At 42.7% G+C, this 55,880-nt stretch overlaps 2 protein-coding genes across 2 annotated transcripts; one reads left to right on the top strand and one right to left on the bottom strand.

Annotated features, from left to right (window-relative positions):
* Positions 1 to 336: 336 nt before the first annotated feature.
* LOC126051816 (saccharopine dehydrogenase-like oxidoreductase) lies at positions 337 to 10,427 on the top strand. Its single transcript, XM_049831505.1, has 12 exons — positions 337 to 427; positions 678 to 790; positions 1,815 to 1,895; positions 2,366 to 2,495; positions 4,053 to 4,102; positions 5,719 to 5,849; positions 6,395 to 6,512; positions 7,675 to 7,794; positions 7,892 to 7,948; positions 8,490 to 8,601; positions 9,431 to 9,512; positions 10,236 to 10,427. The coding sequence occupies exons 1-12, from the start codon at positions 337 to 339 to the stop codon at positions 10,339 to 10,341; spliced, it is 1,191 nt and encodes a 396-aa protein (XP_049687462.1). The 3' UTR covers positions 10,342 to 10,427.
* A 987-nt stretch (positions 10,428 to 11,414) lies between these two features.
* Positions 11,415 to 53,665, bottom strand: LOC126051815 (protein ELYS-like). Its single transcript, XM_049831504.1, has 33 exons — positions 53,543 to 53,665; positions 52,012 to 52,265; positions 50,909 to 51,086; positions 49,930 to 50,137; positions 48,485 to 48,601; positions 47,386 to 47,470; positions 45,166 to 45,316; positions 42,504 to 42,636; positions 42,235 to 42,416; positions 41,697 to 41,758; positions 40,656 to 40,784; positions 38,455 to 38,545; positions 38,278 to 38,367; positions 37,975 to 38,115; positions 37,084 to 37,188; positions 36,242 to 36,335; positions 34,565 to 34,688; positions 34,396 to 34,452; positions 33,061 to 33,207; positions 32,136 to 32,323; positions 31,819 to 31,963; positions 31,594 to 31,725; positions 30,323 to 30,470; positions 27,140 to 27,290; positions 26,487 to 26,565; positions 24,868 to 24,894; positions 22,948 to 23,145; positions 21,437 to 21,634; positions 19,744 to 20,146; positions 17,766 to 17,868; positions 16,752 to 16,858; positions 16,028 to 16,212; positions 11,415 to 13,172 (listed from the first exon to the last, which is right to left on the bottom strand). Exons 1-33 carry the CDS (start codon positions 53,661 to 53,663, stop codon positions 11,415 to 11,417), a joined length of 6,291 nt encoding a protein of 2,096 aa, XP_049687461.1. The 5' UTR covers positions 53,664 to 53,665.
* Between the last annotated feature and the right edge of the window lie 2,215 nt (positions 53,666 to 55,880).

Raw genomic sequence — 55,880 nt, 5'->3', positions numbered from 1 at the left:
CGCACCGAACGGGGGTTTGCATGTCCACGCTGCTACGGCGAGCGAGACGGGAAGGAACGAGTTTCCACTGCCGACAGGAGCGCACAGCGGACGGCGCCAGAGGAAAACAGAAACGCGTTCGCAAACGGCATCCCTGCATCGTTCCTGCCGGCACGGAGCTGGGGAGGCCGGTCCGGGAGAACAAAGTGCTCGCTCTTAGGGGAGGAGTAAATCACAAGCAGCCTCCAGCAACCGGGGTGGTACTTTTGCAGACAGAAGGCACTCCGTCACGGGAGCGAAGCTCTCTGCTTACAGCAGCGCTAGGACCCGCTGCGCCACAAGCGCAGAGGGCTGCTGATGGAGCGGGAGCATCCAGCAGCTACGAGAGCTGTGCCGCGAAGCCGGGAGAAGCTGCAGGCGGTGCTCGAGCGGGCGGCCGAGAGGCTGGGTACGGGCCGCGGCGGGGGGGGTCGTGCTGGCGCCGCGCCGCCGCCCGGCCCCCGTGCCCCGGCCCCCTCCGTGGGGAGCCGCCGGCGGGCGGCTGCGAAGGGAAGGGCTGAGGGGGCGACGCGGGGCGAGCCCCCCCCCCGCCGGCGGCGGCGGCGGCGGCGGGGCCCGCGCCGGGGAGGTGGCGGCTCGGCCCGGGGCGGGAAGCGAGGCGGCGGGCGGCGGCGGTGACGGCGGTCTCCGGTGCGCAGGGAAGGCGGCGCTCGGGGCGGAGGTCGGCGTGCTGCTGTGCGACGTGGGCGACGCGGCCTCGCCGGCCGCCGCGGCGAGGCAGACCCGGCTGGTGCTCAACTGCGCGGGCCCGGTGAGTGCGGGGACGCGGGCGGTGCTCCCGCGGCGTCCGCCGGGCGCGGCTGCCGGCAGAGCCCGGGCCGGCGTGTGCCCCTCGGCCGGCGTCCGTGTGCCCCTCGGCCGGCGTGTGCCCCTCGGCCGCCGGCAGCCCCTCGGCCGCCGCTCCCCGGCTGCGTGCGGCTGGGCGCCCCGCTGCGCGGGGCGGGGAGAGCTGCGGCGGCGACCGGGAGCCTCTGCGGCTGGGCTGCGGGGTTTCGGGAGCCGTCCGGAGGAAAGGGCGCTTTTCGAGACGGCCCCAGCAGTGCAGCCGTGTCCTGGGGTCGCCTGCAGACTCCCCGGCACGGCACGATTTCCGCTGGGGGAATTCGCGGGCGGTTCTCGCTGAAGGGCAGCAGGGTTGGGTGGGGGTTTGGCGGCGGTGGGGGTTTTTTGGCTTGTTTTGTGGTTTGGGGGGAGCCTTTCCCAGGCAGCAGAAGAAACTGCTCGGAATAGCGGGGAGGAGTTTTGGGTTGGGCCAAAACGGTTTCAGGGGTGCTAGCGCTGAAAACAAATGGAGCGGGAAAAGAAGCCCACAGAGATGCTCTTCTAAGTTCTTGGCCCCTTTAAAACTCTCGGTGGCGAAACTTCCAGCGCGCTTGGAGGGGATCAAAGTACAAGAGCTGGAAGTTGGGTCGTGACGACGTCTTGGAAATTGGCGGTACTTAAGTAGAGAATATGCTGATAACAGGAGCGCAAAAAGCATACCTTGAGATTAGACACGTTGAGTTGGCCTTGGTGGTCTTACCTTTGGAGAGAAACAGGGTGCAGCAGTCTGTGCAGCAAACTGCACCATCAGTGATGAAGGTTGTTGTGCTGCTCCTTCTCCCGAGCCCCCCAAAACCCACAAGTACTATTACATTTTGGCCCCACGTAGCAAACCCAGTACCCACCAAGGGCTTACTTCTCTTGTGGGTGGCTCTGTCAGATGAAGCACGCTGGGTGAGTTGTGGTGGGTGGGTTTTATTTTTTGTAACGTGGGGTGGTCTTTCCTTCTATAGTATAGATTCTTTGGAGAGCCTGTGGTAGAAGCTTGTGTTGAAAACGGTGCGAGCTGTATTGACGTCTGTGGAGAACCCCAGGTACGTGACCGTAGAAAAATGCTACCTTCTATCAAAGAGCTGTTAAAGGGGTATTTGTGTAGTATTTTTCTGCTAACGTTGCTGAGCGTGAAGACAAATTTTGCCTCCTGCTCTGCTGGTTTACGATGCATTACTTGTTTTTAAGTACATTAATGTGTATTAGTTGGATAGTTTTCTTACTTGGAGACAAGAGCCTCTCGGGTTCTCTCTGGAAATCCAAAATGCTTGAGTTCTGCTTCGAGTCTGGGTTGTGATTCTACATGGGAATTTTGTGCAGGCCACCTTTCTTTGCACTGCTGTGATACTTTCATGCCGTAAAACAGGAGTAGCATGTATCTGTCTTAAAGATGCTTGTAAGTTTTTTGAAGTATGCGGGGTGCTGTGATAAGACAGTAAAGCGCTGATGGCTCATATTGGGTGTGGCCGAGTACAGAGTTGTGCTTAAAATACTTGTTCTGACTGTGTTTTAGTTTCTGGAAGGAATGTACCTGAAATACAACGACAAAGCTGCGGAAAAGGGAGTGTATGTCATTGGAAGCTGTGGCTTTGACTCTATACCAGCTGATATGGGAGTACTGTACACCAGAGACAAGTTGAAAGGTGACTTATTTAAGTGTGACCTTATGCGGAAAAAGAAGTGCAGACCATGCTTTCATCTGGCTTCCCAAAGCAGCAATGCTTATGTGGAGACTCCTTCAGTCTCTCTTTTTGCCTGCCTTTACCAGCTGATCAGTTTCGACCAAACCTGGTAAATAAAAATTGAGAAGTAAATCATATTCCCATTAGCTTGGAGAAGATTGGTCATTAGGTGAAGGAGGGATTCAAGGTAATGCTGCTCGCTGAGAGAACAGAACCTGCAGCTGTCAGCAGCAGGCTGTTGAGCCAGGCTGTGGACATCCCTAGGCAAGGCTCAGCGCACTGCCCCTTGTGCAGTGCGGATCTTGTAGGGAAAAGACAGTGGGGACAGGAAGGCTGCGGGAGAGGGATTGGAAATTAGTGGGTGATCCGGTTTCCTAGGTTTTCTTTCTCTACTGGAAGCCCTGAGAAGCCATTGTCTGAGTGTAAGTAGACAGCCAGTGCTGTGCCGTGCCTTTGTCTTAAAGAGCAGCCAGACAGTAACTGAAAGAGGATAAATATATTTGAGGGAAGATGCGAGATGATTCCATTCTGTGCAAATAGTACTTGCTCCCAATCTCAAATGCGGATACTTCGTTCATCAGGTCTGACTTGCAGTCGGAAGGGCTGATGAAAGCATCCGAATGTTTTGCTTTTATGTACCGTTAGAAGTGCTATGAAGTGGGATTGCTTTACGTTGGAGCGTGTCATCAGCTTTCAGTTTAATAAAACTCAATCTGGATCTGATTGAAGGGAGAGGAGAGGCATGGAAATGAGTATCTGGTTGTTCGTGGGGTTATAATTTGATGTCTGATACTTGATTTGAAGAAAGATGTCTTTTATATCTTCCTGTTTGGCCTTTAGGGTATTACCAGCTGTCTATCCAGTTGCTTGCTATATTGACATTTGCCCCCACAAGTACAGTCTTAATGCTCTCAGAAGGAACTGAGCAAAGCAAAACAAAGCGGAATTTGGAGGAGTTGTTTTGTTTTGCTATTCATCACAACTAAGCATGCTTTGCAAAACACAAGCTATGCTAAACTTAAAGGTTTTAGGATATCTTGTGTGTTTCGAGGTTTGGGGGAGGGGGTTGGGGGTGGGGGGGTGTTTGGTTTGGGTTTTTTTGTAGTTAAGGTCTACCAAAATCTGTAAGTCCATCTCAGTTTTCACAGCCTACATAATCCTTAATTTTGAAACTTGGAGGAAAACTGAATATGGCTCTTAATATTCCTTTCCTTTATTTTTTTTTTGTTGTGTATTATTTTTATTATGTCATTAAGTAGATAAGACAAATGAAAAATGTAGTGAGTAAAGCTAATATTGGTGACCCTTCTTGAAGTACTTTATGTAAGAAGTTTGATACTTGCTAACTAAAAGAGCTGTGGAACTTAATCGTAGTTTATTTTACTTTGAGGTAAAGATGTGACTCTGCCTTTTCAACTAACAGTGTCAGTGGCCTGCTGTTTGAGTCTACCAGAGTGTACTCTGGCTTTGTGAACTAATGACTGTATATGCCAAGTCATGTTTTCTCCTCCCTTAAAGGTACCTTAACTGCTGTTGAAAGTTTCCTGAAGGTGAAATCTGGGCCTGAGGCTAGTTGGTTTACGCCTTCTTGGAAACTGAGTGGTATTTGTGGTGACTTCACTGTAGCCCATTAGAATAACTGTTGTTACATTAATTCAGACCAAGGAACAAGCTGGCAGGTCTTTGGTGATGGCTCTAAGAACTTTAGGAGCTAACAGAAGTATGCCGAGCAAACACGCTTTTGTAAGGTTCGTTTGCATAGGCTGTCTACCTAAAGTTTGCTGTGTTAAGCCATTTCAGGAAATAATATTTGCAGAGATGTCGGAAGGATTCATACATAAATAAACTGTAACAGATACATAGTGTGTTGCCAGTAATCCTAGTGTTTGGCCGTTTGGTGGGTTTTTTTGCTTGCTTGTTTGTTTTGTTTGGGGGGTATGTTTCAAGGTACATGTATTAGCATTACAGGCAATAAAGTATAATAATTGCAACAAGGTGTAATGTATGTAATAACTGTAAGGTCATTATTGAAATACTGCAACGATGACCCAAACCAAGACAGTGTTGGTGCCCAGCAACGGAACATACTGCTTCTCCTGTCCTGTCCTGAGCACCCATATTGCCAGATGGGGCCCAAGTCATAGCCTGTTCTTATGAGCATTGGGAGGAGAGGAGGAAGTGCGTGGATTGGGAGAGTAATATCTGTCTGTTAAAGGACAGGGAATAGTAGTTAATGAGAGTGTATAAATCTGTATGTTGGGTATAAAGGTGGTTTAAGTATGTAGGATAAGTTGTAAGTGCTGGTAAGAAGGGATTTAGTAACGAGAATTAAATACAATGGGGCAGTTTTTTATATATATAGAAAAATAAATATAAAATCTTCTCTGTATTAACTTCCGTGGGACCTGAGCATGACACAAATGGTATGGCGTAAGGGGTGGAGATTGCATTGGGTCTGGCTGAGATGGAGTTAATTTTCCCCGTAGCAGCCCTCATCGTGCTGTGCTCTGTACTGGTGCTAGAAAGGTGCTGATAACACACCAGCGTTCTGGCTGCTGCTAAGCAGTGCTCGCACAGCGTCAAGGCTGGCTCTCCAATATTTCCCCCCGCCCTCACCCAGTAGTCTGGGGGTGGGCAAGATTCTGGGAGGGGACACAGCCAGGGTAGTGACCCAAACTGACGAAAGGCGTATTCCGTACCATATGATGTCTGCTCGGTGATAAAAGCTACGAGAAAGGAGGAGGGGTGGGGGGCATGTGTTAGTACAAGGTTTGCCTCCTGGAGCAACTGCTCTGTGTCCTGAAGCCCTGCTTCCCGGGAAGTGGCTGGACATCGCCTGCTGATGGGAAGTAGAGAATAAAGCTTTTGTTTTCCTTTGCTTCTGCATGCGGCCTTTGCTTTTGCTTTATTAAACCGCCTTGATCTTGACCTATGAGGGGTTTTTTTCCCATATGATTTTCTCCTCTCCCTGTCCTACTGAGGAGGGAAGTGATAGAGCTGCTTGGTGGGCACCTGGCATTCAGCCAAGGTCAGTCCACCGCATTTCAGTATACTTCTATGCGTGTAATCGTAATACACCTATGTAATAACGTGTAATATATGTAATAATTGTAAGGTCATTATTAAAATAATACATGAAACCTTCAGATGCTGAATTAACTACGGTTTCATGGTATGTTGCCAGGGCTCTTGTGCACATGATGGGACCTGGAAGTCAGCGGTTTATGGCCTTGCGGATCAAGACAACCTGAGGAAGCTTCGAAAAAAGATAGGATATGCCCCTGTTCCAGTAGTTGGTGCAAAACTTAAAAGCAGGTATAAGAAGCGTAAGACGTGAAACACGCTGTCTTCTAACAGCTCCAGTATTTACTATATAGGTTGGCAACATATTGCTTTCCTAAATACTAAAAAGATGCATTTAGGACTTCAGTGTAATATGAATGGATAGATACTCATCTAGTAGAATTGAAGATAAGCTCAGTTTTACTGATTTCTTCCTATTTTACTGAAAAAAAAGAGAACATGTCCCAGCATTTACGGGCTCTCAAAGTTAACTTGTTCTAAGAGACTTTTGTTGACATGGCAAACTTTTGTGTTTGATTTCAGAAGCGATTGGTAGGAGGAAAAAAGAAATGTGAGGAGAGTATTATTTTGATTATCAAATTCATCCTCGCTGTAGTGCGTGGGATTATGAGTTGAGCCAGGGATAAATTTGGAATGGTTTGCTTTCAGTGGAAGGAGGTGAAGTCATAGAAATGCTTGCGGAAAAAGCCAGTATGGGTAGGGCTGTTATGATCTGTTTCTTTCAGCACGCGTGAACATGTGAACATTTTTTCTGACTTTCTTTTTTCCATTGGCAGAGGACTTGTGTTTTACAATCAGGAATTCAAAGAGTACTCCATTCGATTCATGGGATCTGATGGTTCCGTTGTGAAACGGTCTCAGTGTTACTTGCACACAGAGTTGCAGGAAACACCTGTAAGTTACTGGTTTTGGTATACTATGTCCTTAGTAGCATTTTCAGCGCATCTTTCCTTTATGTGATAACTGTTCTTAGTGCAGATCTGCGTAGTAGGGCTTCTGCAGTTAGGTAAATAGTAACGAACTGCGATGTGCTTCTGCTTCTGTAAAGAAGGAGGCTGGTGCTGTTGGTCTCCTTTGCAAGCTGTTTGACCTGATGTGGTCCAGGTTCTTCTGGGTGCACGGGCCTCTTTCATACTACTCGATGCTCTGCCTGATGAGCTTGCTTATTGCTGCTAGCATAATAGATACGAGAGTCTCTCGTAGGGTTCTTATGCTATCTGATTTCTGGGCCTGTATTTGTAGGGAATGGAAGCCTTGAGTCACGGAAATATTTGAAAGGTAGGCTTCCTTATTTTGGGGAATGATGAATACGTTAAATTCTGTTCCTGTGCAGAGGCTTTTCTTGTTTTAATCAGTGGAGCTTCTAAAAGCATTGTAATTGTAGTCTGTGCAACTATGGTCAGGTCAGGTCAGTGTAGTAAACATTCTGATAAAGAATTCGTATGCTGCTCATTTGTATCTGGAGACGTCTTTGATGCTTGGGTCTCTGGTGTGCAGAGTAAAGGCAAGGTGAAGCGGTGGTCGTGTTTAGTTTTTGTTTTCCATGGTTTCCTGAGAGGAGACCAGCCCCAACAATGTATAGAACAGCTGTGCAGAATCACAGGCATCAGTTAAGAGATGAAGGTGAGACAGTGCTCTGAAAATATACTTGGAAACTACTCATGAGAAAGGCTTCCCATTGCTATTCCAAAATTCTAAAGGAAGGCGTCAGTTTGTCTTAAACTAAAGCAGTAAGAGGAGGAAAGGAAGATCTTGGGAAAGCAGCCTGGAATTGGATACCAAAATGCACCTTTCTTTAAAGTTTTCCACTCTTGTTTACCATGCTCGCTCCCTCGCCGTTCTGTAGTTACACGTGTCTTCTCATAATGAATTACAAAGCGAAGCATTATTCAAAGAGTTGTTTAGAACTAAGACAATTGTCTAAGGCCCTATTTAAACAGCTGTCTATTGTATCAAGCAATTGCATCCTAATTTGGGGGTAGATTCATTTTTACAAATGAACTGATGCAAAAATTTTAATGTAAATTCTACCACTGGAAATATGGTTTTGCCTCAGGTGCAGTATGGCGCTTATGTGAACATAGGTGGTCTTGGCTCTGTTATCAAGCTGATGTTTGCCGGCATTTTATTTCTTCTTCTTGTGAAGTTTAGCTTTGGAAGAAAACTTCTGACAAAAGTAAGTGTTCAGAACACAAAAGAATTAAGTGTTTGGATATTTTTTCCCCCTCTAGTTTACTGTTGTTTGGTTGGTTTTTTCCCCTGTTCTTATACAGTACCCGGAATTTTTCTCTGCGGGATTCTTCACAAAGAAAGGACCAACCCAGAAACAGGTAGCTGACTGTTTTCCATCACAATTACTGAATAGATTTGTTATGATAATGGTGGAATAGTAATCTAGAGTCAGCTGCTTAGTCCCAAAGAAATAATTTCTAAATGCACATTGTGTGTGCCTGTTCAGTTAGCTTTGAATATTTAAATCATCATGCCTTCTGCTATTAGACATCAGAGTATGTGCAACTCATACCAGGAGAAAATGGGTCATGTTGCTGGGTCTGATGTATTTACAGGGATGGCTCACAGCACTCACATCTGTCAACGGTGATGACAGGGGGAGACTGAGTAGTACAAACCCAGGACTGAAAGCCCTGAGAGAATAAATGGACTTTAGGACAGTAACAGTTCCAACAAAGGGGAAGTGATTACAAATTTAGATGAGATTGTACCTTTTAAGCAATAACTCCCAATAACTCTTCTCATATTTAGATAGATGATAGTATTTGTGGCATAATAGACACCTGTATTTACTACTTGTGCTTGCCTGATAGAAGTGAGTTACTGTTTTGGTGGCCACATTTGTCTTGTCCACTACAGATGGATGGAACCTCTTTTACAATGACTTTTTTTGGCGAGGGTTACAGTGAGGGGCAAGACCCCCAGTATGGCAAACCAAATGTCAAGATCTGCACTGAAGTGAAAGGACCAGGTATGTATGTCAGTAGCAGCTTACTGCTTTTGCCTTACATTCCCTGCTTGAAAAGAAGTTTATGGTTCCACTGCTACTCACCCTTGAGGAGCGCTTGCAGCATGGACAAAGTCAGCAGCCTTTACAGAGTATTACCTTGGATAGTAGCATTCACAGCCACTTCATTTGCTGCCTTGTCATTCGCTTTCCTTCTGACTTTCCCTGTTCCAATTTTTCATTTTTGCAGAGTAGAGCAGTTAAAGGGAGAGTGCTTTAAGGTTAGTTTTCAGTTGTTGCAGCCTGGACTTACTACTTGTTTATTTCCAGTCCCCTGTGAGTGAACGGAAGCAGATCTGGCATAGTATCATTTCTAGCCATAACATAACACCTCCCTTTGAGGGGAGGTGACACCTGAAGTCAAGTTTGGAGACAGCAAGAATGTGCATTCAGAAAGGAGTTAATGAAGCATAGCTTCTTTAAATAACTGCTGAATGCAACAGTCTCACAGCAAAAGTCTGAATTTAAGCACAGAATGGGGAAAGCTCTTGCTGTAATGGAGAGCCCTCTCTCACCTGTGAGGTGATCGCTCATGCTTGTTGTGTGGTTATAGGCCTGTAGTTGAAGCAGTATTTGTCCAGATTAGATCTTAGGGACTTCACCAGCTACTTGGGATGGTTACAAGGTAAAAAAGCTGTTCTTAAATGGGGAAGGCTGTTTTTGTTGCCAAAGAGATTATTCTTCAGCACGCTGTGGGTAAGAGCGAGATTACATTCTACATTTCAACACGCTGTACATTGTTTGTTTGGGGTTTTTTGTTTTGGTTTTTTTTGTTTGTTTGTTTGTTTGTCAGAGCCTGGCTATGTTGCTACACCAATTGCAATGGTTCAAGCAGCTGTATCTCTTCTGGAGGATGCAGCTTGTCTGCCTAAACGGTAAGTACTTTCCCATGCAGAACACCTTGATCTCCCCTAAAACTACTATATGTGTATGTTTCTCTTGGTAACTACAGATCTCATAACCCTGTGGATTTTTGTCTTGCCTCACCCAAATGGCTGTGCAAGGGAGATAACTTCACACACTTTGCTTTTGCTTTATTAAACCACCTTGATCTTGACCTATGAGGGGTTTTTTTCCATATGACTTTCTCCTCTCCCTGTCCTACTGAGGAGGGAAGTGATAGAGCTGCTTGGTGGGCACCTGGCATTCAGCCAAGGTCAGTCCACCGCATTTCAGTATACTTCTATGCGTGTAATCGTAATACACCTATGTAATAACGTGTAATATATGTAATAATTGTAAGGTCATTATAAAAATAATACGTGAAACCTTCAGATACTGATTCACAGCCATTTACTCTTCATCTGCCTTTCAGTTTGAAAAGATGTAGTCATACGTCTTTAGAAATGCTTTTGCTGCATCTGTTGCATCAGTGTCTGCATTTCCAGTTAATGGAATGGTTTCTCTTGAGTTTGCTGGCTGCAGAAACAAACCTATGAATATAACCAGCTTGCTAAATTCTGCACACGCTCTCCTGTGGGAGAGAGTGGCTTTTTCTTTCTCAGGCAGTGAAATACATCCTTGACTTAAAAATAAATAAAAGGTCTCACTCACTCACTGTACCACTACTGTTTTTCTCTTTTGATTTTCATTAACAGGGGTGGTGTATATTCTCCAGGAGCTGCTTTCTCCAAAACAAAACTGATCGATCGCCTCAACAAACGTGGTGTTGAGTTCTCTGTTATTAGCAAGCCTGAACTCTGAAGTCAAAACATAACTGTATGAACTAACCCCTTTCCTGGGTCTAACTCCAATAAAACTCATTTGGCTGTAAAAGCCTAATCATAAAATGGTTTCAGTGTGCTATTGTTTACAGCAGAAACAGAAGAAAAATGGAGTTAAAAGTTACAGTACTATTTGCTATAGCGAGCAAGCCCATGAAGGGGCTTGAGTTTTAGTTCCCAAGCATATTAAATCAGTGACTTATTGGGTACTAGTTCTAGAATTTTCTTTGATCTCTTCTAGCTAAGTTTTAAGCTACTACTTAAGAGAACCACTATGGCATCTGCTTTACAACCAGCCACAGCCTTCTTGCTTGGCCCCAGTCTGCAACTATTAAAAGCAGGCAGGCCCTGGATAACAAGTGCCTTAGCAGATGAAACAACTAGTTACTCCTCATGCCTGTTTGGGAGGGGCGCTATTGCTTTGTGGTGTTCTTGCTTTCAAAGCCCTAGTGCCCATAGTGAAATAAAAGAGTAGTTGTTGTTTCTCAGAGCTTAAGGAACGGTTTTGTCTCTTTTTTCCCCCTGGGTTATTATAGAGACCAGGTGACTCTGTACTGTTGTCATAAGGTATTTTGACTTTCATTCTTACTAGCTTGCCTGTAGTGACTTGCACTAAAATAGAAGAGAAAGCATAAGGAGTAGGGTTTGTCAATGAGACCGTCATCAGCAACACGGCAGTTCTTCTCCCCATGGTGGCCAGCGGTGCCAGGGCTGGGAGGCCTGAGTGGCCCTACAAGCTGGTGGTGGTTCAGGGTTTTACTGGGTGGGGTGTTTGGTGGTGGTGGTTGTTGGGGTTTTTTTTTGTTGTAGCTAAGGTCTACCAAAACCTGTTAAGTCCATCTCAGTTTTCACAGTCTACATCGTTCTTTATTTTGAAACTTGGAGGAAAACGGAATATGGCTCTTAATAGTATTTTCCTTTTTTTTTCCTTAGCTTGTTTTTTTCCCCACCAGAAATCAACACCTAGGCTATTTCTGATTAGTTACATGGGAACCGATGAATTTCCAGCAAATAAATGTATTGCACTGACAACCCTGAGAGTTATCTGCGCCTTTATTTACACACTAGGCATGTTCTTGTAATACGATCCATTACAGATCTTAATATTGCAGCACATTTTGATGGGTTTCTCTCTTCTAGCATCAAAGGACTGCCAGCAGGTCCTTGGGGGAAGGCCTCCTCCCCTGTGCTCTCCTCCAATACTAATCGTCTCTTTCTGCCCCGACGTCCTGTTCCTACTGTAGTCCTGGGTGTGCTTGATTCCTGGTTTGGCTGGGCAGCTCTTTGGTCAGGAGCATCCGTTTTTTCTAGTTTAGCAGGTGGGACTCCTCTTATTCTTCTCTCAGGAGTATCAAGGATTCCCACTTTCCCACTTGCACACATGTCTTCCTGAGCAGAGAGAGATTCTGTGTCTGCCAGGAGATTTTGTGCCTGCTTCCTGGCACTTCTTCCCGGAGTGACGGGAAGTTTGAATTCTGTTTGAGGAAGCGATGATTTAGACAGATCAAGGTCAGAATTTTCTGAATCTTCTGATGAACTCATCTTTCTTCTTCTGCCTCTTTTAGCTGGCACCGGTAAAAGGTGTTGCGCACTAGGCTGCACCTCTTGATCCTTGACAATATTTTGCATAAATTGTAAATTAACGCTTTTCAGTTTTCTTGCACTTCTGCTGGGACTGACTGACGTTTTTATCTTATGACCAGTGTCAATCTGGCCAGTGTCTTGACCTCCTGCTGAACTTTTCCCTCCTCTAGTCCTTTGGGAAGTAGCAGAAGCGATAATGCTACCTTCAGCAAGAGAAGTTTCCTCATTAGCCTCTCCCAAGAGTTCAGCTGCAGCTTCCTTTGCTCTCCTTAATCTTCTTCTTGGAGTAGCGGCTACGGACTGTGTAGGGAGGGACAATGTTTGTCCATCAGAAAGACTGCTTTCTACTTTTTCTGCACTACTTGGTTTAGGCTTCCTGCCTTTCCTAGGAGTAACAGGTATCACAAGCATTTGCTCCTCTTGAGCATTTTCTTCTGTTTGAAGACTAGAAGTCTCAGGTGCTTCTTTTGTTCGCCTGGTACTTCTCCTAGGAGACAGTGCAAACAGACCTGGTTTGCCTGTCTTCAGTAGCTGCTGAGTGCCTGCCGATGGAGTACTTAGACTTCTACTCAGCTGTCCCCTTGTACGTGTTCTAGGAGCGATGCCGTGCTCTACTTGATGTATGCTGGTTTCGTCTTCCACTCCTTCTGGCACAGTTCTTAAGGGAGCTTTTGCCTTCTGGAATCCAGTTACCTTTTTACCTGTGGTTTCATGAATAGATTGTTCTACAACTTCAGGTGTAAACTCTTCACTTCTTGTGTCTTTGATTGCATCCAGTAAGTTCGCAGCAATAGCTGCCTTAATGGGTTCAGGCACATACGGGAGCGACTCTGCCATATTTTGAGATGCCTGATCACTAGTTACAGTGGACACCGAGTTGGTAACATGTTCTTGGGTTTCAGTATTTCCTAAACTGTTGACAGGTTTTTCCTCTGTTGTTGTGCCAGCTGCTTTAGAAGCATCTACTAATGTAGGGTCTCCCATCTCTGCTTCACCTTCTTCTCCTTCCAAGACTAAAGTAAAATTACTCTGGGATAGAAAAAGCTCTCCAACTCCCTCAGCTGCATCACATTCACCATCTCTGTTATCAGGCAAATGACATGCAAGCTGTTGCTCTGTAGTATCATGGCTGTACTGAAGATTGCCTGAGGGATGTAGTTCACTATATGGTGATGTTTCAGGTGCTGCTTCTGAGGTTTGTGCCTTAACTGCACCATCTTCAATAACCTAAAGTTAAAAAATGTCTCTTAATGCATGATCAGTTACCAAACAGACTAACTTCAGGCTGAGCTAGATGAAGCTAAGGACAGTGAAATGCTGCTTTTCCTTTCAGATCGCCACCAAACGTAAAGTTAGAAACATACAAGGTACTCTCTACTACAGATAAAAGTTTATGCGTCTAAGGGACAGAGAACAGAGTATTCCGTGTATGGAATCACATGCTCCATTTCTGATACTTCTGTTCCTGACTAACGATTTGCCACCCCCCGTGAACAAAGTGAGCAGTTTTACAATACAAGCTGTATACCCAGCTGGCAGCAATCATCACATTGCAGTACTTTCCGGACTGACTACAAATCCACACAGAGTGACCGACTCTGCATCTAACGAACGGGGCAAAGTACAACGATGTCCCCCAAGCTTAAAGTTTCGGTCATCATAGTTGTCACCGCAACACTTTTAGTCAAACTGGCCAGCTATCACATCGCACAACTCAACACCGCACTTTAAGGAATCACTTGGATTGCAGGAGACAACACATAGATTCTAAGTACCTCCCTCTCAGCCTTTGTAGCTCCCCATACTGAGCAATTATTCTCTCCTGCTAGAGCCACATGAGACACTCAAGCTTTTATGTTGAGAACAAAAGTAGTCTCTGTTATGTATTTCAAGTGACTCAGATGGCCAAGATAATTTAATCAACGCGTGAAGACCTTTGCCCAACCCTCTAAGTTACAGTGCTAGCTGAAGAGGGCAGAAGGAAGAAGCCACTCAGCGGGAGCCTCCATAGAATCTGCTTATTTTCTTGCCTCCTGCCTTGTCAAAAGTTGCTAAAGCATCATCTTTTATCGTATTCTTAAACAGTTGTTCAACCCTAAACAAGACCCGAACGACATGCAGGAGACCTCGCATAGGACCATGCTGGTTTCAGCAGCCCAAGGATATGCAAATTTTCAAAGTCCTCAAACACTATTGTAATTAGCCTGGCAGAGAAGGGGAAGATGCGGGCAGATTTCTCCTCCCTAGGCTGGCTCCCCAAGGAGAAAAGGTAAAAAGTGTAATCATTAACAGTCTCCAGGCGATGGCACCCCAAGTACGGAGATGCCCCCCATAGGCGGGCTCGCCGAGGAAAAAAGCTAAAAGCTGTAATTACTAATAGTTTCCGATGGATGGCTCCCGAAGTATGAAGGTGACGGCAATACCGAGTACAAATACCAGACTAGTTTCACGACCACCAGCAATTCTACCCTGTCATAAGCCGGCGTTACGAAGTACAACAGGGTAACTCCAGCCCGGTTCCCACCGGCCATTAACAGCACGGCAGGGAGCACAGACCGCAAGCGAGGTATTAGCGCAAATTTGAGAACAAGTGCATGTAGTTGCGCAACATGCATCTAGCAACGTGCCACGCTTCAAAGCTAAATTCGAGAAACACTAGTCATAGAATCGTAGAATCGTAGAATCATTTAGGTTGGAAAAGACCTTCAAGATCATCGAGTCCAACCATTAACCATGCCCACTAAACCATGTCCTGAAGTACCCTGTCCACTCGCTTTTTGAATATCTCCAGGGATGGTGACTCAACCACTTCCCTGGGCAGCACATTTCAATGTTTGACAACCCTCTCAGTCTGCATAAACTTTCCTTTTATGCTTATAAATCTACGACCAAGACAGTAGGAGTAGTTTGTCCTAAATTCAGTGAAGGTAGACAAGCCAAAAAGACACCTTTACGTATAGCTCAGTAAGAACCAGTCATAACGAAAACAGGAAAACCTTCACTCTACTGCTACAGGAATGGCTGCAGCAGCTTTGTGACCGTCTCACATGCCGGCTCCCTTCTTCCCATCACAAATTTTCCATTTACTCCCATAAGGGCGTGATTTATGTATTCCCAAGTCTATAATCATCTTCCCTAGAGCATTGTCCTAAACCCCAAAGCCGAGACGAGCTACGCAAGCGACTGCCTATTCAACTTCATCTGAAATCTGGGACACCGAAAAGCATCTTCTGTTGCTTGAGACCAATCTAGTTGTGCTACGCCTACCTTTCAGTTTGTATTTCACTCTAACTATTACTAATTCCTGTGAGAACAACCCTACAGGAAATCGACAGCATACTCTATATGCTACTTAGAGGACATCCACAATGAATCCAAATCACTCCTCGGCCCCAGCAGAAGTGAGAACAATGGGGACAACCTGCGACAACTGAGGAATCTCCGGCTCTGATTTTCAGCCCTTGTGAACAACCTTTTAAAATTCATATTTTACAAAGTTGAGATGTTAAAACCCCCACATTTTCACACACACACAAAAAGAGTTTTAGGTAGCTGGAAATATCTTGACACTGAAATTAACTCATTACTGGGAATTCTCTTTATGTTAATAAGGAACAAATAGCAAAGGACCTAAGCACCCAAATCATTCTGAAAATGAGTTTGGTTCCCACGTCATTTTGTCATTTGGTAAACAGCCTCCGGTATTGAAACGCTGCGCTCCCCAGCTTTTCTTCTGGTCTTTAACATTAAAACTATTTCTTTTTTTAAGTCAAATAAGAAACATTTACAGTCTAGCAAACCAAATGACGGCACGGTGATTTTAAAGAATATTTAGGTGGGTTTTGGCACTCCTACAGCTCTCAAAGGCCCAAGTCTTGGCAGGTTCTATTCTGTGTTATAGGTACAGCAAATGCATAGGAGAAAAACCTATCTGCCCTTACCCAACGAGGTTTGGACTTGTGTTACCCAGCTGAAGAAACTGAGAGGGTTTTGCGTGCCTTCTAATTGTCAGTTAGACAGGACTGTCCTCAATTTGCAAGGTATTTTCTCTTTTGTAGAAAATGGGAAAATAGTTTACTTACATTAATTTCCTCAGTTTTAGGAAGATTGTTAGAAACAGTTACTTCTTCCTGTGGAAAAGGAACGTTTCCTTCATCTTCAGCTGCTTCTGGGTTACGTTCTTCAGGTAAATCCACACACTTCCCCTCAAGGCAGTTTTCTGAATGAGTACTGACCACATCCTCGCTGTCAAGGATACGTATCACGGCTGGAAGAGATTTATATGATTTTAACTTAACTGCTCTATAAATGAGATGCGTTTAAGCAACAGGAAGTAACAAGGGAGCAGGAGCCAAGAATACAGTTCTCCATCCTGCCACATACATCGGGCTTTCCCCAAACGCTAGAAACCAGAACCATCTACCTGGCAGCTAGTTATTCTTCACAGCCGGAATAGTGAGGGATGCATCATCTTTCAAAATAGTAACTCAAGCAGCAGATCCCATAGCACACAAATTAGTAGTGATGTACAACACCGAAATAAACACTGATCTCTCCTTCTAATATTTTACATTCTACCAGTGTTCTCAGTACCTTTATCCAGAACAGGAACATTGGCTATGCATTTTCTACAAGGACTTTCTCTGAGGAGGGTATTCTTCTCTCTACGGTTTAATGAAAGGTAGCAGTAACATGCTAGTACTACTACAGTCTGAGACGCCTGTAGCGCTATGGCAAACTGCACGTTTTACTTGAGGCGTTCAGCTACCTTAACTCGCATAACATCTCCCACATACTGTTACGTACATTCACCCTCTGCCTGCAGGGATTCAGAAAGCTGTGGGTTTGTTGCAACTGGTATGGCTTTTTCTGCTGATGAAGAGGACATTTTGGACTCCTGCTGGTTTGCTTCACTGCATGAACAGAAAGAGAGAAATCCATCATAAAGCTTCAGACAAACCCTGAAGAGCTTTACAAATTACTTTCTCACTGTAAAGTCTTCAAGTTTCCAAACAGAAAAAAATTAAGAAAAATTAGAAATTCCTTTACCAACACATCGACATTCAATTCCCGACTCATCTTGTGCAACGAATCAAGTACTTAACATTCTTCCCAGCTACCTCACACTGGATAATAACATAACAACAGAGTTGTATTAAAGAATAATATATTATTTGTCTTCTGTAGAAAGAGTGCAGTTGCCATACTCAAGGTCTAGAAGCAACTGAACAAAAGTGTGTGCCACTGTAAGTTACCATGTGAAATTAAGGGTTATTTCATCGCTAACGTCTCTCACTAAGCAGTTGCAGCTTTTCAAGTACCTGGTGAGAAAACTGCTTCCCTTTCCAGAAACAAATAGATGCTAATTGACCACACACAGAAAATAGAAATTAAGTGTATAAAATACTGCCAGAAAGTATTCAAGCCGCGCAATAAACCCACTAAAGTTACAGGAATCTCAGGTGTAATTTTCACCGACATAACATTCCGACAAAAGCAGGGCTTCTCTTCACAGTATCTGCTTAGTAGCCCCCTCAAACTGTAGAAAGGTGCATACAGCCTGCTGAATGAAGTCCTCAGCCCACTACTTTGGGGTCTGCAATGATTTGAGAAAAAAGGTTCAAACTGACAGCTCATCGATTTCACTTCTATTCACACCACATTAGTTCTGTCCACAGACAGAAAGGGACAGGAAACCTGTTGTATTTAAGAACACAGGAGAGAACCAATACCAGCTCAAAAATCATAGTTTTCAAACACAGGAAAGCCAGCAGTCACACGTTGTGTGAACCTAAAGGTGTCTCGATTTCATAAACTTACCCTTCACTTGCAGTCCCAGAAGTAGCAGCCTCAGCAGCTTGAAACAACCATTTACCATCCTCAGGAAGGGTAAGACGTTCAGCATTTGATTCTTCCACAAATCCTACAAAAACAGACAGATGGGTGACTTCCCTGTTGCACGTAACATCATTTCTTTTAAAATGCTCATATGATTTTCAAGAGAGCCGGCAACGCATTTCACCTAGGATGGTGACCTAACAAAACAACGCTACCAAGACTTCAAATGCACAGAAGGTCTGAATTCTTCTTTCCAGTAAAAGAAGAAGTCTGACGCGTAATTTCCGTCAAGAAAACAGCATGGCCATTGACATTCTGTTTACAAACTCAACTTGATATGTTACTGACCTAATACATAAAAACCTCACGAAACATCCCTCCTTCTTAAAATCGGGTCATAAGTTTTTCTTATTTCTCTTTGGATATTTAACTCATCCCAGCAATGCTTCTTTCCTCTCTTGATTTCGTTTGCCCTCTTCTACAAGAATGCATCTAAGGTCGTCTCCCGTTCTTTTCTCTAGCGATTGACTGGTGCTGTTGAAACCCAACTGCTTGCTAGCCTGTTTTTCTCTCAACAGGCCAAATTTTAGAAACACCCTCCTCCTTTTCTTCTTTGTTTCTGCCGTCTGCTTCCTCCAGATCCAACAATTACCTTTGCAGACAGTACGCAGGACTGGGATAATTTTGCTAGCTCGGGCCAAACAAGAGCTATACTGACTGCCCTCTAACGCTTCCAGAGTACTGAAATTGTACAGAACTCTTTGTACCATAGTCCGGCAATGACAAACTTTCTTCATAAGGTTATTCTTTAATGATTAGGACCTCATCATTGTTTTTAAGGAAAAGCACCCTTGATTTCTTGTCCAAACACAGGGCAGCTAAAATCAGACAGGCAAATGTTTTGACCTGTCTTACTAGAAACACTCAGACCTGGAGAACCCCAGGTCTGAATTCCCATGTACACGGAGCCCCTGTCTGGGCACTCCTCTTATTGAAAAAGAAGAGGAGCTGAGGAACTTCAGGAGCAGCAGTCACTCTCCAGGATCCTCCGGAATCATCTCGGGCTTAGGACTGAATCAGGCTGCATATGATGCACTGATACCGGAGTACACGCTCCCCACTACAAACTGTTTCGAGACCTCGGACGCAGAACTCCGACACTTGCATACCTCTCCCAGGAATAGCAAACTTCTGTTATAAGGAGCTGAGCGGACTGAGCTCTGTTTGTCCAATCCTGACTGTAGCTGTGTTTACACATCTTCTCCCTGTTCCTGCACTACTGTCATTCCCAGCTCTTCATCACTGCTCACCACCTAGTGAGTGACATCTCTTCTAACCTGCCAGCAGACCTGCTCATATGAACACATCCTCAGCAGCTGCACTGGCTTGAATGAGTTGAATGGAGCTCAATTACCAAAGACCAGCTGAAATAGGTTTGGAAAAGGCTGCATAAGCTGTTGAGCCAGCAAAAGGAGCAAGCATAGCTGTAATGAGAAGCAGATACACAAGCAGACTCACTTCCCAAAGAAAACTATTTAACTGAGCACTAACGAGGGGGGTAAAAAAACCAAAAGAACAACAAAAAATTACCTATCTAGTCAAAGCACACCATACGCTAAACGTGCTGTAAAAAAACCTGCAGCCTACAGAAGTACCCCTAAAACAGAACCAGAAGCCTAAGTTTTCAACTTGCACCCCTCTCAAAACTCCCACAAGTCACTGCTGCCTCTCCGCTGCAATTACACACAGGAAGTGCCCGCCAAAAGCAGTATACATTCAGAATGTCCACGAGACCTAAAAAAGGACTCAAAACACAGTGGCAAGTTTAAAAGCCTAGGACAAGGAAGTGCCTGGGACATTTGTGAATGCTCATCATGGACTGTTGCACCCATCAGTAATTTAGCCTTTTGAAGTCATCCGAGAAATGCAGAAGCTTAGGTTATCATACCAGGAAACATACCAGCTGCTTTTCTTAGTTCTGATGAATCTGGTTGTTCCATCGGGAAGGGTTTCTCTTCAACTATTTCACTGTCTTCCTCCTTCTCCAGTTCTTCAAAATCGGCAGTTTCTTCAGTGGAAGAATTAGCTGGATTAACAGCTATAAAGATGACTTCATCTTCAAAATCGCCAGGTGATTTTGCATCATGATACTCCAAAGCAGCTTGGTCTGACCTGGCAGAGAAGTTACTCTTTTCTTTGCTGACATCCATTTTCTCCAAACCATCTCCAGACTCTTCTACTTCAGCACCATCTTCCTCGGGATTGCTCAGAGGAAACAGAGTTGGTTCATCTCTACTTTCCTCCACCACTCCGTGATGATGCTCAGATGAAACTCCAGATGGTGCTTTATTATCTTCCGTCACCTTTATTTTTTAAAAAGAAAGTTCACAATCAAGATCACACATATACTTTTTGTCAAAGCCAGACAAAAAAAAGAACAAATATATACCAATATTTGTCAGTTTTACAAGTGTCACCTCAAGCAAGGTGCTACAAAATTAGTTCTCATTCTAGCGCTATCTTGGCTTTTAAAGCGGAGTGTAAAAACCAATCACACTGTTGACTGCTTATTGAGTTTCCACAGCCTTGGAGAATTAAGATGAAGTGGGCCTTGTAAGTGCGTGCTTACCCTGTCATCTCAAGGCTGTTCATTGGGTTCACTACTGTGTTTTCAAGAAGAGGGAGCTTTGCATACCTAAAATCGTAACTCCAAGATTTCTCTTTTTTTATGCTTGCCTTTTCAGCTTGTATGCACTACTAACATATTTTAGCGTTCACTATGCCTGTGGCGTGGAACAAGGAAATTAATCCGGCCACGCTGCACTATTACTAAGAACTTCCTACAGGAGAGAGAGCCTCTTCTTACAGTTGAGTAGCTCTTTCTAACAGGCAATAACAGGTACGATAAAAACAGGTTAAGACAATTTGTTAGTACAGGTGCGGAAAGCTCCTACAGGTAGATACTAGCACATGCCCCCATCCGTTTGGTACGTTACTCTGGCAACTCCATGACGAGCTGAATCAGGGAAGCCACCCGACAGAACAAAAGGAGGAGCAGAAGGGGGCAACTTCCAGGTGGACAGACTTCATTTGACAACTATACGAATGCTATCGCTGGTGCAAGGCAAGAAGCAAAACCGAGAACTTTAGGGCTAGAGAAGAGACAGCCATACAGCTCTCTTCATCGGCAGTCTATTTGTACCATAACTTAAGGAAACGCAGTCCTTGCAAAAAGAGAGACTGAAAGTAAATGCGGCTCATGACTTTTGTTGCTTTCAGAGGTGTTTCGTTCACAAAGCTTAACGAACCCAAACAACTGACTCAATCTGTATTCCTTACCTTCCTGCCATACCACCGTTTCGAAAGGTATAGCGGGAAGCTGCACACATGCAATTTGGAACAACCACAGCGCCTAGCGATGCTGCAGTAAAAACCACCAAGGTCCCTGGTATTTGTTATGAATATGTTCCTGCAGGCAGGTGATGTTACAGAAGGTCTAACATAACCTTTTTTGACCAAATTCAAGTCTGCCGTTCTGATTTGCTATTCCAGTTCTCAATATAAGGAGTTTTGGAAAACTTGAAAAAACCTAAATCAAATCACAGTCTGTAAAGCCTTTAACTATAAAGATCACTAACTACAGGCCAGCTTACCCCAACAGTCCATTTTGCATTCAAGTTCTCTTCCCTGAAAGATATTCTGTGCTCCTTTGCTTGTAGAGGAGGAGTAACTGATTGTCCTGGAGATGCAGAAGGAGTTGCTAGGGGTGTAGTGTGAAGGCTGGATCTGAGCATAGACTGAGGAGTAAACGCAGGAAAACCAGAAGCAGCTGTGGCCAAAACTTTAGCTCCCTATGAAAAAAAATAATAATTTAAGACCTGCTAAATCTTCAAAAGAGAAGACTTCACTTGTCAAAAGTATTAGTTCAAATTAAACTGACTGTACCAGCAGAGAGGACAAAGATTAGCCTCTGCACTGCTCTTTTTCCAAAGGGACAAAAAACTTAATGGTATAAAAACCATGCGTTTTTTCTGTTTCTTATGACTCTTTTGGCTTCTTTCTTCTTCTTTTTTTTCTTTTTTTATTAATGCAACATAAAATGTTAGTGTTCAAATTAATTTTCTGAAGAAACAAGGATATGGCATCTTCTTGTCTGCAATGCTATCTCCCATCCCAGTAACTTTTGCCATATCTACACTGCTCTTCTAAAAGGCATACAGCTTCAAATGCTACCCCAGATACAGCAACTGAAAACACTGCCATGAGAAATGGCAATCGGCAAAGCAACAGCGATACCTTCTTTCTTCTCTGATTAATCAATCCACGCACTGGACTGAATGAAGTGACACTGCTGTAAACATACCTACACATCTTCATCTAGAAGCGTTCAGGTCTCCTTACCTCAGCTCAGAAAAGATTTTACAGTATTGAATGGGTTTAAAAGGAAGAGAATGAAACCAGCTTAACGATATGGACAATAGTTAGTAAGAAGAAAAAGGTTATAATTCAGAGAGATCACTACTATTCTGTTCAGGTAGGCAAAGGCAAAAAGAGCAGCACCAAGAAGATTGATTGGTCAGTTGTTATTTCCTTACATGAGGAGAGTTTGATGGCGGTGAATGGAAAGAGAGTTTAACACAAGCATCAATACGTAGAATCCCTGCAAAAAGCCATCACTGAATTTGACAGAGACTGACATCGCTTAACTGGCATCACTTACGTTGTCATTCCCTTAAGTGGATTAAGAAACGGAAGCATATACATTCTTGCTTGTAGGCATGCAAGTCAAACTCCACAGAGCTATTGAGCACTTAAACAATGAGATGGTTAAGCTACAAATTGCATCTCTAAGGATCTATGTGTACTGAGAAGTCCAATTTATAACCTACACTCGTTTTTATTGCATGGAGCAAAGTATTTCACGAAGCTATGGGACAATGTGCGTACGGCAGTTAACTTAGAACTAAACTTTCCCTCTTCAAGACTGTTCCCAACTTTGTCCTGCTTCCAAAAGGATTCTACGTCCAATAACCACACGCATGCTGAAAATATTCCACAGTCTGAATCCAACAGGGTCTGTGTTAAATACTGTGGTGGTTTCACGTGAAACAAAGTTTACAGGCTTTTGCTTCGGTTGGTTGATCCTGTTTTTTAAAACACAAACCTTAACCACAAGAGGTGTCTCCAGTAAATTCAGCTCTGATGCTCCTGAAAAATTCTTTTGTGAGATGGAACCAAGCATATTTGGTTTCAGCGGGCTGGGTGCCATGAATGAAGTAGAAGCGCTGCATGGTGACTGCCAGCTATCACCCTGTGCTGCAGAACTTGAAGGAACAGGACGAACCACCAAATCCAGCGATCTGTGAAGAGACACAATTGAAACTGTAAACATAAATAAATACCTGAAATAAAATCATGCTGCGCTCAAGACATCTGAGGTGATACTTAACAAAGACATTCAAGGAACAAGAAATACAGGTGAACCCTCACTGCTGGGCTGATGTATCAGGCCCATGAACAAGTTACAGGCCTTCTCTTGTTTTTTCATTATTTCGTGACATGTCACACTGAATTTCCTAAATCCCTGCCATCTGAGGCAAGAGTAATGCAATTTTACGTGGCACAAGTGATGTGTAATTCTCATGTCAGAAGAAAATTCCTCTGCATTTCACTGCTGGGGCCACTTCAAATTCTCCACTTAGTTGTGTCCCCAAGCCGACCTTTTCTTTAACAGGTACAAAGCTAAATTTTGTTAACGGGTGTCCCAACAAATGCATCGGGCAGCTCCGCATCAGGGAGAGGACGTGCTATGACTGGTGGTTCTGTAGCTCTAGGCCTAGAATTAGACGGAAAATGTAACTGACTTTCACTCCCCTCAAGTCCAAACGTACCAGAATTCAAGTTTCACCTTGAATATACCACCTCTAGGAAAATCATCTGACAACTGCTAGCTTCTTTTTTGCTCTTTATAATTTTGCCTGGTTTTGAGTAAAAAAAAACAAAACAAAAGGCAGAAACGAAGCAGAAACTGGGCCCAAAGTGGTAAAAGATTACTATTTGATCACACAATCAAGTCTACCAAAACCTGTACACCAACAGCTTGTTGGCAACCATGGTTTTCGTTTCAGCTACCTTAAATTCTGTAAACACATTTACTGTAATGTAAATAGATGTATTTGCACAAATGAGATTATCATAGCAGAAGAACTCTCGCTCCAAGTATTACTTACGATGAATTGATTCTCAAATGTTATATCTTGTAGGTGCAAAAAAGCCAAAGGAAGCTTTATTCAGGTGCCCCTTCCCTCCAAAACACTAACATAATTCAAGTGGATTTCTCTCTCTCTCTCTCTCTCTCTCTCTCCAGACATGCAGCTCAAGACTAAACTTTCTTAAAAGGCTGCTTACCTATCACGGCGTGAGCAACTGGTTTTCTGCTCATTTCCTACCCCTACTTCTCCACTTTTGGACAATATATTACTGATGAATGTTGCACTTGTATGCACATTTCCTGCATTTGCTTGTTTTGTTACTGTTGATAACGGCTTTGGTCTTGCGACTGTAAAGCAAGAGGGGAAAAAATATCAGCCTTGTGTGATCAAAGTCGTGGTCAGTTGTCCATTGTATTTCCCTCCCCTAAAAATTACCTTCTCTTGAGACCGATGAAGGCAAGTGGTAAGGCTTGGCTCTCTCTCTGGCCAGCTTCCTTTGAACTCTAGGAAGGATCTTGCCACACTGGTCCAATCTAGAACTTCTGGCAACTGCTCTCTCTCTCAAGCGAGGCTCACCATCATTCTGATGAACAAAAAGCATAAAGCAGGATGGTAACTGATTACAAGAAGTTCATTGCACACAACTAAAGTATTAGCTCAAATTAAACTGACTTTGTACCAGCAGAGAGGACAAAGATTAGCCTCTGCACTGCTCTTTTTCCAAAGGGACAAAAAACTTAATGGTATAAAAACCATGCGTTTTTTCTGTTTCTTATGACTCTTTTGGCTTCTTTCTTCTTCTTTTTTTTCTTTTTTTATTAATGCAACATAAAATGTTAGTGTTCAAATTAATTTTCTGAAGAAACAAGGATATGGCATCTTCTTGTCTGCAATGCTATCTCCCATCCCAGTAACTTTTGCCATATCTACACTGCTCTTCTAAAAGGCATACAGCTTCAAATGCTACCCCAGATACAGCAACTGAAAACACTGCCATGAGAAATGGCAATCGGCAAAGCAACAGCGATACCTTCTTTCTTCTCGGATTAATCAATCCACGCACTGGACTGAATGAAGTGACACTGCTGTAAACATACCTACACATCTTCATCTAGAAGCGTTCAGGTCTCCTTACCTCAGCTCAGAAAAGATTTTACAGTATTGAATGGGTTTAAAAGGAAGAGAATGAAACCAGCTTAACGATATGGACAATAGTTAGTAAGAAGAAAAAGGTTATAATTCAGAGAGATCACTACTATTCTGTTCAGGTAGGCAAAGGCAAAAAGAGCAGCACCAAGAAGATTGATTGGTCAGTTGTTATTTCCTTACATGAGGAGAGTTTGATGGCGGTGAATGGAAAGAGAGTTTAACACAAGCATCAATACGTAGAATCCCTGCAAAAAGCCATCACTGAATTTGACAGAGACTGACATCGCTTAACTGGCATCACTTACGTTGTCATTCCCTTAAGTGGATTAAGAAACGGAAGCATATACATTCTTGCTTGTAGGCATGCAAGTCAAACTCCACAGAGCTATTGAGCACTTAAACAATGAGATGGTTAAGCTACAAATTGCATCTCTAAGGATCTATGTGTACTGAGAAGTCCAATTTATAACCTACACTCGTTTTTATTGCATGGAGCAAAGTATTTCACGAAGCTATGGGACAATGTGCGTACGGCAGTTAACTTAGAACTAAACTTTCCCTCTTCAAGACTGTTCCCAACTTTGTCCTGCTTCCAAAAGGATTCTACGTCCAATAACCACACGCATGCTGAAAATATTCCACAGTCTGAATCCAACAGGGTCTGTGTTAAATACTGTGGTGGTTTCACGTGAAACAAAGTTTACAGGCTTTTGCTTCGGTTGGTTGATCCTGTTTTTTAAAACACAAACCTTAACCACAAGAGGTGTCTCCAGTAAATTCAGCTCTGATGCTCCTGAAAAATTCTTTTGTGAGATGGAACCAAGCATATTTGGTTTCAGTGGGCTGGGTGCCATGAATGAAGTACAAGCGCTGCATGGTGACTGCCAGCTACCACCCTGTGCTGCAGAACTTGAAGGAACAGGACGAACCACCAAATCCAGCGATCTGTGAAGAGACACAATTGAAACTGTGAACATAAATAAATACCTGAAATAAAATCATGCTGCGCTCAAGACATCTGAGGTGATACTTAACAAAGACATTCAAGGAACAAGAAATACAGGTGAACCCTCACTGCTGGGCTGATGTATCAGGCCCATGAACAAGTTACAGGCCTTCTCTTGTTTTTTCATTATTTCGTGACATGTCACACTGAATTTCCTAAATCCCTGCCATCTGAGGCAAGAGTAATGCAATTTTACGTGGCACAAGTGATGTGTAATTCTCATGTCAGAAGAAAATTCCTCTGCATTTCACTGCTGGGGCCACTTCAAATTCTCCACTTAGTTGTGTCCCCAAGCCGACCTTTTCTTTAACAGGTACAAAGCTAAATTTTGTTAACGGGTGTCCCAACAAATGCATCGGGCAGCTCCGCATCAGGGAGAGGACGTGCTATGACTGGTGGTTCTGTAGCTCTAGGCCTAGAATTAGACGGAAAATGTAACTGACTTTCACTCCCCTCAAGTCCAAACGTACCAGAATTCAAGTTTCACCTTGAATATACCACCTCTAGGAAAATCATCTGACAACTGCTAGCTTCTTTTTTGCTCTTTATAATTCTGCCTGGTTTTGAGTAAAAAAAAACAAAACAAAAGGCAGAAACGAAGCAGAAACTGGGCCCAAAGTGGTAAAAGGTTACTATTTGATCACACAATCAAGTCTACCAAAACCTGTACACCAACAGCTTGTTGGCAACCATGGTTTTCGTTTCAGCTACCTTAAATTCTGTAAACACATTTACTGTAATGTAAATAGATGTATTTGCACAAATGAGATTATCATAGCAGAAGAACTCTCGCTCCAAGTATTACTTACGATGAATTGATTCTCAAATGTTATATCTTGTAGGTGCAAAAAAGCCAAAGGAAGCTTTATTCAGGTGCCCCTTCCCTCCAAAACACTAACATAATTCAAGTGGATTTCTCTCTCTCTCTCTCTCTCTCTCTCTCTCCAGACATGCAGCTCAAGACTAAACTTTCTTAAAAGGCTGCTTACCTATCACGGCGTGAGCAACTGGTTTTCTGCTCATTTCCTACCCCTACTTCTCCACTTTTGGACAATATATTACTGATGAATGTTGCACTTGTATGCACATTTCCTGCATTTGCTTGTTTTGTTACTGTTGATAACGGCTTTGGTCTTGCGACTGTAAAGCAAGAGGGGAAAAAATATCAGCCTTGTGTGATCAAAGTCGTAGTCAGTTGTCCATTGTATTTCCCTCCCCTAAAAATTACCTTCTCTTGAGACCGATGAAGGCAAGTGGTAAGGCTTGGCTCTCTCTCTGGCCAGCTTCCTTTGAACTCTAGGAAGGATCTTGCCACACTGGTCCAATCTAGAACTTCTGGCAACTGCTCTCTCTCTCAAGCGAGGCTCACCATCATTCTGATGAACAAAAAGCATAAAGCAGGATGGTAACTGATTACAAGAAGTTCATTGCACACAACTAAAGTATTAGCTCAAATTAAACTGACTTTGTACCAGCAGAGAGGACAAAGATTAGCCTCTGCACTGCTCTTTTTCCAAAGGGACAAAAAACTTAATGGTATAAAAACCATGCGTTTTATGTTTCTTATGACTCTTTTGGCTTCTTTCTTCTTCTTTTTTTTCTTTTTTTATTAATGCAACATAAAATGTTAGTGTTCAAATTAATTTTCTGAAGAAACAAGGATATGGCATCTTCTTGTCTGCAATGCTATCTCCCATCCCAGTAACTTTTGCCATATCTACACTGCTCTTCTAAAAGGCATACAGCTTCAAATGCTACCCCAGATACAGCAACTGAAAACACTGCCATGAGAAATGGCAATCGGCAAAGCAACAGCGATACCTTCTTTCTTCTCGGATTAATCAATCCACGCACTGGACTGAATGAAGTGACACTGCTGTAAACATACCTACACATCTTCATCTAGAAGCGTTCAGGTCTCCTTACCTCAGCTCAGAAAAGATTTTACAGTATTGAATGGGTTTAAAAGGAAGAGAATGAAACCAGCTTAACGATATGGACAATAGTTAGTAAGAAGAAAAAGGTTATAATTCAGAGAGATCACTACTATTCTGTTCAGGTAGGCAAAGGCAAAAAGAGCAGCACCAAGAAGATTGATTGGTCAGTTGTTATTTCCTTACATGAGGAGAGTTTGATGGCGGTGAATGGAAAGAGAGTTTAACACAAGCATCAATACGTAGAATCCCTGCAAAAAGCCATCACTGAATTTGACAGAGACTGACATCGCTTAACTGGCATCCCTTACGTTGTCATTCCCTTAAGTGGATTAAGAAACGGAAGCATATACATTCTTGCTTGTAGGCATGCAAGTCAAACTCCACAGAGCTATTGAGCACTTAAACAATGAGATGGTTAAGCTACAAATTGCATCTCTAAGGATCTATGTGTACTGAGAAGTCCAATTTATAACCTACACTCGTTTTTATTGCATGGAGCAAAGTATTTCACGAAGCTATGGGACAATGTGCGTACGGCAGTTAACTTAGAACTAAACTTTCCCTCTTCAAGACTGTTCCCAACTTTGTCCTGCTTCCAAAAGGATTCTACGTCCAATAACCACACGCATGCTGAAAATATTCCACAGTCTGAATCCAACAGGGTCTGTGTTAAATACTGTGGTGGTTTCACGTGAAACAAAGTTTACAGGCTTTTGCTTCGGTTGGTTGATCCTGTTTTTTAAAACACAAACCTTAACCACAAGAGGTGTCTCCAGTAAATTCAGCTCTGATGCTCCTGAAAAATTCTTTTGTGAGATGGAACCAAGCATATTTGGTTTCAGTGGGCTGGGTGCCATGAATGAAGTACAAGCGCTGCATGGTGACTGCCAGCTACCACCCTGTGCTGCAGAACTTGAAGGAACAGGACGAACCACCAAATCCAGCGATCTGTGAAGAGACACAATTGAAACTGTGAACATAAATAAATACCTGAAATAAAATCATGCTGCGCTCAAGACATCTGAGGTGATACTTAACAAAGACATTCAAGGAACAAGAAATACAGGTGAACCCTCACTGCTGGGCTGATGTATCAGGCCCATGAACAAGTTACAGGCCTTCTCTTGTTTTTTCATTATTTCGTGACATGTCACACTGAATTTCCTAAATCCCTGCCATCTGAGGCAAGAGTAATGCAATTTTACGTGGCACAAGTGATGTGTAATTCTCATGTCAGAAGAAAATTCCTCTGCATTTCACTGCTGGGGCCACTTCAAATTCTCCACTTAGTTGTGTCCCCAAGCTGACCTTTTCTTTAACAGGTACAAAGCTAAATTTTGTTAACGGGTGTCCCAACAAATGCATCGGGCAGCTCCGCATCAGGGAGAGGACGTGTTATGACTGGTGGTTTTTTAGCTCTAGGCCTAGAATTAGACGGAAAATGTAACTGACTTTCACTCCCCTCAAGTCCAAACGTACCAGAATTCAAGTTTCACCTTGAATATACCACCTCTAGGAAAATCATCTGACAACTGCTAGCTTCTTTTTTGCTCTTTATAATTCTGCCTGGTTTTGAGTAAAAAAAAACAAAACAAAAGGCAGAAACGAAGCAGAAACTGGGCCCAAAGTGGTAAAAGATTACTATTTGATCACACAATCAAGTCTACCAAAACCTGTACACCAACAGCTTGTTGGCAACCATGGTTTTCGTTTCAGCTACCTTAAATTCTGTAAACACATTTACTGTAATGTAAATAGATGTATTTGCACAAATGAGATTATCATAGCAGAAGAACTCTCGCTCCAAGTATTACTTACGATGAATTGATTCTCAAATGTTATATCTTGTAGGTGCAAAAAAGCCAAAGGAAGCTTTATTCAGGTGCCCCTTCCCTCCAAAACACTAACATAATTCAAGTGGATTTCTCTCTCTCTCTCTCTCTCTCTCTCTCCAGACACGCAGCTCAAGACTAAACTTTCTTAAAAGGCTGCTTACCTATCACGGCGTGAGCAACTGGTTTTCTGCTCATTTCCTACCCCTACTTCTCCACTTTTGGACAATATATTACTGATGAACGTTGCTCTTGTACGCACATTTCCTGCATTTGCTTGTTTTGTTACTGTTGATAACGGCTTTGGTCTTGCGACTGTAAAGCAAGAGGGGAAAAAATATCAGCCTTGTGTGATCAAAGTCGTGGTCAGTTGTCCATTGTATTTCCCTCCCCTAAAAATTACCTTCTCTTGAGACCGATGAAGGCAAGTGGTAAGGCTTGGCTCTCTCTCTGGCCAGCTTCCTTTGAACTCTAGGAAGGATCTTGCCACACTGGTCCAATCTAGAACTTCTGGCAACTGCTCTCTCTCTCAAGCGAGGCTCACCATCATTCTGATGAACAAAAAGCATAAAGCAAGAAGGCAACTGATTACAAGAAGTTCATTGCACACAACTATCTCTGCTATTTCTAATTAGTGAATACATTTCCTCCACAGATACTGTACAATACCGCCACTGCACAGAGGAGCAGCAAGTTCTACTCCTCGGCACACACCAATTCCACCCGGTAATTTCAGCAAAGGGCAAGGCAGACTAGGATAAGAACAGAACCTACAACTTCTGGTTGAAACAATTCCGGCACTCGGCAGAACCTTACTCCGATCCTCTTGTTCTCACCTGCAATTTTCAAATGCCTTACGAAATAGCAGGCTTTCCCTTGTTTTTCCTGTAACACCAATGTCCGAGATGACTGAATATTCAGGACAACTGCAAATTACAGTGGACGCAATGATGTGAATATTAAAACAGGTAAGAAAAGGCTACCTACACACACCTTCTGCCTGAAGTAAAGTTTTCAAATGCAGGACCTAAACCTTCCAAGACCACTTTATAAGTGCGATCCACTGGAAAACTATGGTTCCGGAAAACAGAACATGTATCACAGATTCATAACAGAAGTTCGCCAAACGCAAAATTTGTTCTGGCTGTTTTGAGAAATAGAAGTTAGATAAGAATTTCTGTCATCAAAGGGGTAAACCAGAAGTTGCGGATTCGCAGAGCTCATGCTATAACTGGAGGAAATAAAAAGAAAACCAAACCAGCACACAGATTTTACCTGTGGATTGGCATCCAGACTGCTCTCAGCTAGAAAAATAAAGTTGTGTGCAAGATTCAAGAAATGACATACAACATACTCTTCAGGCCACAGAAAGGAGTGACACAAACAGCGTTCAGCATTCTAAACCATTATTCCTTAGATGCAAACAAACTATGTTAAGTGGAGTTGACAATGGTCTGCAACACTTAATTTATAACTTCACGCAGTAGCTTTGGAGTAGTGAAATATTTTGTTCAACTTTTAGGTTCAGCTGTAACGGAAAGTGTAGAAACTTATTCCTAGTATTTCAAAGAATGGTACAAAAAACAAAGCATTGATTTTTATTTTATTTACTACCAAAAATGGTTAGTAACACCCAACAGAAACCTGCACACTTGACAGAACTTTCATGCTTACCGTAAGATTAACGTTCATTGAACGATTCGACTGCAGCGCTGGGATATAGTTGGCACGCTGCACATGGTGGTCTAAAGGAAATCTAGGATTCCGAACAGCAGCGTCGCTCTGTAAAATCTTCTCCAAACGCTCCTATGCGAAATAACACATTTCAAAAATCTGTTATGATTCTGCCTCTTCTCTTTTCAAAGAGACCATTAAGATTTTTGTCGTGTCCACACTTACTTGTTCAGTGCCTGTGAAAGGTAGCTTCAGTAAGTCTTCCATTAGTCCCATCTCCTGACAGATTTCATACACGTGTTTTAACAGCTCTTCGATGTTTAACCTGGTGGCATGTTGCTGCAACAGACCCCAGGCCTCCACCACACACCTGTAATTAAATTTTTTGAGACGTAAAGGCTTATTAATAGTATAACCAAAAAGATGCCCCCAAACTACTGTCTTCAGAGTTTAAAGGGAAGTTAGGGGATGGTGATTCGTATTATTTGTTCTCCACCTTTCACAATATTTGAATGCCAAAACGGTGGGACAGGTTTCTTTACCTATTGGACAACAACACAGCGAGGAAAAGCCGCACTTCACTGCTGCTTGGCATTGCTGGCTTCATCATCTGTAGGTATCTGAGGGCTCGCCTATGCTCTCCTTGGCACATCAGGGATTGAATAATTCTCCTGTGCTGCCATGACACAGTTTTGATTGTAGCTGGATGAAAGAGCAGGGCCAGTGAATTCTGTAGAGGTTAGAGGTCAGGTGTATTACGATATGCACATGCACGCACACCACAAGAACATTCAAAAGTACCTTAAGTAAGGGTGGACGTGTCTTAAATAAACTGAGATGACTAACTACTGTAAATAAAAATTCTCAAGTATTTGCAAAAAAGAAATCCAGTTAGCCGTACAGAACAAAGCGAGTGTTTTAAAAGGAGTAGTTCACACTTTTCCAGAGTAACCAAATCTCTGTGTACAAACACCACTTTTTATAAATACATTACCAAATAATAAGCTGTTCTCCCAGACAAACAGATATATTAACTTCGTGACAGGCAAAGAACAACCTTCAGCATCAGAAAGAACATGAATTAGGTTGAACAGTCACTTCTGCAGTCTTCTGCCTCAAACCTTGCTGCTATGATCGTCGTTTTAGTATTTAAAGTACCTAAAACACTGTCTTTGAGAAAGCGCTCCATCGGTCTGCTGAAAACAACCTAAATGGATGGCTTTGAAAATTCAAGTATCAAGCATTATTAAAGTTGATTTCTTCTTTGTTTTAATCAATTTCCTGTCAAAGTGGCTAAAAGAAAATTTCAGATTATAACTTATTGCTGAAGATGTCGTAGCAGTATGACAAAAGGGCTTCTAATGTTGTAGCACCTGTTATTAGCTAAGCACCGATTTTTTTAAAATCATTTTACAGATTACAGCTTTGGACTGTAGGGGATGTCTAACTGAACTGTAACGTACTTACTTCGTAATCATTGTGATCTAGAAGCCAAAAGCCTTCAACAAGCTTAACAAGTCCCCAAGGGATAGCAAAGGCAGTTGGGAAGGAGTCGATTGAAGTCTCTGTTTTATTCGGAAAGGAATGCATGATATCTAGCAGCAAGTAAATTGTCTGACATCAAGTATCTAGTTAAGGCTAATAAATTTGGAAGACCAAACATTTATCACATCACATTTTGAAAAACACAGTGAAATCAGAATATACAAGTGGTAGGAAGCAGAAAATACTGCCGTATTAGTCTGGCCATTTTGAGCTATTATAACCTGAGGACGGTCAGGTCCTAACCACAAAACTGCATTCTGAATAAATAGCCAGAAAGAAATACTCTTTGATTTCTGTAAGGCATTCAGAAAGGTTAACTTTAGATACTTAAATACTTCCGTTGTTACAAACTCAGGCTCCCTCTTTAGTCACTGGAGCTACCAGCTGGACATTCAAAACACCTGAACATCCAATGCTTAATTATTAAAGCAAACAATTTCTACCATTGGTTTTTTCCCTCATTTCCAGAGTATATAGGACAATGGAAATTAAGGTGTCCTTACAAGAGAACCTAGCACTGAATGATTGACACTGGATTTAAAACAGTATGCGGATCACTCATCAGTAGTGTCATTTTCTCTTTCTGACATCCGTATTTAGGGACATATTCTAACAAGACAGCTCTGGGGTACAACCCTTTTTAAACCCCTTGCTCTCTAGGCTCCCCTCTCGGGTTAGGCAGCAAACAACAAAAAGTAATTCTGTATATTTCAGCAGCTTAAAAATTAAGTTTCTGCCCAATGACTTTTCTCTTCTCTCTCTTTCTTATTCCGTGTGCCTGCACTTCTAACAGAACAAAAGCAAGCACTGCTATCTGGGCAGGAAGACAGAAGACTTGGGCAAAAATCAGGTACCGGTTAGAAATCCTTCTGCTCTCAAGCAGCACGTATTACTGCATCATCCTAGTAAGCAGTCATTTGCTACAGACACAGGTGCTTTAAAAAATTAAAAACTGTGCTAAGTTTTGAGAAAAACCAAGGGAGATTTTTAGCTTTAACATTTCTTAGTAAACCTGTGTTTGGATGTCAGAAAAGACTTTGCAACAAAACATTAAAACAAAATAAATCATAAAGAATCCACAGTACAAAGAAATAAAACAACGCTCCTGTCCACATCTCCATTCTAAACTAAACGTGTTCACTTGCACTGTGTTGGAAGCATAAATTCAAAAACGTTATTAAACGCGCAGGTGACAAACATTTAAGAACATTTATGTGCGTATACTGAAGGTGTAGTAAAAATAACGAGAAAGGATACAATTGCATATTTGTAGCTTTCTTCAATGCCTTCTAGCAAATAGAGATCCAGCAGTGCCTGAAAATGAAAAATCAAAAGTTTTTTAAAAACTCCTGTCTTTCATGAATCATTGGCTTTTGGGTGGGGCTTTGGGGGGTTCGTTGCTGTTTACAGTGAACATAACACTCACGTGTAAACTAGCAGGTGGGTATTTCCCAGTTCCTCCTTCATCTCTCCGCCACAACTTCTCAACTTGGTCTCCTAACTGGGAAACCATTCCATCAATCATCAAGCAGTCAGAATCCCATTTTCCTCTGGAACAAAAGGTAGCAAGGATTTGGAGAGTCAAACACTAATTCCAGCCTCTCAGTGTAACAGATCTCCTCCAGACAAACCAAACAAAAAAAAGCTCCCATGAGGCAAAGAAAGTGACAAACACACAAAGGCATGATTATGACTTGAAACGGCACATGAAAGGAATGTCTGAGTCAGATGAAAGATCTTTGTTAGATCATACTGAATTATTAGAGGAATTCCAAATAGACATCCTGGAAAGCTCTCCTACTAAGGGACCTTTTCGTTTTCAGGTTTTCTCTTTTGTTGTCTTGTAGTACAAAGGAAGTGTGAACTAAGTTTTTTATGTGCCAGAAATAACCACTCTCCTACTGTCTAACAGAGGAAACGCAACAGTGTCAAAATACCAGGACTATTCTTTAACGCAAGTCTAATGCCTCCCGTTGGAGTGTTCCAATACACAGCTGTGAGAAGAAGACAACACCACGGAAAGTTCAGATTTTGTTCTCAGCATCTCACTTTTCTTACTGAAAAAAAGTTGTTTTCAGAAAGCTGAGCATACAGGTGAATTTTAGTGTCATCTTAAGCAGCATTTATGTTTCTATGCACATCCCCATTATGTTTCTATGCACAGACCATTACAACCACGGATGGGTGAACCTTTAAAAATTGCTTTCTTCACAAGTCCATCGCAATCATTGGCTGACTGGGACACTACCCTTTCATTTCCCCATCATAAGAAGCAGAAAGAGCACACTGGAGCTTGTATGCTTCTAAGGAACACCTGAGCCGGTATGTAAGTTACTTGAGAAGTAAGCTAAGTAAGATGAACTTTAAAGTCAATAGCTACTACGCCGCAGCTTGCACCTTAACTCATCTTGCAGCATCCTCTTCTTGTTCGCGGTGCCATAGCCTAAGCTTCTTTGAGCTCTTTATTTAGTTTTCAGCACAATTTCCAAAGAAAAATCTATTATCGTCCAATCCAAGGCGTATCACCTATATGCTAGTGAGCTAGCGCAGCAAAGAGAGTTCACGTTCGGCAAGTGGCTTTTATCCAACAGCCAGTAGAGTGCTAGGTGTGCCAACTACATCAAACTCTGACTATCTCATTAAATCACACAAATGTACTTGTGATTTAGGCCAATACAGTTATTACCATCGCTCGCTAGTCAATAAACGAGATGAGGTTTGTTTTGTTTTTAAAACTTGCTTTCTTCTCTGTCCAAAGCACCTGTTCTGTGAACGCCGTGCTTTGCTGAACGGGAGATCGCTGACCCTCTCCTGAACACATGACCTTTTTCAGTAGTACCAAATGATACAGATTGGCTGCCGGATTAAGCACGCTACCAAGAAACGACGATGCCAACAAATGGTACTAAGCAGAGGTATATACAAATATTGTAACACAGGAAAGTAACCTCCGTGTTCAAGAGAACGCATGCATCACTGAAGTGAAGAGGATTGCTGGCAACTGCATTAAGCAGAGCAAATACCAACTGTTGATAGCAAAGCCACTCACTGCCACTTCTCATTTCACAGTGGAAGTGTTCTCAAGTTCTCCTGTAAGGCTTACCTTGATAAACGCTCAAGTTTCTGTCGATGACCAGTGTAGTAGCTCTGAATCAGAGGGTAATTGTAGAAAGGTCTACCCAAACGCGCATCATCATCTACAGGCAATAAAGTAAAAGCAAGTTAAAGAAGCAATATCACATTTTGAAACTAAAACGTTTGACTAAAAGACAGACGATCATATGAGCTAAGCATCAAGAAGCACACAGGCAAGCCTCCAACTTTGAAAGAAGCCGATCCTCTTTCTGCCTTTGCTAAAGGAGTGGTAAGACACAAGACTCAACTCCTTCTTCTCTCAAGTGCCATTTCAAGTTTACAATTGAGGTAGCATTTAGAACACGTACTGTAAGCGGAAGCTCACTACAGAAAGGATAATTCTCAAAGGGAATGGTTTCTTAAACATGTCCTGTGAGCATTTGTGAGACAATGAAGGCTGACAATAGACTTTATAATCCACCCAAATAAAGAAGTCTTGCTGAGGTGTATTTTTTCCTCAAGCAATGAATAAAAAGTTCCAAACACGCAGGTAATGCCTTTGCTGTAAAAACAAGCATTCCCGTATTTGTTGTGTAACAGTAATTTGTTTAAAATCCCAAGTCTTTCAAGCTGTGGACACAAGCAACTCCTTCAAGTCAGAGGCTTATTGCTCTTTCTAAGGAACATCCAGGAAAGAAACTGCTTGCATTATTCTACACTATGCATTTGAAAAAAACAGGAGAATCTCCGTTTCACCAACAGAACTTCAGCACTGACAAAACATTTACAAAAACACGGCTAAGCATGTGTTCATCGGAATCACTTACTGGATAGTCTCCCGGTTACAAATGTATTACAGGTTATGCTTACCTAAACCCTCTGGAAGGAGACTGGATCGACAGAACCAGATGACCACTCGTGCATACAAAGAAAGGAGGCCAGTTACCACCTGCTTGTTTGTCAAGTCAGTAAAACCTGAAAAAAAGGCGTAAGATGATTTTTGTTATCCAATTCCTTTCATTTTTACAAAACCCCCTTCATCATCCCAAATAGAAAGTGTAAAAGCAACGCGGTAGAAATCGTGGTCTTTGCATTTCTCACTCTGTAGCACCTTCTTATTTGAAGAAAAAAAAACACATTCACCACCAAAACAAAAAAGCAACCCCTACAAAGAACCAGATCCACTAAAGGTTAAAAGAAAAAAACCCTCAAGCCAGAACTATTAAATACACTCACAAATAAGACACTTGTTCTTCACGTAGCGGGGATTTTTACCGTAGCAAAGGGATAGTCTTCTTTTCCCCTCAATATGCCAAGGACAAGTGATAACATAAAAAGCTACAGAAACTCAAGTAACTTATTTCACAAGTTACTCATTTGTGCTTCCTTTGTATTTTCTAGCAATTTGCAGTACAATATTCGCATGCAATTATAAATTGCTAGCTAAGAATTAAAAGGAATCATTTGCAGCGCTACCACATCCGGTTGCTGGAATCTCCACCCAGCTGCTTACACAGCTTCTTGCTGAATGTAGCCTCCCCTACCCACTTGCATGAACTCCACAACCAACTATTTCCCTGAAATCAACACATATTAAGTGGTAGTCCCAACTTCTCAGATTTAAGCCCCTTCTCCCAGCTAAATTTGGCTGTCTTCCAATCATCAAAACCAACAGAAGCTCATCTTTCCACACTTACAACTCAAGCATAATTCCAAATCTTAGTAAAACATACCAAAGTTTTCATAGATACGATTACAAACCTTTTCCAGTAAGCTCTTGTGCTTCTGTTAGAAAACAGGTTAAGACCGTGCTAAGGTTGCTCAAAAGCAACTGGCAGTGCTGAAGAGACTGTAACGTCTGCGGGTCAACAAAGTTGCGAGAGCCATCAAACAGCGGAACACCTTTTCAAGAATAAATATTACATCATTAGCCTGCAGAGCAATTTCAGAGTTTCAAAGTACGCTTAAAGAACCCCGTGCGGTACCATATACCGCCACATTCCTGAATACGCTCAACTAGAAAGAACCATTTTATGTTTGCAGAATGACTACACTAGTACTCACATATTTGGTCAAACTCATCTTTTGCATAGATCACTTTGTTCCATGTCCACTCAAGAACAAACCGTAAATTAGCAGCAGAACTTGGCTGCGCTTTAAAAAAAGAAAACAAAAAAGAAATGAATCGACAATTGCAAACTAGAAAAATAGATAACATAAGAACAACGTAAGAAATATTACCTTCAGATGCCCAATGTTTAATGCATCCAGTCAGAAGTTCTAAAGAACCTGTCTGGACAGCAGCTGACAATACCGCTTCTAACTGCTCCTCCTAAACGTAACCGACAAAATAAACTGAGAATCTTACATGTTTTCAATATCTGAACCAGCAACAGCAAGCGTTTGTTTCTAACTGTACACTCATTCAGGCATCACACAGTCCGCTAGTACACACGCAGCTAATTCCACGTTCCTTTTCTTGACTCTAGCCACAGGCTGCACTGCTTGTTGGTCTGAGAAACACGTTAAACTTTTCCTCTAACATTGCAACTTACTGAAGGCTGATTCTAACCTTTATTTGCATGCCTCTGCAGTATAGTCTCAGTTTACTGAGTTCCAATTAACTGTTTCCGGTAACATCCTCTGCTAATACCCGTCACGCATTTTGCACATAGAAGTTTGCCATCAGGAATGCGTGAAGGGGACAGAGCAAAGACAACGGTGCAACGCTTGCACGGAAACAGTGAAGCTAAGGTCAAGCAGCTTCCTAGACTCTGAAGACATAAAGCAGTTCAGACACCCAAAACTTTATCATTTTCTAAAATGACACAAAAAGACGTGAAACATTTAAATTCTAATAGGTTTAAATTTTAGGCTGCTCAAATACTGTATTATAATGCAGTGGTAATCCTTGAGCAGGATAATGCACAGCTATGCACAGACATGCGATTATTAAGTAGCAGCTAATTTCAGCTGGTGTTGTGATACTTCTTTCAGGTGAAATGAGCCTTCATAAAATTTTACTTTTTTCTTTTTGTTTTTTTCTTTGTTTGTTTTTTTTTTAATGTGTTTTTTTTAAAGACATTCAGAAGTAGCTTTCCCTTCTAGGCAAAATCATTACATTCAAAGCAATTTCTACCCATTAGAATACACATATGATATGTCCATCTTTTTCTGAAAATGGGTTTCAGACGAGGAAACACACCAGATACTACTTATGGTGGCAAACAAAAATCCAAACCCAGCTTCTTGACCCTAACTCCGAAACTTGTCTTACTAACTTTCAAAAGAAATCCCTGCTCAAATGCATAACAAGTCTCTGAATGATATGGCCACAATTCAGCAAAGGTTCTTAAAACGCGTCTTGATTTCCCAAGCTATTTCCAAACCGGAGCTGACATCAGAACATCCCATTTGAATGCAAGAGTCTACGTCAGGCTTGCAAAATAAGCAGTCTGTGGGCTAGGGCAGCTTGCCAAGAAACTTATGTTAGCTACCACACTGTGCAGAAGTGTTATTTGCCTTAACGCATTTCCACAAATCTGGTGAACAATCCAGTAGACAGGAAGATGAGGGCAGTGAGAAGACCGCTCTCCCCTTCCTACCAATGGCTCCACTGTGTGACGACCAGCTAGCTAATCGTTTAGCTTGGATCCTGCCTGGGTGAAGAGGGGCTGTTCATCACAAAGGCTCCGTCTCTCATGAAACTCTTCAGATGAGAGAGAAAGGTTGGTGCACTGCAAATGGAAAACCTGTGACGAGGGGGGTGGAGTCCCTATGGGGGGACAAAGCAGAGAGAAGATAGTGGGTGTCATGAGATAAAGGCGATGCAGGTGTTGCAGCAACAAGGGGGCACTCTAAGCAGAGTAAATTGGGCTACGAGGCTACAGAGGTGAAGATCTGCTTTGAGAGGCTGCAGGAAAGCCTACTGATGAAGGGAAGATGAGGGGGAGCGGTGATGAAGTTGTCGGGCAGAGCTGACAAGAGTAATTGTTTACCACAGCCCAATTCCTTGGAAGCAAGTGATCACGTCTAGTGCAGCAAGCTGATGTTTGCAACAGCTCGCATCCGAGTGAGACACCCCCATAGTCAGCTACTGCACTGAACATAATGCTTTGAGAAACCGATGGGGTGAAGGTTGTTGTGAGGGAAAGATGCTTTATGTTGCGCATGACCAGCACTGCCTGCACGCTTCCTTGTGCCCATCTGTGGCACGGAATTAAGAGATGGGTCTCTCAACGCAGATCTCTTAGTGCTGCCCCCACTCAAACTCGGTAGTTTGGATTGAAGAATACTGTAACTTCTGCTAACTCAAGTCAACACCTGCATTTCAATGCAACTTGCGAATAATAGGAAAATCAGATTATCATGTCTTGTAGCCTCTACAGCCCTGTCAGACAAGATGGATGTATTTCCCCCTTGATTCCCTGATACGCACTCACCTGACTCAAACTGGATGGCTGGACATCAACGCGTCTTGGAGGCAGCAAGCCAGCTACAAGACACCTCTTGTAGCTATCATGAATGGCTTCACTTCTTAAAGGACCACATTTCTTTAAAAAATTCAAGGCCTGAAACATTAATCAAAAACTACGGATTAAGACAGCAGTGTTATCCAGTCACTAAGGTTCCGAATAATCGCTAAGAGAAATAATACAAATGTTCGCTTAAATTGTTAGAAAGCTTGCATCGGTAAGCACTACTAGGTAGAGTCTTAAAGACGGCAGCCAAACTAACCGCTACGATTTATAAAAAATATCCTGTAAAACAAAAGGTCAGCCCTTGCAATGCTTAATTAAGTATTCTCTAGCTTCTCTGTCAATACACAGACCTTTTTTGACCCTGAACACTGACACAAAATATATTCTGTATAAGCTAAAGCTAGCACACAACTCCAAATCACGCTTTGGAGGACCCTTTCTGTGCTTGTTTGTGCACAAGTCGATTTATGTTGGAAACACTTAGTGAGCTGAAATTTAATTCAAAATTATTTGTCACAAGCTGTGCAGTGGCTTGGAAGTTTCAGTTTGGCCAAGTGCGGGAGAAAAAAAAATCATTTCTTCTCAAACAGTTAAGTAATATTTCATTTTCTCCATTCTGCCCTCCTTTTTCAAGTTAATCAGGCATCAAAACCCTAACTCAAGACTATGGACGCAGTTCCACTGATGGGTAATGCAGAAGTAACAGCTTTCCCCAACTTCCACAACATTTTTGTTCTTGCTCCTACAACAGCAACGTTGTATTCCGCTCTAGACATTCAATCCCTCAGCGTGCTTCAACAGGAGACAGTGGTAGTTTTACAGTCCCAAGAGTGCACCTAAAATGTTACCATTTGCATAAAACTGGCAGGACACAATTGCCGTCATGCGTGTGGATGGGCAGGATGGGCATAAAATGATCTCCGACACTGAAAGCAGTGCAATAGAAAACAGAGGAAAGGTTCATCTCTTGCCATTCTCAATAGAGATACAGTAAAAGATCACCTCCTTCTGGAAGCCGATGCAAGTCATATGAACAACTCCGGAGTTCAGCAAGCACGTACCACCTGCAGAGACAATGAACGTTTGACAGCCTTCCATACTCTCGCACTTAGCTTATGACCAGTTTACGTTTTGTAAATAGCAGTATCTGGAAAGCTGTAACTGAGTACCCATTTTCTTCGTCAGATCACTTCCAAACTTTTTTTTTTGAAAATAATTACTGCGTGTAGAAATTTTATCTCTAGTGCTAGCGAGGTGCTCTGCTCTGAGCTTCAGTTCAACGTCATTTCATTTGATGACCATCACCACTTCACAGGCTACATTACAAAAGCACCAAAACCCAAACCTCAGCAGACTGTCAGGTATGTGTCACAGCATTAAACACCTTGTTAGTACAACGTAATCAGGGTTGAGCTTGTGAGGGTTTGGGGCTTTTTGGTTTCGGATGGGTTTTGAGTGACAAACAATGAACAGGAGAACCAATAAATGGCATTTGACCTCACTTTAAGCTTATCACTATCAAAAGCAGTGAAATACCTACCAAAATTGTAGGAGCTTGGATGAAAAAACTGCTCAGGTAGTGGATGAGAAAGAGGAACTCCCCGACTTAGACTCCGCTCGTGTACCAGAATATCCAAAAGGGGGTTTGGAGAAGTCATGCTTATTACAGTATCCAGTGACCACAACGCAAAATAGGGGCAATGATGAAGGAGTTCTTCTGGCCTGAAAGCAAGCAAGTGCATGAGCTAAACACCGACTTTCAAATGATTGATTTGTAGGGATATTGAAAACAACTTAATAAAAATATACCTTAGTGAATCTGGCATGTGAGCATGATACCAGCAATTAATGTCAAATACACCCAAGTAAGCAGATGGTTTTCCCTGACCACATGTATTCACTTGCCAGCTGAAGATTGATACACTGGTGTCAGGCGATACTACTGTAAAAGACAAGACATTGTTTCTTGTTTGTAGAAAATAACGCTATAGCTGATATGTTTAAAACACCACTTCCTATTTTGGCTTAATTCTGTTATATCACTCACGAAGCACAACACTCACTGAGAATAACAAAAAAATGTACGGAATAGCAAACATCTCTGTGACAGGTTTCAGTCATACTGCCCCCTCTTCTTGTATCACTCAGCAGGCACTACTAATTTCCAGATTGGACTCAATTACAGGTTTTAAGAATAGCTCCTTTCCAGCACATTCAGAATGAACGAACACAATTATCACACAAAACAAATACAAAAACCCCAAACCCAACAAACGGGAAATTGGAATAAAGATTTTAACATAAAACATTCACAATGTTATACTCCACTTCTCTCAATAAGTGGAATGGTTTGTCTTCTCTGGGGAGAACGCATTCTCCAGATGGAAGCAAAGGATGTGGTATATCATTTACCCTAGTAGAGTAAGGAAGGGGGCGACAGTTTGTTTGGCAAAATGTTTCTCTGTTCTCTGCTGAATTCATCATTACGTTTAGGGATCCTCACACACTTTACTACGTTTCATTGTGAACACCTGTGCCGCTTCCATTTTGTAGCTGCTGCAAGTGCCTTTGAAGATACCAATTAATTTCATAATTCAGAAGACAGCTTCGTTGCTAGCCTCAACCCACATCCAACAGCAGCTCCTGTGTGCCTAGAACTTCACTCAAACAGATTCTGAATAAGAGCTAATTAGAAACCATCAGAGAAATTACAGGTATTTCTCCATGCCTCATGCTTCATAAAAAGGAGACAGAAAGGGGCTTTGTTGTTCTTATTTTGGTTTGTGTTTTTTTTTTGTCGGGTGTGGTGGAGTGGTGGTGTGTGTTTGTTTTTAACAAGCTTTTAGGAGGCACTCTCCTCAGAAACGTGACACAAGTGGAGAAAATCCAAAGGGGTTTTTGTTAGATTTGGACACACTGTTGACAGAGGGTGGCATCACAAAAGAGATGCAAGTTGCCGCTTCAGGACTAAGTCAAAGATGATAAACAGAAGTAGCCTAGAAAGATCATGCAAGTGTCTTCTTTGTAAACATCATACATCAGTAAAGGCCAGTAAGAAGAGAGGGAAGGTGAATAATGCAGTCAAAACAAAGGGCCATGAAAGTTATCACTGCAGCGGGCTCAAAAATATGGTCAGAGCATAAGAGAAGTTGTAAACCCAGAGATGGACATTTAATTATTGCAAGATAATGAAAGACGTCGTAGGAGTTTTAACTGTGCATATGGACAAGGAAAGCTATTGCTTTAAGAACTTGCAGGTGTAGGAACCTATTAGATTTAGAGAGGAAGAAATGGACAGGCAGATCATAGAATCATAGAGTTGCTTAGGTTGGAAAAGACCTTTATGCTCATTGAGCCCAACCCTAAACCCAACTGCCAAGTCCGCCACCAAACCACGTCCCTAAGCGCCACGTCTCCCTGTCTTTTACATACCTCCAGGGATGGCGACTCACCCCCGGGCAGCCTGTTCCAATGCTTCGTAACCCAGTCAGTGAAGAAATTTTTCCTAATATCCAACCTGAACCTCCCCAGGCGCAACTTGAGGCCATTTCCTCTCGTCCTATCACTTGCTACCTGGGAGAAGAGACCAACACTACACCTCGCTACAACCTCCTTTCAGGTACTCGTAGGGAGCGGTAAGGTCTCCCCTCAGCCTCCTCTTCTCCAGGCTAAACAACCCCAGTTGCCTCAGCTGCCCCCCGTAAGACTTGTTCTCCAGACCCTTCACCAGCTCTGTTGCCCTTCTTTGGATGCACTCCAGCACCTCAATGTCTTTCTTGTAGCGAGGGGCCCAAAGCCAGGCAGCTTTCCAGCCACTCCTTCCCAAGCCTGTAGTGTTGCATGGGGTTCTTGTGACCCAAGAGCAGGACCTGGCACTTAGCCTTGATGAACCTCATACAGTTGGCCTTGGCCCATTGAGCCAGCCTGTCCAGATCCCTCCACAGAGCCTCTGTAGACCCTCAAGCAGATCAACACTCCCACCCAACTTGGTGTCATCTGCAAACTTACTGAGGGTGCACTCAATCCCCTCGTCCAGATCATTGACAGAGATATTAAACAGAACTGGCCCCAATACCCAGCCCTGGGGAACACCACTTGTGACCGGCCACCAGCTGGATGCAGATGCAGACATAGGTTGGAACAGGGAAAGAAAAATTCAGGTAACACTCCTAAGCAATGGGGAGCATCATCTTATTGTTCAAAGATGACAGCTGGAGGAATAAAACGACTGGCAAGCATCATGCAGGTGACTCCACCATACATTGCTATAGCATGTCAGCAAGCATAAAATACAACTTATTTTTTCCTTTGAAGAAGTCCCATATAACTTAAGCACCCATTTTAAATAAGCCCAACAAGCTAGTCTGTAAAGGTATTCAAGACTCACAGACTGGGGTACAGAACAGCATTCATTGCTTAGATTCCAAAACTACTTATTTTAGAATAACCAAACAGGGACATTAGAACAAACCTGCATTAACGCTATCCTCTCCGTCGACACATTTGGGAAGTTTTTCTACAGTCTGACAGCTAAGTAATTTAATATCGCTGGCCCGCCCGCTCAAGGGAAAGACTCCACCTGTGAGACCTAAACTGTATCTTTCGACACAGTATTCCAGACCCTGGGGAAAAAATAAAAGGAGAGAGAAAAGGTCATTTTGAGATAAAAACATACATTACAGCTAAATACGAAAGAATGTGGATATGTATAATATAATATGCCTATTGTACTGTATATTTCCCACGAGCTTATTTCTGACGGCAAATAGAAACTATACCTGGCATGCAAGAGAATGAAGCGTCAAATAGTAACGGGCTTTGCACATTTTCAAAATTTAGCATTTCCCTAGCTAAAATTTGCTCTGAAGTATGCATAGTTCCTTCTCCTTTATCAAGTAACTTTGGAAATAACAGACATGTGCAGAGTAGATAGGAAAAATCTAAACCATCTTTTCGAAAAACTAGCATGAAGCCTAAGCAAAGAATCCCATTTTTATTGCAGAAGGAATAATCACCAAACACAGTTTATCACAAAAGATGTCCTGAACAGGTCCACCATGCCAAAAGACCCTTTCGTCGGATAAAGTACTACAACTCCATCAACCTCTTAGAGATGAATTTTAACCACTAGAAATTTCAACTTTTATTCATCTAGGAAGAGCCAGTCCCTCCCAAAGTTAGGGCTGAGGGGAAGGGAAAAAAGATATCAAACCATTCCTGCCTAAGACAACTTCTGAAGCAAAACAGTGTATTTTAAGCTCTCCACTGGGGCAAGCAAATCTAAGTTAAGGAACTCCACTGCATGGAAGATGTTAAATAATGACTTTATTGACCTGTAAAATCTGAAGACAGTTTTCAAATGAGATGCACTCGTCAGACTCTGATGTGGAAGTGGAGGCTGTATACTCTATCCACCTGCAAGCATCACGTAGGACAAACGTAAAGGTGCGCTCCACGACCGTGCCTGGATGCACTAGATTTCAAGCTTTCTTTCAAGCTTCTGTGCACCCTCTTCAACGAACAAGGGTCAACAGGAGATTCCTCCTCCTTTACTCAAATTTGGCCTGGCAACTGGGAACAACTCTGAAATTTTCTGCCACGGAAGACGGACAAGAAACTTGACTCAGCCAGTCACGCAGGCAGACAGTCACGTAGTACTGACCAATCTGTGACTACAGGGAAGTATTCCGACACTCCAAGTGTCCTCTGTAGAACACAGATCCTGTACTAATGCTTCTTTTATGTTTTTTTTCCGGGGGGGGGGGGGGAGTTGTTTGGGGCGGGGTTTGGCAGTAGGTGTTAGCAAGACTTGGTATGAAGCTACATGTGTTAAGTGGCTCATCTGGAAGCTAGCTGAAGAACCTGACTTTTCCCCCCAGAGGTCCAGCTGTTTAGTTCTCTCTTCAACTACCTTGTGAGATTGGTTCCTGTTTCAACCTTGCACAACGCTCATCACAGGAACGCAGGAACAGCAGGGGAGTAAAATATCTCAAAGCCAGAAACTGGTGCCTGACACCTCTTAGAAGCCTGTGAATGTATTACTGGTTGCACCGTCTGTAGAGGGTTAAAAGTCTTACACTAACGACACCACAGCCTTCTCAGGTCACAAACGCAAACCACATAATTTAATCACTTTGTGTGCTTTTTTTAAAACTGGAGTTTTTAGTAGACCCATTTTTCAAAGCTGCTGAAACATTTCAACCCTCTGAGGTGAAATCTGACACTCGTCACACCTTATTCAGGAAAATAAGATGACCGAGACAAAGCATTGCCAAATAGTAAAAGGTCCCCCATTTTAACATTAAAGCCTTGAGACAGAACAAAGTAGCCACGTGAGGAATGGATATCGACGTCTGGGTGTTCTTCCAAAGCAGCACACAGTACAAGGTATTGTCTTTGCCACTGCTAAGACTGTAGCTACAAATAACTTTTACAAGAGGATAAAGCAAAGCAGAAGTTCAAAAGTGAAACTGGAGAACGATTAAAGCATCTTTCTCCAGTCGACCTGCCCAAGTGCTTAGAGCACTACAAGAGATGCAGCAGTATAAAACATGCCCAAGAAGACTCAGCAAAAGATTGGGTTTTCAGTCACCGCTGAATTTTGATGGTAAAAATCACCCCTGACAACTTAACTGATACTCACATAGACAAAATCACTATTTTCATCTTTTCACATACATGCACGCCTTACCTCATACATGACTTGTCCTGGGGCCAAGCGTTTTCTGTCACCAAATGCTAACTGCAACAGACGTAAACTCACAACGTCACCTTCACTGAAAAAGGTAGAAATTATGACATTTGATTACAAAGCTGCTTCAGAGGCCTTGTTATCATTTTATTAGATCTAGACTGGTGTTTTCTTGCTGAAAAGAAAAACACCACTTCCCAAACCATCAGATAACTGGTCATGTGTAGCCGCTATAACACCAAGGAGGACATTTGGACACTAACAGCTTCAGGGGCAAATGCTAACCATACAATCTGAAAGCTTTAATATGTTGTATGGACTACAAATTGCTGCTTTAAAGTCAAACTTAAGAAGACTGTCACTCTGTGAACAGCTGAGCTGATTAAATAGCTTGCTGATGCTGAAAGAGAGAGATCTTTCTCCCCTTCCCTTCCCTTCCCTTCCCTTCCCTTCCCTTCCCTTCCCTTCCCTTCCCTTCCCTTCCCTTCCCTTCCCTTCCCTTCCCTTCCCACCAAAGTTCCAGCCCCTCTCTTGCATACACACACTGCACCCTTCCACATACGGATTTGGGTCATTAGCCCAGCAGGAAACCATTGACTTTGCTGCTGAACAGTGATCGGTCTCTGCCAGGTGAGCTGACCTGGCTCACAAAGGCTCCAAAGACCGCGCAAGTTGGCACAAGGTAATCCGCAATACTGTCACCTCCCTCCTTTAGGGGCAGCCGGCTGTCACATTGGCACGTTTAGCGCTCGGGATCTGCAGCCCCAACTACTTGTAATGGTATTTTAATCCCATGGTGCGAGTACCAAACAAATCGTGAAGCAGTCCTCAAGAAACAAAGGAAATCGTTTCAGAATGCAAGCACAAAAATATAGCCACTGTTGCTCTGCCTTCTTTCAGAAGGTAGGCACTAGTAGGTCCCTCTTCACATCTGTTAAATCCTGTAAAAATTGCATTGTAAGCTTAACACCTTCCATACCTGAGAGAATCTCCTGCACAGCTACATAAACAAAACAAATATACATGTATCAACTGTATCTGAACAAAGATACAAAAAAATGTAAATGCATTCCGTGGCTTATCCTAACTTTTTATTCACCTTTCTTGTGTAGACTGAACAGCCCACAAGTAGCAACAATGGCGAGGATCATTCTCAGGCTCCTGAAAAGTAACAGCATAGACAGGAATCCTTCCTCCTTCAAGCTGAGAGTGGTGCCTATGTGTTGGGGGGGGGGGGGGGGGGGGAAGAAGAAAGAAAAAAAAATGAAAAAAAGAAAAAGGAAAAGGGGAAAAGGTAGGAAATAAAACCCCTGTGAGCCTACGATGGGCCCTAACTGTTTGTGGAAGGGTAGAAGCATCTTCTGAGAAAAGAGCTTATCCTTCCATGCTTATCCTCAAAGTACAGAAGGTCACACTTCCATCTCAGACAAGTGAGTCAGGGAAGCGACTGCTTTTTATGCAACAGTCAAGAGCTGAGGAAATTACTGTCCATCAAGTGCAATAACCTGGGTTTATATCCTCCTCTGCCTAGGGAGGAAGAACATAAATGATTACTTCAGCTGCCAGGCAAAAGACTGTTCCTCCTGTTCCGGCCGACTTCAATATTGAACTTAAAATGCAGCCTATCTTCTGAACAAATCTAGGACAGTGCCAAACACAAGTACTTTCTCATTTCTTCACTCGGATGCTACGTAAAGCATTTTTCCTCCAGACTTCTGAACCTTACGTGTATCTTCACAATCTATTCTTGCCACCCAATTCGTCCTCCACTGTCTATTTATGCATCCAACAGTTTCTGGTGAGTCACTGCACGTTTGCTTAAGCCAATCCCTATCTGAATTTGGTCACATATTTCACGTGCGATTGCTCTTTGGCAGATATAAAATCGTCTCTTAATTTTTCTATTGCTTATAGATTTACATGCCCCTTATCCTCATCTCCAAGTGTTCCAAGCAAATTTTCATTCACACACAATGTTGCCTCCTAGTTTGGACAAGGCTGACATGTAGGAAAGAATATCTTGTCAGGCACAGATCAGCTATTGATATTTCGTGTCTCACTAGTTTCATCCTGGACACTTTAAAGAATATTACCACCAAACCCACATTATTAACATACTTAAGCTTCACAATGTATGCCCTAATTGCAGTAACTGGTTCTGCAAAATCATTCCTAAAATCTGGTTCATCAAAATACACACATTTCCTGGCTTCCCTGAACACTACTGATCGGACAAAGCGTCTTAGAAAAATGAGCTCTACCGCATCCTAAACTGCTTGACGTAACCCAAAGAAGCATGCTTTCCACAATCCCTCGAGCCACAGGCACAAGAAGGAAAACAATCCTAGTCCACTGGGGAGAAGGCGGTCCATTTAATCCATGTTTGACTTTTCATAGTTATTTCAGAAGAGGATTTCTAAACATTCCAAGATTATACCCAAAATTTCAGTCCCTAAAATGTTCTCTTTCGTGAACATGCTTCCGTAAGCAAACAATTGAGACCCCTGCACCTCCAGGCATGGCCAGGTGTAAAGGCCTACTTACTCCCTCTTCAAAGTTTTCATATTCCACAGTGACAGGCAGCCATCTGAAAAACCCACAACGAGCTGATTGCTTCTGCTTATGTAGTACAGGGTTGATATTGCTGTTCCTGAAGGATTTTGTAGTTGAAAGCAGAGATGTCTCCCTTCTCTGGTCACAGCTTCTCTTCTTTGTGGAACTTCAGCAGGAATTCTAGTGGCAACTTCTAGACCTACACACACAAAACCACGCCATGAATTAATGTGTTAGGCCATTTAGGCTGCATTTTGAACACTGATGTGACAACACATCTCATCCAATTCTACCGCCCCGGGCAAAATACCCATTTATGCAACGCTTTCTTTTGCATGTTTCCAAAGAACAGAGGAACTCTCTGATCGGACAGGTATTCTCAATCGTATTATAAAACCAGGTAAAAGCGTAACCTTCGTAGACAAATTCTTCCTGGACTCTATAATAATCACGCGTTTGGGCCTCATGATGAAGCTGTCTGAAGCGACACCAACTCCTGAAGCCACTCTTGTAATAGCCAAAACAGCGCATGCAATCCGAATATGCAAATTAGAGAATCCCGTCATCCAAAGGCACGATTTTTGACAAGTCGGATTCATTTTAACAAGCAAGCCTAAAATTTGCCCCAAGTCAATTCAGAGAAGCAGAAGAACATTCCCAAGAAATAGGGCGCCTCTGACACCACTTCCTCTCAGGCAGCTGCATTGACAAAACGTGGTAAAATTCCTACACCTCACCGGCAAGCATCATAGTGACATACGGATCTTGGTGGCAGGGGGGCATTTATCCCATTAGAAGGAGTATTAAGTCACTCCCGTTTTTAAGCAGGTCAGGACTACACCAAGTCAAACCGCCACCTGTAATCAGCAGTCAGAAATGCCTGCACACTAGTGTCTTCCAAGTGGGATGCATATTGTTTATACACAAGTTTTCTCACTCTCAAATTCAAGTTTAAAAACTGCAGGCTTACCCGAGGCTTGTGTTTCATTCTGATTGCAAGAGAAATCCAAACAAAGGTCCACCAGAAGTAGATGACCAACATCTGTAGCCACTGCTGCCACTCCAAAGAACCATCGCAGACTCGGATGTAGGTGCCAAGTGCTCACGCTGGGTCCTCCGTGATTACTTATGGGTTCTATAGCAGTTACCTACAGGAAAACTGCAAGCTAGCATTTAAGCTCTTTGACAAGCTAAACAGAAATCATTCAAAAGTGAAGCCAGAATTAGCATATCAGAAACAAGAAAGTAACTACAGAGGACCATAAGACTTAAAACCAAAGCATTGTTTCCAGTTATATCAAGAAAAAACCAATATAGTGAATCTTGATGTTCTATTAACTTGCACTGATCCTTGTTTACATTCAGATAATGAGACTAGGGGACATTACATCATTGGACTTCCTGGGTTATAGAAGACAGAAAAAAAGGAGTAACATTCCACCAGCCTCTCCCATCTACACAAACACAATATTCAATAAGCAGAGATTCAAGGACTGCAAGCTGAAAGTCAATCTTTCGACAGTCCATCAGTAACTCCCTAACGGCTCTTCTTTCCTATCCTAAGTCAACATAAAAATCTGTTCTGCTCTAAAGCCACCTGCTTGCTAGTCCGAGATTCTGGGGAATGTGTCTAAGTCATTTACAGCACAACTATGGAAGTTTCAGATATTTTAAAGACACTATTTCTATCATATATAGAAATCAAGCATTTAGGAAATGTATGTTACAGACACTGGGAACAGGGGGTTTTGGTTTTTTTCTTTTTCACTCTGGCCAAAAAAAGATAGTTCTCAATGCCTTTTTGTGGCAGTGGAGAATTAGGTAACTATGTGCTCTACCATAAACCCAGAAAACTTGTTTTACCATCAGTAAGCTCAAAAGATAATGGTACCGTTAAGCCCAAGAGTTCGCACCAAGGCTCTCTCGACTGGATACTCTCAAGTGACAGTCTGCACTAATGCAAGATAGAAGAAATACCGCCTGCAAAGAGACGCTCCAAAGCTTCTCCTGAAACAGGATTACGCAGCACCTGACAACGCAAAAGCTTCGTTCCTCCGATTAAAGTGTACGTACCCTTCCTGGGAGAACAACTGCTTTAACCACTCTCGATATTCCAAGGTCGTACAGACAGAGAACACTTCCCTCTGCTTCTTCCAACCCAACCAGCAGTCCCGTTCTCTTCTGCCAGGAAAAATCCTTCACCACACGAATGGTGGGAGGCTCTTTCTTTACTCCACGGAAACGGTAAGCAGAGCGCCGCTCTCCCGTCACATAGTTCACTACCTCCAGTTGAGGACCACACGCCAACCATGCCAAGCCACTTCTCCCTGTAAGAGAAAAGAAAGCTAACTAAAGCAAATTTCCAACACAAGATTGCAAACAACGGAAAAATTGCAGCCACTGCCCCTTTCCTTCAATTAAAGTACCCCAAAGGGAAGACCGACTTCCCTAGTTGTGGTCAATTATTTAAAATCACCCATGGAGATCCGCCAGCACTACCTCTTAATGTTAACAACCTCATTATTTTGCACTTCTACTTGTCATTCCCGCACTGAAGGATTTTGACTGTTCGGGATGAAGATGACAACATATTGATCTAGAGTCTTCATCCCATATTCGGCTTGTTTTGGCTAGAAATCGTCTAAATACATACGGGAATACGAGTCTTAAAGCATACTTCAAAGTTAACAAATCTAAACCAATTCATTTCTAGTTTATTAATTTTACTTGACACACGCCTGCTTGGGGCAGGGATTTGGATGGCAGCAAGAAATTATTGTAAAATGGGCACTGCATGAGTAAATCTAATCTTTTACATGGGCTGATGACAGAAAGAATTTAACACATTTTCTTTCTCTGAACAAACTCGGAGGAAGTATTAACTCAATTACTGCACTTTCAGTCAGGTAGATGGATTCCACCTGGTCTAACAGAAGCCTAGACAACCAGACAGGTACCCAGCTAGCTCTACTTGCGGATCGCCTAGAAAGTCAACTACCTAATCTGCTTAGCCACTTTCAGCAGCTCTCCCTGGGTACTCATCTGCACCCTGTTAAATACGTTGGAAATATGGCTGCAGCGCTTAACAGTGTTATCCTCTTCCTTTGCTGTTTGTATTCACACTAGGAAAAGACAAAGCCTCTGTAACGGGGGGGTGCCTCTGTAACGGGGGGGTGCCTCTGTAACGTTGTAGAAGAACTAGTTCAGCATGTGGTGTTACGATGGTCATAGAGCTTGAGCTGGTACAAATAAATAGGGCCCAAAACAACACTATTACTTTTTTGAAAACTGCCTTTTATTTAATTAAAAATTGAGTGACCACGACATTGAGGAAGGCCTGCTGACTCAGCATGCTTAAGTAAATTATTTGAGTAGCACAAGACTGGTGAAGGTTGCTGTAATTTCAAAGTTTAACTCTACTAGTTGTAAAGTTTTAACATCAGCATTTTTAATAGTGAAAACTTCCTTCCTTGCTGTTCTCTCGAAACCTGATGCATCTTAACAGCACCAGCCTGACACAGTCGATACTGTGACCCTGTGCTTCAGGTAACCTCCAGGCAACAAGAACTTCAGACCGAGACCAAATTTAAAGGAGAATGCTCACCTCCAGAAAACTTCCCGCGCAGCACAGAACCTAGGGTTATCTCATCTTCCCCAAGTGCCTGAGTAGTCACCTCTGGAAACTGCAGCAGACTGCTCGTTACCTGAGCAGATAGGTGTTGCATTCTTCACTGTAAATAAAGAAAAAAATGCAAAAATAGACTCATGTCAGCCATAACTGAGATTTGCTTTCTGAGATTGACAGAAGTTTCATCAGTATGCCGCAAATAATCCCTATACAGCTCCTGTAGCTCTTTTCCTTCAAAAAATGGCACTCAGGACAGTTTTTGATCTCACAGCAGAGCAAAAGGACAATGCTTTTACTTTTCTAATGCCTATGAGATCACCAACAAAAAGTGACACAGGGGTATTGATAAGGTCAATAACAGGAAAAAAACCAATACACCGAGTTCAAGTCTACTCAGATATGTAAGTCTGTAGTAAGATGCGGTCCGAGAAAAAGCGTATTTCAATTAGCGCTGCAGTAAGAGGTATCAGGTTCCATTTGTCCTTGCTCTTGATTTTGTACTTCATTATTTATTGCCAATTGTCTTCTAGTAGATTTCAGGCATCATTTGTGTCTTGTTCACTTCTTGTGTGTTTATTTTGAACTTTAAGGAATACTAAGTCCTTAACTACTTTCACTCTCAAACTCTTCCAGATAATGTACTGTTGATGTTTCCACATCACAAGCAATACAGACTTTCATAGCTCATCAGCTGGAAAGTAGTTTTCCGTACACTTATCACCTGAATGTAACACAGCACCTTAAAACACGGATTCTTTTCTACACTTAAATCCCCATATTCCTTATTCCAGTCCTTTCCTTCCTATTGCCAGTCCTTATCACATCTCTGCAGTATTTCACAAAAACTTCGAGGCCTTTCAGTTTCCACACCTCTATCGGTGCTCCACAGACAGTTCACATTTCACCATGTCAAGACAGATTTGGGGGGGACACTCACACTTAAAAGCTCAGGTGACTTACAAGATTGAATAGGAGGCTAAAGAAGAGATATGCCACACACGTGGAAATACAAACTACTTTAGCTCACTACGTCTTGCAAGTTCTGTGGGTTATCGAAAAAGCCTCCGGAAGACAAGACAGGTTCAAGCATCTCTTCAAATAGCACTGCTTTCTCCATGGAGTCTCAGAAGGAAGATAATCTACATAGCTCGCTGTTCCTGGGCGTTACACGTGCCGACCAATTCGGGCATCAAACAGAACCCTTACCCTATGCCACAAACCAGTACAGCCAGCCACTTCAATGGGCACACAAAGCCCACTGCATTAACTGTAGCACACACGTTCTCCCGCAAACAAAGTTTTATGGTTGCTCCTTGCAGCGTGCACTAATAACCTATTTTCCTTACGGCATAGGAGGTTACAGCTAGTTCTGAAGACCAGACTCTGGGAGCAACACAAAGTTATTCAAGGGAAACGCTTATAAATAATACCATTTACACAAATTGTACTTCTGTGGAGAAAGGTTATGCTCTAAAGCCTGGGCACTGGAATCTACTATATTTCAGGCCACAAGCACTCTACCTGAGAACACGTTCCAGTATCTTCTGCCAGCATGAAAACAACGAGCGCGTGAAACACAGGCAGTGTGAGCCAGGGTCCCGCACTAAGCGCAAGTCAACCCTCGGAAAAAAAGGTTGCCGATGGCAAAGCCAGTATCGCAGGGTGCTGCTGCAGCCAGCCAGCCTGACTGCCCTGCCAGCATTCACAACTAGCACAGGTCAAGTTCCAAGTGGGACAACTCATTTGCAGCACTTTTCTCGCGTTTGCTTTTTGGTACTTGCCATCCTTCCACAGTGACAGCCGGATGAACTTTTGCACTGCATCCAGGGGCTCCAGAGAGTAAAAAGCCCCACAGTTTGACCAGCCTTCTGGCTCAGTTTAATTGTAATGATTTAATCAATATGTTTTATGAGTAACCCATAATACCAAATACAAATACAGATCTATTGGGGTGGTGAATAGCATCTCTCAAAGGCCTTCAACATCCAACTGTTTTGATAGGTGCCTTCAGCAATACCGTGATGCTGAATAAGAAAGGAGGAATGACCAGAGAAGATTATCACGGGAAGAAATTTCAGAAGAGGAAGAACAAGAGTCACCCTGCGTCACCCTGCCTTTGCCACTGCCTACCTGGACAGGCCAAGAGCACAGAACCTTGCGTGGCCAAATTGCACATCAAATTTTAAGATACTCTACTGGGGAGAGTTGAGCGTAAAAACAAACTACTCGCCACCCCAAACTCCCCACCAAATCAGAAAGAATTCTTCTCTGGTGGAAAGCTCGCACCTTGACACAGTGTACTCCTGCCTACAGT

This window comes from Accipiter gentilis, chromosome 28 (genome assembly GCF_929443795.1).
Source record: "Accipiter gentilis chromosome 28, bAccGen1.1, whole genome shotgun sequence".
In the NCBI taxonomy this organism is placed as follows: domain Eukaryota; kingdom Metazoa; phylum Chordata; class Aves; order Accipitriformes; family Accipitridae; genus Astur; species Astur gentilis.
This window is presented reverse-complemented; position numbering and strand designations above follow the sequence as displayed.

Excerpts from the sequence above, each read along its gene's own strand:
- LOC126051816 (XM_049831505.1), top strand. The coding sequence starts at position 337 with ATGGAGCGGGAGCATCCAGCAGCTACGAGAGCTGTGCCGCGAAGCCGG. Across the intron at positions 4,103-5,718 it reads AGGTGAAATCTGGGCCTGAG|GGCTCTTGTGCACATGATGG; the intron begins GCTAGTTGGTTT and ends GTATGTTGCCAG. Across the intron at positions 5,850-6,394 it reads GGTGCAAAACTTAAAAGCAG|AGGACTTGTGTTTTACAATC; the intron begins GTATAAGAAGCG and ends TTCCATTGGCAG.
- LOC126051815 (XM_049831504.1), bottom strand. The coding sequence starts at position 53,663 with ATGCAACACCTATCTGCTCAGGTAACGAGCAGTCTGCTGCAGTTTCCA. Across the intron at positions 41,759-42,234 it reads TCCAAGCTCCTACAATTTTG|GTGGTACGTGCTTGCTGAAC; the intron begins GTAGGTATTTCA and ends TTGTCTCTGCAG. Across the intron at positions 24,895-26,486 it reads ATGCATTTGTTGGGACACCC|ATAGCATTGCAGACAAGAAG; the intron begins GTTAACAAAATT and ends CTGGGATGGGAG.